The sequence below is a fragment of the Trichomycterus rosablanca genome, chromosome 11, assembly GCF_030014385.1.
Source record: "Trichomycterus rosablanca isolate fTriRos1 chromosome 11, fTriRos1.hap1, whole genome shotgun sequence".
Classification (NCBI taxonomy): Eukaryota; Metazoa; Chordata; class Actinopteri; order Siluriformes; family Trichomycteridae; genus Trichomycterus; species Trichomycterus rosablanca.
In genome coordinates, this window is record NC_085998.1 from 37183323 (window position 1) to 37255411 (window position 72089).

At 41.7% G+C, this 72089-nt stretch overlaps 4 protein-coding genes across 4 annotated transcripts in view; 3 read left to right on the forward strand and 1 right to left on the reverse strand.

Annotated features, from left to right (window-relative positions):
- zgc:77752 (uncharacterized protein LOC393862 homolog) overlaps positions 1-6016 on the reverse strand; it is an 11849-nt gene extending 5833 nt beyond the window's left edge. The window contains exons 1-6 of the mRNA XM_063004359.1: positions 5838-6016; positions 4770-4850; positions 4471-4589; positions 4237-4374; positions 3446-4008; positions 2299-2556 (exon numbers count right to left, since the gene is read on the reverse strand). Coding sequence (XP_062860429.1) covers positions 2299-2556; positions 3446-4008; positions 4237-4374; positions 4471-4589; positions 4770-4850; positions 5838-6016 — 1338 coding nt within the window. The remainder of the gene's footprint in view (positions 1-2298; positions 2557-3445; positions 4009-4236; positions 4375-4470; positions 4590-4769; positions 4851-5837) is intronic.
- A 3351-nt stretch (positions 6017-9367) lies between these two features.
- tsen34 (TSEN34 tRNA splicing endonuclease subunit) lies at positions 9368-13682 on the forward strand. Its single transcript, XM_063004870.1, has 4 exons — positions 9368-9963; positions 11098-11239; positions 12043-12318; positions 13000-13682. The coding sequence occupies exons 1-4, from the start codon at positions 9631-9633 to the stop codon at positions 13203-13205; spliced, it is 957 nt and encodes a 318-aa protein (XP_062860940.1). The 5' UTR covers positions 9368-9630; the 3' UTR covers positions 13206-13682.
- A 1240-nt stretch (positions 13683-14922) lies between these two features.
- On the forward strand, positions 14923-18951 carry bcl7bb (BAF chromatin remodeling complex subunit BCL7B b). Its single transcript, XM_063004871.1, has 6 exons — positions 14923-15071; positions 17090-17165; positions 17242-17344; positions 17511-17684; positions 18068-18144; positions 18244-18951. The coding sequence occupies exons 1-6, from the start codon at positions 14980-14982 to the stop codon at positions 18295-18297; spliced, it is 576 nt and encodes a 191-aa protein (XP_062860941.1). The 5' UTR covers positions 14923-14979; the 3' UTR covers positions 18298-18951.
- Positions 18952-21948: 2997 nt separating this feature from the next.
- On the forward strand, positions 21949-50855 carry baz1b (bromodomain adjacent to zinc finger domain, 1B). Its single transcript, XM_063004293.1, has 19 exons — positions 21949-22728; positions 25665-25781; positions 28176-28320; positions 28497-28686; positions 30079-30398; positions 32776-32964; positions 35346-36774; positions 39832-39970; positions 40088-40242; positions 40322-40439; positions 42019-42117; positions 42244-42421; positions 43331-43516; positions 43603-43750; positions 44522-44672; positions 44766-44878; positions 46027-46205; positions 46305-46411; positions 49476-50855. The coding sequence occupies exons 1-19, from the start codon at positions 22610-22612 to the stop codon at positions 50149-50151; spliced, it is 4758 nt and encodes a 1585-aa protein (XP_062860363.1). The 5' UTR covers positions 21949-22609; the 3' UTR covers positions 50152-50855.
- The last annotated feature ends 21234 nt before the right edge of the window (positions 50856-72089 follow it).

Consider the following 72089-nt stretch of genomic DNA (forward strand, 5'->3'; position numbering starts at 1 on the left):
AAGCTGCACACAGAGTACTTTTCATTGTGTCAAAGTGTCATTTTGTAAGTGTTGTCCCATGAAAAGATATACTTAAATATCTGCAGAAATGTGAGGGGTGTACTCACTTTTGTGATACACTGTATATATATATATATATATATATATATATATATATATATACTGTATATAAATGAATTTTTTTTGCAGTGTTTGCAAGCTTACATCAAATGCAGTAAGTGTCCTTAATTTGGTGTGCTACAGTATAGTCCAAATTAATTGAACATACAGTGTATCACAAAAGTGAGTACACCCCTCACATTTCTGCAGATATTTAAGTATATCTTTTCATGGGACAACACTGACAAAATGACACTTTGACACAATGAAAAGTAGTCTGTGTGCAGCTTATATAACAGTGTAAATTTATTCTTCCCTCAAAATAACTCAATATACAGCCATTAATGTCTAAACCACCGGCAACAAAAGTGAGTACACCCCTAAGAGACTACACCCCTAAATGTCCAAATTGAGCACTGCTTGTCATTTTCCCTCCAAAATGTCATGTGATTTGTTAGTGTTACTAGGTCTCAGGTGTGCATATGGAGCAGGTGTGTTCAATTTAGTAGTACAGCTCTCACACTCTCTCATACTGGTCACTGAAAGTTCCAACATGGCACCTCATGGCAAAGAACTCTCTGAGGATCTTAAAAGACGAATTGTTGCGCTACATGAAGATGGCCAAGGCTACAAGAAGATTGCCAACACCCTGAAACTAAGCTGCAGCACAGTGGCCAAGATCATCCAGCGTTTTAAAAGAGCAGGGTCCACTCAGAACAGACCTCGCGTTGGTCGTCCAAAGAAGCTGAGTGCACGTGCTTAGCGTCACATCCAACTGCTGTCTTTGAAAGATAGGCGCAGGAGTGCTGTCAGCATTGCTGCAGAGATTGAAAAGGTGGGGGGTCAGCCTGTCAGTGCTCAGACCATACGCCGCACACTACATCAAATTGGTCTGCATGGCTGTCACCCCAGAAGGAAGCCTCTTCTGAAGTCTCTACACAAGAAAGCCCGCAAACAGTTTGCTGAAGACATGTCAACAAAGGACATGGATTACTGGAACCATGTCCTATGGTCTGATGAGACCAAGATTAATTTGTTTGGTTCAGATGGTCTCAAGCATGTGTGGCGGCAATCAGGTGAGGAGTACAAAGATAAGTGTGTCATGCCTACAGTCAAGCATGGTGGTGGGAATGCCATGGTCTGGGGCTGCATGAGTGCAGCAGGTGTTGGGGAGTTACATTTCATTGAGGGACACATGAACTCCAATATGTACTGTGAAATACTGAAGCAGAGCATGATCCCCTCCCTCCGGAAACTGGGTCGCAGGGCAGTGTTCCAGCATGATAATGACCCCAAACACACCTCTAAGACGACCACTGCTTTATTGAAGAGGCTGAGGGTAAAGGTGATGGACTGGCCAAGCATGTCTCCAGACCTAAACCCAATAGAACATCTTTGGGGCATCCTCAAGCGGAAGGTGGAGGAGCGCAAAGTCTCGAATATCCGCCAGCTCCGTGATGTCGTCATGGAGGAGTGGAAAAGCATTCCAGTGGCAACCTGTGAAGCTCTGGTAAACTCCATGCCCAGGAGAGTTAAGGCAGTTCTGGGAAATAATGGTGGCCACACAAAATATTGACACTTCAGGAACTTTCACTAAGGGGTGTACTCACTTTTGTTGCCAGTGGTTTAGACATTAATGGCTGTATATTGAGTTATTTTGAGGGAAGAATAAATTTACACTGTTATATAAGCTGCACACAGACTACTTTTCATTGTGTCAAAGTGTCATTTTGTCAGTGTTGTCCCATGAAAAGATATACTTAAATATCTGCAGAAATGTGAGGGGTGTACTCACTTTTGTGATACACTGTATATACTAGAATAATACAATAATATACTGTATAGCTGAGGATCAAGTATTAAGGTAATAATTTACTTCAACACTCATAAATCATTGTTGTCATAATAGTAATAATAATAATAATAATAATAACAGATAATATAAGAGCGTTAGGTCATCAGTATCAGCAATTGTCATGACAGATTGTTAGCATATGGAAGCTGTTTAATCATCACACATTATAAGCACTGTTATGACAGTTATGAATATTGGTATGTAGCACTGGTACATTATCTGACATCAACGATTCTAATCAGTTTTGACAGCATACAACAGCTATAAAGTTTATTTTAATGCTAGAGTGCTAATAGTGTTTATTTTGGAAAGTAGAGTGCTAGTGAATATAAGCGTAAGCTTACCTCTGTATTGGAGCTGAATGGTGGAAACGGCTGGAATTTGTTCATCAATCTGTTTGCTTTCTTGCCAGAGTTGCTCTTAGATATGTGAGAATTTGATGGAGAAACAGGGGGGCATTTGTGTGCCACACAATCACTCGTATTCACCGTGGCATTGATCGCAGAATTAATTGATTTCTCATCTTTTAAATAATGTATAATCCCATTGCTGAGTTTGTCGCCTTCCTTAAATAATCCAAAGCTGTGTATGAACTCAGTGCCCTGCGAAAAAACAAAAAGGTATAATCATCAAAGTAAAGTCCAAATTAACAAGCCAAACGTTTTCTATTAAAAATCATTCACTGTGTGGTCAAAAGTATGTGGACACGTCTGCTAATAATTGAGATCATGTATGTCAGCAACACCCAGTGCTAACAGGTGTATAAAACAAATCACTCACTCACTTTCTTAACCGCTTATCCATTTAGGGTTGCAGGGGGTGCTGGAGCCTATCCCAGCTTTTCAATGGGCGCAAGGCACACAGTAACACCCTGGACGGGGCACCAGTCCATCGCAGGGCAGACACACACACACACACACACCCATTCACCTATAGGGCAATTCAGAGTCTCCAATTAACCTGACTGCAAGTTTTTGGACTGGAGGGCCGGAGGAAACCCACACAGACATGGGGAGAACATGCAAACTCTGCACAGAAAGGACACGGACCGCCCCACCTGGGGATCAAACCCAGGGCCTTCTTGCTGTGAGGCGACAGTGCTACCCACCGAGCCATGGTGCCACCCAAAACAAATCATATAAAATTAAATGTATGTTTCAAGCTGTGTGTGGGAAGTTTGGGGAAGGTCCTTTTCTGTTCCAGCATGACTGTGCTGCTGTCCACAAAGTAAGGACTTTAAAAACAAGGTTTTGTGAATTAAACATCAGTCACACTTCTGTGGCATGAACTGGAACATTAACAGCGAACTTGTTATCTTCATTTAGAGGTCGTGAATGATTAAGTGTACCTCAATTTAAAGCACATAAATGGACGTAATGGATCACTGTGGCATGAGTGACATACATTTCTTATACATCAAAAAACAAAACCGCACAGTACCCACAGTGGGTACATGGGTTCATAAAATTAAATGTTCTGTTTGATTCTCACCTCATTTAAAGAGATTTTGCTCAGATCTGAGTCACTGTAACTGCGCTTGTTCAGAAGCACGTTCCTTTTCCGCTCTAGGAATCCAAAAGGCTCAACGCATGAAGACACAGACTCATAAGAATCTTCCTCCTCTATCAGGACAGGCAGATACCGTCTCAGCACCAGCGTGGCCCTTACAACCCGCTGTAGATCCAGAATGCTCGCCTTTCTCTTCAGTTCCACCTGAACTTCAGGAGAACCGGCTGCTTCCTGACAGAGGGTCACTAAAAGGCTGCACAGAAGATGCAGGATTTTGGGGGTGTACATGAGCTGCTGAGCCTCTTTCCCATGTAACAGCAGGGCCTGGTGCTGGAGATACTGACCGAGGCTGAAAGGTGTACCGTGTCGCAGGCTCTGACAGGGAAACTGTGCCAACGTGAAGCCCAGGAGCCTCGCGAAGTCAAACACCAAGTCGATCTGTGCTCGGGTTTGAATGGAACGGGGTCTCTTTATCCGAACGTAGTGCACAGCCTCACTGGCACTGATTCTCAGTGTATAGATCAAGTAGCAAGCAATCAGAACTCCTTAAAAGATATACAGATTAATAGAGGTTATAACATCAATATAACTATTTTAATAATGCTTATTGTCAGTTGTGGCATCAACAACAGAAAACAGAATCTGTAAATATTCAAAGTAAAAAATAAACATCTTGGTAGCAGATTCCTCTTTCTGGTACTGATAATATTTAGTTTAACTCATCAGGGCATGATTAGACATGTTTGAGACTAATGATTAACTCTAAAACTTACCTGTTCTGCCCAGTCCAGCGTGACAGTGCACAGCCACTTTACCTTCCTGCACAGAAAAGGCTAAAACTTTTACTGCGTCCAGCATCCCCTCCAGAGACGATACACCAAAATCAGGCATGCCAAAGTTATAGAAGTAAACTAAACAAGGGAACGATAATGTAAGACAACACTTATATACTTGTATACTGTTTATTATTAGATAAAGGAATGTGAATGTGTGCATGACAAACTGACTCTGGTTCTCCATGAATATTTGAGGTGAATATGTGAAGCCACTGTCAGGATCCAGTTCAGGGCCACAGTGTGTGTGTTCACCAGGTAGCTGCATGTTAATGATGGATTTAATGTTTAACCTGTACACACACACACACACACACACACACAGATACACATACACAGGCCATGTCATTTACTATACTATACTAAAACAAGTTAATCAAAAGGAACATTTGTTTTTTGAGTATGTTTGTACTTTGTTCTATAGCAATTCCAGTCAAAAGCTAAACACATACTGAGATACTGGGAACACTCACTTTTTAAACTGGTCTATCATGTTGTATCTCTTAATGAGATGGGTAGACGGTCGTGCCATGGCAACAATGTCATCAGTCACCCTTAAAAACAAACAAACAAACAAAAATAAACACAGTAAAACCATTTAGAAACGATGTTTGGTATAGGAGGTATAGTCAGTTTTTTAAAGCACTATTTTAAAGAAAAAATGTCTATATTTGTATACTGTATAAAAGAGACAGTACATGTATCTTGACAAAATCATGTGACAAACTTCTTGGTGCGCCAAGAAAACTTATAATAAATAAAAGTAAATGTACACTGTCATTCCTGCCATACAGAAACACTTACACATTTCATATATATATATGGAGAACAGGGCAGCACGGTGGCTCGGTGGGTAGCACTGTCACCTCACAGCAAGAAGGTCCTGGGTTCGATCCCCAGGTGGAGCGGTCTGGGTCCTTTCTGTGCAGAGTTTGCATGTTCTCCCTGTGTCTGCGTGGGTTTCCTCAGGGAGCTCCGGTTTCCTCCCACAGTCCAAAAACATGCAGTCAGGTTAATTGGAGACTCTAAATTGCCCTATAGGTGAATGGGCGTGTGTGTGTTTGTGTGTGTGTGTATGTGTGTTTGCCCTGTGATGGACTGGTGCCCGGTCCAGTGAGTGAGAGTGAGTGCGTATATGGAGAACATACCAAAATCTAACCCATGTGTGTATGAGGTAATAATTATAAATAAAAGACATATTACTAGCACAATCAGGTCCAAAAGAGAAAAGTAAAGTAAAAAGCTGTAGTTGTAATGAAACAGCGCCATGTTCAGGTTGTATCCTTTCATTGCACCGTGGTTTAGATTGCTGCCAATCGACCCTGACCAGGATCAAGCAAAAAAATAATGAATGTATGAATAAAACAGCTTCCCCAGTTTCAAAATATCCCTTATGGATTTTGTATAGCAATAGTCATGAATGGTGCCAATAATAATATATATTTTCTTGGTTTGTACAGGTTTAGTTTAGGAGCTAATGTAACTGAACATTAAATCAGTATAAAATTAAAACTGGTAATAGTTTCATGTTGGAGCCTCACCAGCTAGAGAAAAGCCCCTTAATGGCTTGTTGACTGGGTCTCCAGCAGGCAGGGCCTTCATATCGACAGTCTCTCCCCCCACAGGCCAGCAGACAGATGACTTTTGAGGGAATAGCCTTCACTAGAGCTTCTCTGGTCGGGGAATATGAAGGTTTTGGCACTGGAACCAGTGAGGTCATACCAGAAACAAGATATAGAGCTAGAAAAAGCAGGAATTGCGAAGTGGGGTGTACAAAGTCTGCTAGTTAGTGAGCTTAATTACAGTGCACAGTTTAAATGAGGTTGCTAATGGCACACGAAACTACAACTTTCATCAAATCTAACAACTAGTCTGCAGCATTGCTAAGGGTTACATGTTTAATAAGGAGACAAGAAAATTAGGTTTTAGAAACAGGATCAGGATGTCCTTGGTCTTTTAACATTTACACATTTCTTCTGCAAAAAAACAAACAAACAAGAAACAGAAAAACACAAAATGCACTTACATTTTGTATTGTAAGTTGTCCATAAGTTATATTTTGGAGGATTGGTACATTTTAAGCTTTATACCTGCTGAATTCTAATTTTTTATTACTATTTATATACAATTAGACATATAAAACTACTATCTAATTATTCATTCATCTAGCACTGACTTACCTTTCTGAGGGCCTTTATGTGTTAATAAAATCGTCCAGTGTATGTGAATGCATTTACAATACTGAGGAATAAGTAACAGTAATCCCTGCCATGCTACAGACATTGGTATAGCTGACCTAGCTTCAGAGCTAATCCTTATTAACACATTAGTGGAAACACTTTACAAATCATATCAACGTCTGATTATGTAATCATGTCCATCAGACTGTAATTGAAGCTGAATACTAAATACACTGCATGGCTGGATTCAGTGATGCGCTTGTGAGATCAGGCACTGATGTTGAACGATTAGAACGTTTTCATTCATCCTGAAGGTGTCAAACAGGTTTAAGGTCAGGACTAAACACGACATGTGTTAAACCATTTGTGGAACTTGCCTTGGCATAGGTAACATAGGTAACATAGGTAAATTTATATTATTGGGAATGGGTTGAGTTGTAATGAGTAGTCCTGTGTTTGTGTATACACACACACACACACACACACACACACACACACACATATATATATATATATATGTGTGTGTGTGTGTGTGTGTGTGTGTGTGTGTGTGTGAGAGAGAGAGAGAGAGAATGTGTGTGTGTGTGTGTGTAAATGTCATATTAATGTGACGTCTGTGTGTAGTAATACATTAACCATATGTGCACACACACACATATATATATATATATATATATATATATATATATATATATATATATATATATATATATATATAAAATGCTACATTTAAAGAGACATCAGATTAATATGATATGTACACACACACATATATGTGAGTGTATGTGTGTGAGAGATATGTGAGAATGTGTGATGAGAGAATGTGTGTGTGTGTAAATGTCATATTAATGTGATGTCTGTGCACACACACACACACATAAATATATATACAGTGTATCACAAAAGTGAGTACACCCCTCACATTTCTGCAGATATTTAAGTATATCTTTTCATGGGACAACACTGACAAAATGACACTTTGACACAATGAAAAGTAGTCTGTGTGCAGCTTATATAACAGTGTAAATTTATTCTTCCCTCAAAATAACTCAATATACAGCCATTAATGTCTAAACCACCGGCAACAAAAGTGAGTACACCCCTTAGTGAAAGTTCCTGAAGTGTCAATATTTTGTGTGGCCACCATTATTTCCCAGAACTGCCTTAACTCTCCTGGGCATGGAGTTTACCAGAGCTTCACAGGTTGCCACTGGAATGCTTTTCCACTCCTCCATGACGACATCACGGAGCTGGCGGATATTCGAGACTTTGCGCTCCTCCACCTTCCGCTTGAGGATGCCCCAAAGATGTTCTATTGGGTTTAGGTCTGGAGACATGCTTGGCCAGTCCATCACCTTTACCCTCAGCCTCTTCAATAAAGCAGTGGTCGTCTTATAGGTTTGTTTGGGGTCATTATCATGCTGGAACACTGCCCTGCGACCCAGTTTCCGGAGGGAGGGGATCATGCTCTGCTTCAGTATTTCACAGTACATATTGGAGTTCATGTGTCCCTCAATGAAATGTAACTCCCCAACACCTGCTGCACTCATGCAGCCCCAGACCATGGCATTCCCACCACCATGCTTGACTGTAGGCATGACACACTTATCTTTGTACTCCTCACCTGATTGCTGCCACACATGCTTGAGACCATCTGAACCAAACAAATTAATCTTGGTCTCATCAGACCATAGGACATGGTTCCAGTAATCCATGTCCTTTGTTGACATGTCTTCAGCAAACTGTTTGCGGGCTTTCTTGTGTAGAGACTTCAGAAGAGGCTTCCTTCTGGGGTGACAGCCATGCAGACCAATTTGATGTAGTGTGCGGCGTATGGTCTGAGCACTGACAGGCTGACCCCCCACCTTTTCAATCTCTGCAGCAATGCTGACAGCACTCCTGCGCCTATCTTTCAAAGACAGCAGTTGGATGTGACGCTGAGCACGTGCACTCAGCTTCTTTGGACGACCAACGCGAGGTCTGTTCTGAGTGGACCCTGCTCTTTTAAAACGCTGGATGATCTTGGCCACTGTGCTGCAGCTCAGTTTCAGGGTGTTGGCAATCTTCTTGTAGCCTTGGCCATCTTCATGTAGTGCAACAATTCGTCTTTTAAGATCCTCAGAGAGTTCTTTGCCATGAGGTGCCATGTTGGAACTTTCAGTGACCAGTATGAGAGAGTGTGAGAGCTGTACTACTAAATTGAACACACCTGCTCCCTATGCACACCTGAGACCTAGTAACACTAACAAATCACATGACATTTTGGAGGGAAAATGACAAGCAGTGCTCAATTTGGACATTTAGGGGTGTAGTCTCTTAGGGGTGTACTCACTTTTGTTGCCGGTGGTTAAGACATTAATGGCTGTATATTGAGTTATTTTGAGGGAAGAATAAATTTACACTGTTATATAAGCTGCACACAGACTACTTTTCATTGTGTCAAAGTGTCATTTTGTCAGTGTTGTCCCATGAAAAGATATACTTAAATATCTGCAGAAATGTGAGGGGTGTACTCACTTTTGTGATACACTGTATATATATATATATATATATATACAGTGTGTGTGAGACAGAGTATGTGTGTGTAAATGTCATATTAATTTGATGTCTGTATGTAGTACTACAAATGACATGTGTACACACACACATATATACATACATACATACGTACATATGAACATATCGTGGACATATCATATTAATCTGATGTCTGTATGTAGTATTCTATAGAACATATGTACACACACACACACACACACACACACACACACACACACACACACACACACACACACACACACACAGGCTTTTATTTTGATATCTTGAAGCACAGCTTTATGGTTCTTTGAGCCCATTGGTTAAAATACCGACATGATCTTAGGCTGAAACACACTAACACGGACATAAACAAATGCTGAGTGTAATATGTGTTTAAAATTCTAATTTGGTGGTATTCAAATTATTATAATAAAAAAATCGACAATCTGACCTGTGTTTATTAGATTAGATTTTAGTTTAAAACAACATGCGGGAGACTGAAGCTCCACATGTTTGCCATGTGAGAACCATCACACATGCTTATGTATAAACTGCAGTTAGTTCAGGGTGAATAAAACACACAGATATTATTATTATTATTATTATAACACTGATCATGGATGTCAGTGACCAGCAGCAGACCACACAACCTGACACCCAGCCGAATCTTAATAAAGAAGATGATAAAAGCAGTGAGTGTATGGACACAATGTCTAAACCTGCTCGTCAGACTGTTAACATTGATCTGTGTGGATCCACGCCTCTCCTGTGGAAGGTATCAGATATTAAACAGTGCAGGGAGGAGGTGGGGGTGATCGGGGCTCTGGTGGGCTCTCTGGCCAGGCAGCCCAGGCAGAATGTGAGGATGGGAAGACCGCTGGAGATCCTGCAGGAGGAGGCACAGCTGCTGCTGCAGACGGGAAGAGCCACTGCTACAGTACACACACCGGTATGACTGTCTTCAACTTTGTGGTGTCTATCTTTAAACCTGCACAGCACCACATCATTTATTATTTTTGTTAATATGTTGTTGATGCTGCTCAGCTCCAGGGATATGGGTTTGATACTCACCTATAATTACTATCTCTGTAGAGTTTGCCACGATCCTCCTGTGTCCAGATACTTTGGTTTCATTTCACCTTCCAAACCATACCAGTAAACGTTTTGGCTACTAAATTGTCTCTAGGTGTTACTAAGTGAAGGGAGAGTGAATCCCTGTGATGGTTTAGGGCAGGGTTTTTTAAACTTTGTTTCAAGCGAACACAAACAATGCATCGTACTGTCTGTAGAGGCTGCTCCCACTGTGGTTTACAAGATGTAACATAAAGCCTCCACAAGGGGGCGATCACGTATAAGTTTTTTAAATTATTATTATTATAAAAAAAAAATTTCCGGCTCACGACCCACCTAAGGGTCACGACCCAACTTACACCCAGTGTTTACAGCATAGGACTCACAACAGTTCTGTTCAGCCAAAGGGTCGTACTGGGGAACTCATAAGCGTATCATAAAAAGTAAAACACTAATTAAAAGGGTAGAAATACAGCCTGAGAATGGGACCAATCCATTGCAGGGTACTACACATAGGTATTTACACATAGGTGTATTCAAGTGCTAAATCAGATCACACACTTGCATGTTTTAGGACTCTAAAGATATGTGGCAACAACTTTAACTGCCACCCTATCATGACCCCTGTTTAAATACTTGTTTATGGTAGTTGCTACAGATACAGTAGAGAGGAATCGATCAAGACTAAATATACGGGTTAGCTTTAGTTTATGAGCTGAGTCAGGTGTGTTAACATAAAAATGTTTTTAATAAGCAGCTCATGAAGTAAACTATAAAACTACTAAATGATTTACCCAGACTCAACTATTTATCATCCAGCTCAGAATTAACTTCAGCAAAATATTGGTGACTTCCTCAATGCGAAACTGGTCACAGTACATGTTTTACCACCAACAATTACATCTTCTTAGGAGAACTAAGACAAGTGTGGTGTTTGTGGAATAGAAAATACAAGTATGTCTAGTTTCACATGTGAGCACTTTGGCTCAAGTGTGAATCTTATTTTGCACAGGTGTCTGAAAGTAAAGAAAGTCATTCGAAAGCTGTTGAGATGTACCAGGCCATTTCTGAGCGCAGCTATAAGGAGCAGTGTGCTCTCGCTCTTCAGGACAAGAAAGCTGTACTGCACAGAGTGATGCAGGAGAAACAGAAGGGTGAGTGAGAATCTACAGTGTTTTCCACTGATTTAAAATATACTACACTTAAAAAAGAACTACACTGTACTGTACTTTTTTGTTTTTATTTTCTTTCAACTGCTACTGTATTTAAGGTCGCTACAACAGATGGTTGGCATACCAGGCTTGGCACAGTTTTTATGCAGGATTCCCTTCCTGACACAACCCTTCTACTGTATATTTATCCAGGGGACTGGCACTGGATATTATCTTGGGACTGGCACTTAGAGCGCACTGACAAGTGGCTAGGTCCCCCTACCTCTGGAGTGACCTCTATTTGATCTTTTCAGCTATAACATATCAGCAACCTTTCTCAGAAGGGCTTCTCACAGGACTTTGATGCATGTCTGTGGGAATTTGTGCCCATTCAGTTGAAAGAGTATTTGTATGGCTGGGCACTGATGTTGGTCAAGAAACTCTCGAATGATGTTCTAGTTCATTCCAAAGCTGTTTACTGGGGCTGAGGTCAGGGCTATGTGCAGGCCACTGGAGTTCAGTCATGCTGGAACAGTAAAGGGTCTTTCCTAAACTGGTGTTGCAAGCATAGTTAGAAGCATATATTTTATGTAAAAATGTACATATAATTTGTACAAATTCCTTTAAATAACTGATTTATACGTCCCAAATATTGATTTATATGATTTGAATGCCATAACCACACTGTACTGTACTATAAGCTTATTTTTCCAGAACAGATCATTGATAAATGTGTCTGTGTGTGTGTAAAAGTTGCATTTAGGTTCTAATGAAACAGATACTGTTCTCTGTATTTTGTTACAAAGATCACTCAAGTAACGAGGAGCAGGCCGTAAGAGAGCGTCTTGAATCTCTGGAGAAAAACTTCTCATTTCCGCGCTCTGCCATGCTGGTCCAGCTCTGCACAGCCCGTGCTGGTTACAGTCACTGCCCTGAGGAACGGGAGTTCTTGGCTGCTGATGGGTCGATGCCTAAAGACGAACGTTTGCAGACGAGATTCCTTGTTTACAGGGATCTGAGACGGAAGGGCTTCTACCTGACCTCTGCAGGGAAATTTGGAGGAGACTATCTGGTGTATCCAGGTGAGATGATAATGGAAAGGTTTTAGAAATGTCTTATATGTTTAATATATTCATTATAGACCTGTCAGGGGTCTATTTTTGACCCACCACGACTCAGACCAAAATAAAGTGGTTGGTTTATTGCATATATAGTGGATTCAAAAAGTATTTTGAACCCCTGGAGTTTTTGCACCTTTGTTTGTTGTGGATTTAATTTCAAATGGATATAATTGCAGTTTTTACCCATCGGTCTATATCTAATCATCTGTAGAGTTCTCCCAAATTAATGCAAAATCAAAAACTGAAATCTTTTATTCACAAAAGTATTCAGACCCCTTGATGTGATACTCCAGATTGGGATCAGGTGCATCTTGTTTGCTTTAATTATCATTGAGCTGTGTCTAGAACTTAGGTCCACCTCTTTGTAGAATTATTAGACATACAAACCCAATTTTCAGAATAGTTGGGCTATTTTAAAATGCAATAAAACATTTAACAGACAAAAGTAAAAAAGGCAGCTGTTTTCACTGACCAACCCATTATTCATTATGCAAACATAATCAAATGTATGGTTTAGTTTTTACTATGAATCACTAATGCACCCCAAAACCTACAGGAAATCGGATTATGTAGCTATATTTTGAGATAAGAAGTGTATGAGTTGATCATAATTAAGTATTGATTGCTATTGTTTTCCTCCAGGTGATCCACTGCGTTACCATGCACACTTTATTGCATTGTGCTTGTCTATGGATGAACAGTCTCCCCTCTATGATATTTTAACGATAGCACGTCTGGGTTCAAACGTGAAGAAGACTGTGCTGCTGTGCTCACCACATGAACCCGGCGACAGTGGAGAGGACAGTCAGGTTGTGTATTCATCTCTGCAGTGGAGTGGAATGATGTAACATACAGTTTAAAGGTGGATTTATGAAGAACTATTAAGAAACATCCAACAGTGACAGAGGAGCGTTAACCTTCAGTTACTTGATTATGCATTTTTTTAAAGACATTTTGATTATTGTTTAGAAAAATAAAACGTGATTCTATCATGGTGTCTATGCGCACACTTTTATTTGTTTCTATGTATACTGTAAACAGTGATTTAGCTGTTTAGGTTTGAGGTGGGTTTGGAAGAATTGCAGAATCTACACCATAGACAAGGAGAAAATCCAGAGTATCCTGAGGAAGAATGGATATGGACCAGAACAAACCAAACTTCTTATGAATACCAACTAGACGCAAGGATCATATACATGTCTCTGAGACGTAATGCAGATAATAAAGCTGAAACTCACATCTGCATGATTTTTAGATTTAGTCTGTATGCCTAATGAATGATTAAACCAACTGTATTTTGGTTTCAGGTAGAACTTTTCCTACAGTGGTGCTTATTTACAGCATTAAATTTGGCATGTACAATGCACAATAATAATATAGTTTACAGTAATTATAAAGAAACATTTTAAAATGTGGCTGGTGGCTAAATGCTGGATGTATCTTATTATTATTATTAGTATCGTCTTCTACATATAAACTAGAATAATTAAATTAAAGTGATATATCAATTCCTGGACAGTGCTTGGGGGTGTGTTCTTCTATTAAACTAGGCACTGTTCCGAATGCAATCGTGCATTTGCACCCTCGAGGGCTTGCACACCAATTATTTAATCATATGCACACTTGGACAAAAGGAAGACAGGGTTTATAGTGGTAAATGTACCTAGAAGTGGTTTGTCTTAGTTTTATTGATGTAATATTGTTTTATTTAAACATCTAAAATCATTCAGTGTGGTGAAATGCATTCATAAAGTGGGCAATTACTTTTTTTTTACACAACTGTACAATAATGCAGCCCACAGGACCAGCCTTTATACACTGTCTTGACCTGGCTGACAAAACGCTTTGTAAAATATGCATATGGTATTATTTACATTTTACTCCCCATATCTGTGTGGGTTATCCACGGGAGCTCCGGTTTCCTCCCACAGTCCAAAGACGTGCAAGTGAGGTAAATTGGAGATACGAAATTGTCCATGACTGTGTTTGACATTAAACTTGTAAACTGATGAATCTTGTGTAAAGATTAACTATCGTTTCTGTCATGAATGTAACCAAAGTGTAAAACATGACGTTAAAATCCTAATAAACAAACAAATAATTAAATGGGCGGCACGGTGGCTCGGTGGGTAACACTGTCGCCTCACAGCAAGAAGGTCCTGGGTTCGATCCCCAGGTGGAGCGATCCGGGTCCCTTCTGTGTGGAGTTCGCATGTTCTCCCCGTGTCTCCGGGTTTCCTCCAACAGTCCAAAGACGTGCAAGTGAGGTGAATTGGAGATACAAAATTGTCCATGACTGTTTGACATTGAACTTTGCGTATTTGTGTTTGATTTTAACTAAATAGAACATTATCTAGTGTCTATTACTGACATTAATTGTGTTCATGGATTCTGGGTGCTTATCTGACTCCAGGTAGGGGGTAACCCTCACATTTTAGGCACTTTATTCAGGCATTACAACTCACTAACCTCTTAATTTAAGTGGCGCTAAAGTAGAGGGAGCAGAAAGTGGGCGGATTATGAAATCTCGCGAGATTAAGAATAGTAGCTGTGAAATCTCATCGAGCTGAAAGCAGCAGGAATAGAGACAGATCTGTAAAAGTCATATAATAACTCATCAACATGTCCGGACGGTCAGTGCGAGCCGAGACGAGGAGTCGTGCTAAAGATGACATTAAAAAAGTCATGGCGGCCATAGAAAGAGTCCGTAGATGGTAAGATGAAGAATTAAAACGCGCTTTAATTTGTTTCTGCTTGAACGAAAACACAAACTTCAATGTGGCCTGTGGGCGGGGACAGTTTTTTTGACTGACGGGTTTATAATTGAGAGCTGACCAATAAGAAGACGAATTCTAAACGTCATGTAAAAGAGGGCGGGTCTTGCGAGAGTCCGTCTCTAATGCGCAGTGCAGTTTGATTCCACGAATTCCTGAATCGACTCTTTAGTGACGTTACATATTATGGGAATCAATTGTGCAGATTCAAAGATTCGATTCCACATTTACATTTACATTTACATGTTTATCCAAAGCGACTTACATTTGTGACAGTATACAGTCTGAGCAATTGAGGATTAGGGGTTCAGCAGTGGCAACCTGGCAGAGGTGGGGCTTGAACCGACAACCTTCTGATTACTAGTCCAGTACCTTTTTTTTATATAATTATTTAGCAGCATTGCGATGGGTATGGGTGATTCTAGAAAGTATTGGTTGGTATGAGGATTCTACAAATTATTATATTAATTATATTCATTTGAAGGTCATGTTTTTACACACTTTGGTTACATTCATGACAGAAACCGTAGTTACTCATTACACAAGATTCATCAGTTCACAAGTTTAATGTCAAACAGTCATGGACAATTTAGTGTCTCCAATTCACCTCACTTGCACGTCTTTGGACTGTCGGAGGAAACCGGAGCTCCCGGAGGAAACCCACACAGACACGGGGAGAACATGCAAATTCCACTCAGAAAGGACCCGGACCGCCCCACCTGGGGATCGAACCCAGGACCTTCTTGCTGTGAGGCAACAGTGCTACCCACTTAGTCACCGTGCCACCTTGTTCGGTATTTAGAAGATGCTTTTTATCAAAAGCGACTTCCATTTGTGACAGTATACAATCTGAGCAATTGAGGATTAGGGGTCCAACAGTGGCAACCTGGCAGAAGTGGGGCTTGAATCGGCAACCTTCTGATTACTAGTCCAGTACCTTTTTTTATATAATTATTTAGCAGCATTGCGATGGGTATGGGTGATTCTAGAAAGCATTGGTTGGTATGGGGATTCTACAAATTATTATATTAATTAATTAATTAATTATATTAATTTTATGCATTTATTAGGATTTTAACATCATGTTTTACACTTTGGTTACATTCATGACAGGAACGGTAGTTACTCATTACACAAGATTCCTCAGTTCACAAGTTTAATGTCAAACACAGTCATGGACAATTTAGTATCTCCAATTCACCTCACTTGCACGTCTTTGGACTGTCGGAGGAAACCGGAGCTCCAGGAGGAAACCCACGCAGACTCGGGGAGCACATGCAAACTTCAAACAGAAAGGACCCGGACCGCTCCACCTGGGAATCGAATCCAGTCACGTGAGGCGACAGTGCTACCCGTTGAGCCACCGTGCCTTAAAAAATGTGATTTATTTAATTTATGCTATGTTAATAAAGAATATAAAACTTGGCTGCCATCTATTTCCAGATTAGGATTATTAGTTCTTGGTTTCTGTGTACTATGCGTTTCATTGTATATATTAATGTAAATATTTAAATATTTGTTTTCTTTAAAATGTCTATTTTATATTTACTTTAATTCATATTCAAATGCTCCTTTTCCATGTTATCATATATAATAGAGTATATAGTGCTATACACAAAACATTTACATTTTCAGCATTTAGCAGACCTCTTTATCCAAAGCAACGTGCAGTACTGTTACAGTATACAGTCAATTGAGGGTTAAGAGCCTTGCTCAAGGGCCCAACATCTGTGGAATCAGTAAAACGATGTTCACATGTGTTTATGGCAAGTGTAAATGTATGTCTATTTTTAATAACCTTTTCTCCTCGTATTCAGTGCATCAGTGCAATATTACATTGTTTTATACATTGTGTAATCAGTTGTTACCTTTACAGTAACAAACGTGCACTGAACAGTTGTCATCTATTTGTTATCTATTTGTAAATGCATATCATGTGTGTTTACTTTTTTCTATAGGGAGAAGAAGTGGGTAACGGTGGGTGATACATCTTTACGGATCTTTAAATGGGTTCCTGTAACAGAAACTAAACAGGTATGAGCACTTTTATATACATGTTTAGGTGATTGTAAGCAAGCTATTTAGTGAGATTCATTATTATTTCTGGCAGATATTTAAAGCTAAAGGTTCAGGAGGTGCTATACGAGAACTGAAGGGTTTACCTACTGATGTGGTGTTGGAGAATGCTCGCTCAGTTTTATTGGATTTCCAAGGTAATGCACTTGAAAAGGCTAGACACGTAACCTGAGGTAAAAAAAAGCTTAATGTGGCATAATGTTCCAAGTAAATAGAACAAAAATCACTTCATGCAAATCTTGTTTATGCTAATCTAGTTCAGTCTTCACCATTTTGCTTTGTTTCTTTGATCTTGGTTAACAGATGACAACAGTAATCAGAGTTTTATGTCGGACGTTTATCAGTCCAATAACAAAGTGGACAGCAGCAGTAACTCGAGTCCACAGCATGCCAGCGGGGCAGTGAGCCCTACTCACACTTCCTACTTTCGCACAGAGGACTCACAGCCACCAACTCTGGGACAGGAGACCATGGAGGGTAAGACGTAATTTATATACTATTGTCTATGTTGAAACAACATCTGTTGTAGTTTTGATTGGGACGTTGAAACGGACATGAATGCTGTGCAGTTTCTACCTTTTTAACCATAAGTCTTAAAAGACAAAAGATCCTGTTTCTTTCCCTCTGTATGATGGTAATGAAATAAACACACATTTACAAATAGTGATAAAGCTTGGTTTATGTTATTGACAAATTATTTATTTAAACAAGCTTACCTTGAAATGTAGTCAAGCTTGCATCCTCTACTGAAGACATCAAATTGCATCCCAAATTGTAGTAGTAGTTTGTAACCTAAGTAGTTTGGTGGTGTATGCTCATTTCTTATGCATAAAATAACTTTATTGTCTCATCATTTACAGTGCCATCAGTGACCAGAAGTGTTACAGATGAACCACCCACTTTAATAAAAGAGGATTTGCTGCCTCTGTCTGCACAGGTACTTCACAGTATCCTACACACACATTTTAGTATAGTACATGTTAATAGTTCTTTTTAAATAATAATTTAATAATGTTTGACTTTATTGTTGTTACAGGAGGATGAGGATGTCATGATTGCTCCACCATTGAAAAGAATTTGCACAGAATAAATGCAAAGTTAGCTGCATAGCGATAATCACAGCCCAGATGGGAACCTTGTACTGAACTGGACAGTCACATTGTCTGTGGGCTGTATTTACATTTGAAAAAGGGAGAAAAAGGAAGAAATATTCACCAAAACTCACTGGTGTTTAAAACTATTATGACAAATCTTTTAAAAAAACTGTATAATGCTTGGAATCGCATTTTGGGTTTTTTCCCAAAGGGTTTACATTTGTACTACAGAAATAGTAACTTGAAACGAAAGCAGTTAGTGTTATATGTTGTGAAAACAGCCCAAAGTTGAAAGAATTTTTCAGTATTGTGTCATGACACACTGTATATATGTTTTTTTTTTTTTTAAATACCTACTAATTTGCATCAGCTTCCGTTTGTTGCTGCATTTTTATTGCATGTGTTGCTTATTTGTTTTACTTTGTATGTCTTGATTAACGGCTGCAACAAAATGAAATTAAATTGAACAATTTGAGCTTGACAAATTTATCTTGGATATGAACTCATGTCTTTTATTATAAGCAACCCCCCCCCATGGGGAAGCATATAAAAGAAGTCAAGCACTGCAAGTATGAAGGTCTTTACATTTTACATTTTGAATTTTTCACTTATTTGTAGGAATATTTTGCAATAATAAAGGATGACAAAGATTTGAGTCTGTTTTACTGTCTCACAATATCACTGTTTACAAAAGCATTACAGTATCAAAATTAAGCATGTCAGAAATTTTTTAGCTGGTGGACAAACCTTAGTGTTGTACTTTTAGTCCTTAGTGTTCACATGTACCATAATAATATGATTAATTTTAGATTATGGCAGTAATCTGATTATCCGAATGGTCTTGCAGACACACTATTAATGTCATATTTAAATTATTAATAAGATGAGTAAGATGCCTCTATTTCTGAACAGTAATGGGTGTATATTCAGCATGGTCACAACTGTTGTACACACACAGTGGAGGAATGTTCTGCATGGTGCTGTTTAACTTGGTGTCTATAGCGTACTGTCTGGAACATAATGCATGTATATGTATATAATTTAAAACGTTTAATGCTATTACATAACACAAGAAATCTATTAAACGTTAAACTACTGTATAAGTTTACATCATTCTAAGGTTAGAGACTATCCCAGCTAACAAAATTACGTTCTGAGAACGTTCCCCAAACGTTCCATTTTGGTTGTGGGAACGTTGCATTGGAATGTTCTCTCAATGTTATTTTGTCCAGTTTTCTTGATGTTCTCAGAACGTTTTTTTTAGTTATGAAAACGTTCATAGAACCTAAACATCATTTGCAACCATAATTTATCGTTCTGGGAACGTTGTCTTGGAATGTTCTAAGAACATTTTAAATAAGGTCCTCTGAACGTTCCCTTAACGTTCCATATTAGAACGTTCCTTCAACGTTATTTTGTCAGTTTTTTGTCAGTTTTCTTACTATTCTCAAGACATTTAATACAAGTTAAAGAACATACACAAAAACATTTTTAAATGATTTAAATGTTACTTTAACATAACTACAGATAATGTTAATCCAGGACAATGTTAATCCCTCTGTCTCTGTGATATATTGGATGAAGGAGATTACACATTTATTCTCCACACACACACACACACACACACACACATTCATGCTTCCAACCCGTTACATGTGCATTCACTTAGTAATTCTATCGTCATTATCTTATATAGTCATTAAGTATTTACTGCCACCTTCTAACCATTAACTAACTTACAGTTATATATCACCAAATACAATTCTAATATACTACAGCCCTGAACCCCCCCAACCCCCTCAGACATTACCATTCATTAAAAAAAATATCTGAATCACTCTGATAACAATTGCTATGACGATTTAATTCAAACAATTCATGTGATAATACTGACATAAACGGAGGCAAAATCAATGCAAACAAATTTATTTTAAAACATGTTTTATCATCATCAATCAAATTCAATTGAATGAACCAAAAATTAAAAAAGAAAAATCCCTCAATTTTTCTATCCATTATAAACTAAAGTAAAATCAGTTAGAATATATTGTATTTATTATATGTTATTATTATTATCATCATCATCAAGAAAAAAAACAATTCAGGTAGTAATTCAGGGCGTCTCTGCATTCTCCACCTGCAAAGTAAACAAAGAGGTTTTTTTAAGTATTTCTGCATATTTATCAGTACATGTAAAACATTTGACACTGTTACCAAGTAATTCTGGGCAGCTAAAATACAAAGCTTCCTTGAAGTTATGTTGCAGTCTTTAATTTAATTTAATTTAATTTAATTTAAGTCTTCAATGTGCAAGAAGTGTCTGTGGCTCTTTTTTAATGGTTGAATTACTCGTATGTGTGATTTTACAGTGAAAATCGTGAATTAGCATTATTTCATGAGGAACATGGCGGTATTTAATATGCCATAAAATAATTAAACAGCCAGCTTGATTAAACAAAATTAAGAAGGGAAATTATACTAGTGTTGTGGATGTTTTAATATTTATTTAAATATTGTTTTTTTTTGTAAATATTGTTTCTGTTTTTGTATTTTAAATAATCCAACTAAGCAATTAATCAAAAACATAATCACCAGATTGATTAGGAAAATAATCGTTAGTTGCAACCCAACATGTGAAGTGAAGCATTTTTGTTTTGTGCAAACACGTTAGTTTAGGATTATAAACTGTTCAGACAAATGTAGGATATATGTCACATTAAAGCTACGGAGAAAAAAAAGACTAATTAGTGAAAAAAATCTTTTTATCTAATTAATCTTCTTTTTACTGAGAATAGTCCACCGGGTAAAAGTGTCAGTATAAGAGTTGTAGTGTGTAATGTGAGTTACACTTGATAAATTACAACTTGTTTGGGAGCAATTTGATGAATATTGATGAAATTTGATAAAAGCTATTGAAGTTATTAATATGCTGAATACTTTAAATGCTATTGAAGTTATGAATAAAAAGTCTGATGTCAAAGAATGGCAAAGTGTTGTCTTACATCTGTGAAAGTCACAACACCTGTAACCTTGACTTGTTTTGAGTTATGAGATCTGCAGTATCGCACACCACTAGAGTCTGGGCGGCACGGTGGCTCGGTGGGTAGGACTGTCGCCTTATAGCAAGAAGGTCCTGGGTCCGATCCCCAGGTGGGGCGGTCCGGGTCCTTTCTGTGTGGAGTTTGCATGTTCTCCCCGTGTCTGCGTGGGTTTCCTCCGGGAGCTCCGGTTTCCTCCCACAGTCCAAAGACGTGCAAGTGGAGACACTAAATTGTCCATTACAAATGTGTTCGATGTGAACTTGTTAATACTGTTCCTGTCATGAATGTAACCAAGAGTGTAAACCACTAGTCTGGCGTTGCTAAAATCCCATAATGCACTGCAGCAGGTTAGTGTCTTAAAAGTAGTCTAGTGTGTGTAGTGTGTAGAGAACTGAAAGTTTGGCTTCATTTTGGACGCGGCCCTCTGTCCGAATCCTGGGCGTCGACTATGCGATTGACGTGCACGTTGACGAATCACAGTCCTTCATTTCGAGCGCTCTGGGTGCGGTTAGCCAATGGTGGCTTTGGTAGGCGGGACAAAGGTGAGCGATTCGGCGCGCTGCCGGTGGGAGTTTTCGGGCTCAGAGACGCGGGGAGGAAATGTTGCCGGTAGGCTCCGATCTCCCGCCATTTCTTCAACCGGACACTTTATCCTATTTGCTTCTGCGACGGATGATCTCGGATCCGCGGTGAATCTGGATTTCGGAAGAGCGCCATGCACGCGTTCCTAACGCACTGGTGATTAAGCAAGCGCTCGAGCTAAGTGCGCACGCTCAGAGGATTTAGAAAGCGCGCGCGCGCCATAGTGCCCAGAGTTTAGCTCCTCGCTACCGGGCCGCGACTCACCGAAACTCGGCGTCTTTTTACTCCCTCAGACGCGCTGCGTGCGGTTCTTTATAGAGCAGACGGACGGATTATGGTAAACTCATAAAAGTCGGGCGGATTGAAGAATCAGAAGATCAATCTATTGCCTGAAGCGTCACTGTTATTGTTATTTAAGCTGAGCTAGGCTAGGCTAGGCTAGGCTAACTCGGTGAAGCTAACCGTGTGTGTGTGTGTGTGTGTTGATGTCGGGAAACGGCGCTTTGTCTAAGCTAAGCTAAGCTAAGCTAGGCTAACTCAGTGTAGCTAACCGTATGTGTGTGTGTTGATGTCGGGAAACGGCGCTTTGTCTCTCAGCTCTGTCTGTTATCGGATTACATGTTCTCGCTGCCCTTGGTTTTAACACAACGTACGACTGAGATTTAGTGATTAATAAACTGCCGGGATGGCGCCGCTGCTCGGACGGAAGCCGTATCCGCTGGCTAAGCCGCCTGCCGAAGATCCCAACCCGGGAGAGCCGCTGTACATCATCCCTCACACCAAGGAGGCCTTCACCAACAAAGAGTATCCTTCTGCTAGCTAGCACCTAGGCTAACCAGTTAGTTAGCACTGTAGCTAGCGTCGGAGTGCACACTAGTATAGTAGTCGTGTCGTGTCGTGTCGTACTCTCATCTTTGCACCTTGAGAGCTAATCTAGACTAGACTTCTTTATTCACTCATTAGGTTTATATAAATCAAATGTGTATTTTTATTAGTTACAGGTGCTCTGTTAACTGTTTGTTCCGGGATCATGAAATGACGATAAGATAAGATGTAGATAAGATAAGCTAGCCTTTTATTATCCCAAAGGGGGGGATTTGTAGCTTTACAGCAGCTTTCAAGAATATAAAGATATAAAAGTGTTTATACACGTATTAACAATTAGGAATGTAAGCATATATAATAACAAAATAATAAAATGTATCGCACGTTCACTTAAAATCAGTGCAGATATCAGAATCAGACTTTATTGGCCAAGTATGCTCACACACACACACACACACACACACTTCACACATTCATACCTGTAAACAGTTAGCATGTGTAATTCACATTATGGGTTAAAGGTGCAGAGTTCTGTGCAGTATAAAAACTATAATATATATACTATATATAAATAAGAAATGAAAGTGAAAGACCAGTGTGAGCAATGGTGCGAGATATAGAACCAGGTGAATTGTTTGACAATGTTCCCAAACATTGTCTGGAACATGATGCATGTATGCATATGTATATAATTTAAAAACGTTTAATGCTATTAAATGACACAAGAAATCTATTAACTATGAATCTGAGCTATAAGTTCACATCATGCTGAGGTTAGAGACTATGTTGAATGATATTATACCACTGGTGATTCGTCGTGGGTTGTTACACGCTAGATGTTTGTTCTTTGTTGTATTTATTGTTGTATGTATTCGTAAGTGCACTTTAAATCATTTTTACAAAGTTTTTTAACACGGATTTGAGATGGTTTCTACATAATTTTGCATAACAACCTTGTAACAACATAAACTCGTTGATTAGGATTGAACTAAACAGCATTTGTCAGTTATAGTACTCGACTGTGTTCGTTTTATAGATTTTAAATGTATACAGATTTGTCCTTGACGGTCTTTTTATTTCATCACGGATGAATAGTGGTGCCACCACAAATATGATTTAACACGATAGGATAGAAATAGAATATAACCTAGTGATCGGCGTACTGTGACGTACATAGTTCAGTAGTTCGGAGTCACTTCGTGGTTTAGGTCCTGTTTATTTGTTGGACCTTCCTCCGGTGCTACACTCCATCCCGGAGTTTAAGGTCGTCGGACGCTGGTCTCCTGGCTGTTCCCGGGTTTAGGCGGTCGTTCTTTTAGTGTTGCTGCCCCTTCACTCTGGGACTCTCTTCCTTCCTCTCTACGTTCCACTTCCTCTCTCTCTGAATTTAAAGACTTTTCTCACTTCATCTTCTGCTATTTCTGTGTGATTGTTTCTTTTGTATGTAAAGCGACCTTGGGTTTTGTGAAAGGCGCTATATAGGTGTAACTTATTATTATATTATTACTTGAGTAGTTGCCACTGTTGGGCCCTTGAGCAAGGCCCTTAACCCCTAATTGCTTAGGCAATATACCGTCACAGTACTGTAAGTCGCTTTGGATAAATGCCGATAACTTAAACAAATGTGTTTGGACCTTAGGTTCTTTACTAAGTTGTACAGACAATTGCAAGCTTATAACATTTTACAGTTAGGGTTCATAACGTTTTGACACAACTGGACGCATGATAAGCATATCAATTCATCTTGCTCATGGCTTCTAATGGTTTAAAAGCGTTGTTTTCATCACGTCACAGCAGCCGACACACTTTAAAGCGTGACTTCAAAACGAATATTCATAGGAAAGCTGTGACCTTGTCTTTACACTACACGTAAGAGATTGGATTGTGTCGTCTCGGGCGAATAGTGCTCCATCCAAAACTGTAAGATAATTTATCTTAAATGATAACATTAACACATTGTGCGTGGCGAAAGAAAACAGCTCTAACTGTGCGACGAGTACTACTAATAAAAAAAAAAACCCCAGCACACTAAAACGGTATTTAAAAATCCCAACAACACTGCTGCACCTAGTACACTCGTACCAGGACACCACCAGGGCAGTGGTAGCTCAACAGCAGCGTTCAGGAGGTTGCCGGAAGTCGCTTCGGTAAATGCCGTAAATGTGACTCGCACGATTATGTGATTACCCTGCTGGTGTCCTTGATGACGTGTTCTCTCTGTGTGTAGGATACGAATACACATGCAGGTAGTTCAGTGTACTGTAAATGTCACAGCGTGTTCAATTCAAGGTCGTGACATGGTGTTGGAGGATGTGGCGTGCAAGAACTGAAGCAGTGATTACGTTTATGATATCCGGCTACATCAGTCTGGATAGTAGTATTTTTCGCGTAGAACGACAACACGTGTTTAACGGAATACAGAGAATTGTGGAACGTGTAAACATTCATGTTGATTGACGCCTGACTTGTACCTGTCAAACTACTTACTACTATAATTTTATGTCCTGGATAATTTGCACTAAAGCAAAGTCTGTCTAGAAATGCCTAAACGTATAAGGAGATATTTTAAGCTGTTTAGTTTTCTCTGTTGGTCTTAATATTTTACTAAAGTTCTGAAAGTTTTATGAAGAATAAATGTAGAATTATTCCAACTAAAACAAACAACAAAAATGTAATAAATTGCATAAAAAATGCACCTCTCTCAATACTGTTGGTATTTTTAGCAGTATCTTATACTGTGTGTTATATTGATGGCTAAAACAGTTGCTTCAAGTGTTAATACTACATATATGTGACGATCTAAGACAGAACAGAGGCAGCAGACTATCATGAGCAAAGGTTTCATGCCTTTATTTTATTATGTGAAGTGATCGTATTTCCTTTTCTGCACCGTGGTTCCTTAACTTTCGGTTCAGAGAGTACGAGGCCCGAATGCAGAAGTACAGCGAGCGTGTCTGGACGTGCAAGAGCACAGGCAGCAGCCAGCTTACGCACCTGGAGGCCTGGGAGGAAGAGCAGGAGGTCACCGAGCTGTGAGTCTTACATACGTAATAAATGAATGAGTTATATAATTGGTGTTCAGTTAGAGCTGCTACTTGATTTATTCGCTTGTTAGGTGTGACGTCACGCGTCATTTACGGGGCCGAACGAACCTAATCGCAAACGCAAACAACTATGGCTAAACCTGTGAACCTTTATAAATATATATTGTAAGATCCATATTGCACTAATTGTAATGATCTATGTTTATTATCATGAATATTTTCTGTTTGGTTAAAGAATACTTATTTGAGGAGACTTGGTATTTCAGCTATTGATGATTTTTCCTGGTAATCAGTGTATGCTGTTATTCATTAGTCCTCTTCGGTGGAGCCTGCGGGGGGGGGGGGCAGAATTCTAATTGCAACAGATTTATGATCGTAGTTTTGTTTGTTAGACGCCAATTGCGAACATAGTGAGTTTTTATAAGAAACTTGGATTAACGGATGAGTCAATGTAAGAAGAAAGTTAAAATAAATTCTGTTTGTGGGAAACTTAAGGAACTCGTGTTGCTGTCGTTGGAAATTGGATTTACGAACATTACCCGAGTCATAAATGTCTATCTAGTCCTTCTCAATAGCGGTCTGGACGAGAAAAGGTCTTATTATATACATATATTATATATATATTAGAAACATACATTAAGATACAAATAAGACAAGATGTGCAGAACACTAGTGCACTTCAGGTGATCTGAATATCATAAAGTTCAGGTCATTATTTCATTAAGCGCTCATATTTTTAATTCATTACATGAAAACTAACATTTCTAACTCTTTGGTTTTACTTTTAATCAGTATAGCTTATAGCTTATATAGTAAAAATACAGAATCTCACATTATTATATGAAATAAAAAAAAAATAAAAAGCTTGAAACACGTGTAATGAATATACTGTACAATGACAGTTTACCTTTTTACATTGAATTATGAACAAAAATATTACTTCATGATATCTAATCGCAAGGAAAGCGGTAAAAAGACAGTTGGGTATTTTTTTTCCCCGACTCGGACCTGTTGAAGCGGTACGGGCACACAGCGCTGTGGCATACTGAAAATACGAGGGACTCGGCCAACTTGGCCCCGGATGTGACGCATCATAAGGTCGACGCGTCGCCACTTAACAAGCGGATACCTACAGTAATTGTCGTATTAATCAGTGATTGATATGATGCCAGCTGGTGACTTCTGTGTCTATGGATAAAAGTTTACATGTTAAAAAGTAAATACAATATGAAATACAAGCCTCTTGTCGAGGTCAGACAGAAAACCCAAACTGCCACCGCATGCCAGGCACAATTTTGGTCAGATGCAGTTAAAAAAAAAAAAGCACAGAAAACAGAACAGAATTAGATCTTTATAATACTGGAAGCTGCTGGACTCAACACGATCGAGTCAGCTTTATTTTACTGTCGGCTTAAGAGACGGTTGTGCAAGACGGAAACCCTTCACGTTACGAAACAACGTGCTGTTAATCATAGGGCTGGGAACTGCGTAGGGCTGGGATCTTTTTTCTGTACAATATCTTTTTATCTCTTTTAGTGCAAAATATTTTTGTAAAATAATATATATATTTTTTCTCTTTAGTGCAATAATACATATGCTGCTGTTTTTGCTAATGTCTTGCCTTTTGCCTATGCCCTGTTATGTTTACTTGTGTTGAATGATGTCTGTCCTCCCTTGTGTCATTTCCTTCGGGATCAATAAAGTGTTGTCTGCTTTTCAGACTTCCAAACAGTATTTTATATAGAAACATGAGTTTAAATATTTAAAGAGTTGAAATTAAAACACTTTTGCAGTAACCTACTGAAACTAAAGTGGAAAACATAGGCATGAAGGTTCTGTGTGTCGATCATGTTCAAGTCTTTCATGAGAACCCTCGTGCTTGATGTACAGTATAATGCAGGATGTTTATGGCTCCCTCTACTGGTAGTGAAGACAATGACTGATCAATAACGTTTCCATAACAACTGATCCTTTTGATCTTAGTGTTTGATTTTGAGTACAGAATCTTAGACAATGTGTACGGGTTAAAATTTGATCCTATAAAGTGCCAGATTTTAATGTAATTTTCCTTCTGAATGAGGGCGGCACGGTGGTTAAGTGGGTAGCACTGTCGCCTCACGGCAAGAAGGTCCGGGTCCTTTCTGTGTAGTTTGCATGTTCTCCCCGTGTCCGTGTGGGTTTCCTCCCACATTCCAAAGACGTGCAAGTGAGGTGAATTGGAGATACTAAATTGTCCATGACTGTGTTCGATATAACCTCGTGTATTGAGTAGCTACCGTTCCTGTCATGAATGTAACCAAAGTGTAAAACATGACGTTTAAAATGCTAATAAATAAAATCTTTACTGAATGTTAAGGCATGGGTGTCTTTGTTTTGTCCTAGGCTCCAGGAAGAATACCCTGTGTGGTTTGAGAAGCCAGTCCTAGAGATCGTGCACCACAACACGTTGTCTCTAGACAAACTGGTGGAAAAGGCCTGGTTAGAGGTCCTTACTAAATTCGCCGTGGGCGAGGAGTGCGACTTTCTGGTAAGAATCGACTTTTATAATGGACTGACTCTCTATCTTGCTTCGGTCATTTATTATTATTATGATTATGATTATTATTATGATTATTATTATTATTATTAATATTAATATTATTATTATTAATATTAATATTAATATTTATTATTTATTATTTATTAAATCTCTTCTAATCTCAGCTGGGAAAAGATAAAAGTCTGCGGGTGAAGGTGGTGAAGATCCATCCGCTGGAAGCCGCGCAGGAGGAACAGACGGAAAAAAAGTTGGAGGGAGCTTGCGACTCCCCCTCTAGTGACAAAGAGAATGCCAGCCAGGAGAACCAGAAGAAAGAGCCGCCCAAAGAGGAGGAGAACAGAAGGGAGAGCCTCTGTAAGTCACCACGTGTTGTTTAGCAACTCGTTTTAGGACGCACATGGTTTTTTAGTTGAATACTTTTAGGGAAATGTAAAGGCTGTCAAATTAAAAGTGCCCTGAAGGTGGTGCTATTTCGCAAGTTAAGAACAGAATGCTATTATACATACAGTAGGTGGATGCTTTCTTTATTCTTCCTGAGGGAAATTATTGAAATGATACCATTATTATTAAACTATTATAGAGCAATATATAGCATTAGTCTCTGTAGTCAGATATAAATTTACAAATACTTTGTCTTTTGTCTAAACCCTGCCAGTTAAGCTTTGCCTGGTGGCCCAAAAGGGTTGATGATTGGGCTTGAACCGGCAGATCAGCATTTTTATTTGAAATTTGAATATACAAAGTAATATTGGCTCATACCTTTTTTAAGCTTTTATTTTACTGCTTTTACGGCCCTTCTTCATGCAACCATCCTTATTTTTATCTGGACTTGGGGAGAGCGCACAAGCGCACCTTCCAGTGGCTATGCTGTACATTTACGTTTTCGGGCATTTAGCAGAAGCTTTTATCCAAAGTGACCAGTGATGGCATAGTTACCTTGAAAAAGTAATCTGATTACTGATTACTCCTTTAAAAAGTAACTTAGTTACTTTATGGATTACAATTTAGATTACAAGTTACTTTAACAAATTTTAATTTTCTTTCAAGAATATGATACAGACTGACCGACACTATTACGCTAAATCAGCATTGAAAATTGACTTTACTTTTAATAGCCTTCTACAATGCTGGAGCTTCTTAAAACGGAAGATTTTCTTTTAAATAGAAGTGTTATTTACCTGCTATTAAATTGTTTTCCAACCAAATCCGCCCAATTAGGCGGATAATCGCCCAATCTGGCGACACTGGAATGCGCAGAGCCAGCTGACGCTTTTACTCGTAGCGCGCCACGAATACTCACTACTAAATAGTACTACTGTACTTCTGTAATGGTGTTGGGGGTTGACATTGATGTTGAGTGTATTACTGCACTGTTTTGGTGAAGAACTATGGTTACAGACCGTCAGTGAAAGTGACTTACAATTATGACTGAACACGATTTTGAACAATTGAGGGTTAAGGGCCGTGCTCAGGGGCCCAACAGTGGCAACTCGGTGGTGGTGCGGTTTGAACCGGCAACCTTCCGATTACTAATCCAGTTACCTTAACCACCGAGCCATCGCTGCCCCTGTACGTCACTACGCCGTTGTCGCTCTGCATCGGTTGGTTGCACAGATGGGTCAGTTTTCTCTAATGCCCTTCGTCTCATGTTGCTCGAGCAGACTAGCTCCTGGTAATGTCACGATGATGTCAGTCCAGCTTATTCTCCGTCTACTGGACGCGATTTGACCATTTCGTTTCCGGCAGGTGATCGGGCGCGTCGCTCCCCCAGGAAACTTCCCACCACTGTGAAGGAGGAGAAGAAGAAATGGGCGATGCCTAAATTCCTACCCCACAAATACGACGTAAAGCTCCTGGACGAGGACAAAGTGATCAGCGACGTCCCCGCCGACAGCCTGTTCAGATCGGAGAGGCCCCCTAATAAAGAGATCATGCGCTACTTCATCAGGCACTACGCGCTCAGGCTGGGCATGGGAGAGAGCGCCCCCTGGGTGGTGGAGGACGAGCTGGTGAAAAAGTTTAATCTGCCCAGCAAGTTCAGCGACTTCCTTCTGGATCCGTATAAGGTAGCGTGGTTCACTAAACGGTTTAAACGACTTTAAAAACAGGTGTTAACCTTTTATTCACTCTTTTTGGACCTGTGATGAAATCAAGGTGCATATAGCTACACAGTGGAACCTCGACTTACGAGTTTAATTCGTTCTGTGAACGAGCTGGTATATCGAATCAAATTTCCCCATTAAAGTGAATTGAAACGCTATTAATCCGTTCCAGCCCCCCAAAAACCACACCGATTTTTTTTGTTACGTGTCTTTAAATAAGAAAAATGTACTTTATTAATAACAAATAATGTATAAAAAAATAATAATACATAATAAAAGAGAATGTAAAGAAATAAACTGGTTTTATTACGTGTATTTACCTTAAAAATCAGACGAAGGTGCTGGCGGGGGTGGAGATTGGCGGAGGAAGTTGGGGGGGGAGTGTTTCATTTCGTGCTCTATCACTTAACTTACTCGCTACACACTTAATGCTACAATATACAGTCGAATCCGGTCAATCGGACCAGCCGCTTATTCGGACCGAATCCTAAAGTACCGAAACAAATCCTATCATGTACAGTACAGGCCAAAAGTTTGGACACACCTTCTCATTCCTGTGGTTTTTCTTAATTTTTTTTAAATGTTCTACATTGTAGATTAATACTAAAGACGTCCAAACTATGAAGGAACACATATGGAATTATGTAGTAAACAAAAAAGTGTTAAACAAACCAGAATATGTTTTATATTTTAGATTCTTTAAAGTAGCCATCTTTTGCTTTAATGACAGATTTGCACACTCTTTGAAATTTTCTCAACCAGCTTTATTAGGTCTCCACCTGGAATGGTTTTCAATGAATGTTTGTGCCTTGTCTAGAGTGAATTTTTGGAATTTGTTGCTTTTTTAATGTGTTTGAGACCATCAGTTGGGTTGTGCAGAGGTAGAGTTGGTAAAATATAAAACATATTCTGGTTTGTTTAACACTTTTTGGTTCACTACATAATTCTTCATAGTTTGGATGTCTTCAGTATTAATCTACAATGTAGAAAATAAAAATAATCAAGAAAAAACATTGAAGAGAAGGTGTGTCCAAACTTTTGGCCTGTACTGTACGTGTGATGTTATTCGCTTATTTGGACCAAAATTCCGTTTAATCGGACCAAAGAACGTGAGCGCGAATAAGAAAGAGAAGCCACAAGTCGCCGCTTGGAGCGGATGCGAAGCGGGTCAGCGAGGTATGGGAGGATTCCTGGGCTCCCCGGGAGAATTTGTGCTTTTATCGGAGGTCAGGAGGGAAATGAAGGCAGTCCCATTGCTGCGTTAGATGTTTGTGGTGATTTTGTTCCAAGTGCAGTCCGTCACGAGAACGCGTCAGATCACACTGGATAAGTTCTTCAAACGTTGACTGGAATTTAGTAAGAACTTTTTTTTGTGTTATGCTTCGCATGCCGAGTACCTATACATCATTTTTCAATGAACAAAGTTCGTAAGCAACAGTAGTTCTTGTTTGTACGTTCGCTATACGTGTATATCGCACAATAAAGGTTTAATAAACATTTAATATGTTACATCAATTAGGACCAAAACGATCGCGTCCCGATGTGGTCCGATTAACCGGATTCGACTGTATTGCTAAATTTAACTTACACACTATGCTACACTTTATCGCTAAACTTAATTGCTACTTAAAAAAAACAAAAAAACAATAATATTTTAATCTTAATCTTCTTCTTCACTGACTTTTGGCTTTTTCGCCACACTTTCCTCGCTTTCACTTGCTTGTATGGCAAGATAACCAGGTGAGCGGAACGCTCGCCGGGCTACCTAGTGGCGGGTGGCGTGAGCTCGCTCGTAACTCGGATATCGGCTCGTATCACGAGGCAAAAAATCGACCAGGTGACGGCTCGCATCTCGGAAAATTCGTAAGTTGGGTCACTCGTAAGTCAAGGTTCCACTGTACAAGAAATTCTACATATACAGTTCACACTATGCCCTAAGTTATACCCGCTCTATGGCCAATTAGAAGCTACATTTGATTACAATGCTAGACAGGTATTCACCCTGTTGGTCTTTATTGCAAAAAAAATATATTTTACTTGTTCGGTCTACTCCTCGGGTCTCATCACTGAATGGACTGAAGTTCTGGAATTGGAATTATATTGGTAATCTTTCCTAATTAGGGTTCGATTGTTTTACTTACTTGGGTTTTTCTTGCTCCCCTTTGATGTTTCTTTATAAAAGAACATTTTATTGTTGTCTATTATACTTTATCTACAAATGTGCGTACATGTGTTATCTGACGTGCGTCTTAATAAAAAGTTAACAAACAAAAACGGCTTGCTGTCCACTGTTGATGTGATTCATTCTGTTCTTTTAATATCACCTTGTATATGTACTCAGTTTCTGGCAGAAAATCCTTCATCCAAGAGAAAGAGTCTGAGCTCTCCCGAAGGAAAACCCAACAAGAAGCTGAAGACGTCAGATGATCCGGACGGCATCGGTGAAAAAGGAGAGAAGGAGAAAAAGAAGAGAAAAAAGCGAGACTCTCTGAACATGCCCCTGAGCCCAACACTCTGGGCTAATATGCAGGTACGGTCTGGGCTAATAAAGTGCACGTTGTTGGTGAGAATATTGGTAAGACGGTCACAGATTTTTGGTAAGCCGCTGATACCACATAGAAACTCTCATCCCTGTTTTTCTTTTTAATGTGGTTGACCCAGCTTATGTAAATTGTATTATTAACAAACGATGAATGAAAAAGTACCTGTTAACAGCATGGCAACCATTGAAAATAGTACAGAAGACCTTTAAACGAGATTATTACATTACCCCACATTGACGTCCACTTCTAATAAACACATCCTCTACTCATGCCAACAAATGAACACCAACACAATTCTGCAATACGAACAGCTACAAGGAAATCTTGACCTCAGTAACCCCCCCCCCCACCACCACCGTACGCACATGGAATACATGGACCCACCACCTTGCCGTTTAAATAATATTTTAGCTAGCCATGACTAGTGATCGACCGATATGGGTTTTTTAATGGCCGATGCCGATACCGATATTTAGACGAAAGAAGTGGCCGATGGCCGATATATAAAGCCGATAATACCATTTTTTTACAACTAAAAAATACAATAATAATAATAATAATAATAATACAACAAAACAGAATTAATGATCTTAAATAAACATGTATTTATCACTGTATATTCTTGTTTGCTCTTTTGGCCGTTCAAAAAATTTAATAAAAAAAATAAAAACTTTAAATAAAATACAAATTATTTCAAAGGTTTCAGTGCACTTAACATACACAAGCAGATAGCAGTATCTTTTTGTTTTTAAGAATGAACAAACATGCTTAGTGAAGACAGTTGCACATAGAAGAACTTCTTTTAAGGAGCCATTATTTAAGCACCAAACTGTGTGTGCATTGTGTTTGAGCATTTAGATAAGTAATCAAAATATAAATAAAATATTAACAAAAATATTTGTGAATAAAAAATAATGAAGTTAAAGTTAAAGTGAAATATTTGGGGGGGAAAAAGCAGCAAATTGTAGGAAACAGTTTCCAGTCTTGAAATAAAATGGCAATATCCTCACTGAATGTTTTCTCAGCCTCTCTTTTTAAGTAGTCCCAGTCTAAAAGCAGCAAGTTGTAATGCAGGAAACAAAGTTTCTCTGCATTTTCTCCAGTGAGCCTGTTCCTTTTCTTCTCATAAATGGTCCCAATCTCACTAAAAATTCTCGTTCTTGTGCATTCACTGATGTCTGCCTGGAGATTGGCAAAATGGACACACGGGGCGCTCTAACAACAGCCAGACCAATGACTGTATACAGTCACTGAGCTGACGGAGGCAATGTTTAAATATCGGCCTTGTGCGCACATATATCGGCCGATGCCGATTATCTAAAAAATGCCAAAAATCGGCCCGATTAATCGGCCGGCCGATTAATCGGTCGATCACTAGCCATGACGATAGCCATTGAAAAGCTGACAAGGCGTTAAGGATTAAACGAACAAACAAACGTTGGCGGCTCTATATGTCGGTGGCTAACGTTTAAATACTTGATACTCCAGTGTAATAAATAACTTTCTTTCTGCTCGAGTAGACGGCTGGTGATTTGTCTTGTGTCTAATTGAGCTTTTAGAATTGTACGGAAAAGTGTACGACTCGGTACTGACTATAAGATGTCTGGTTTTTAAGGAGCTACTGACAATAAGCGTTATCTCAACGTGTGATGAGTAAATAAAATAATCGGCGGAAAATATATACATCATCTGTCCCGGTTTGGAGAAAATACACCGAGGCATAACATTATGACCGCTGAGAGGTGACGTGAATAACACTGAGTATCTCATCATCACGGCACCTGTTAGTAGGGGGGGGGTGTATTAGGCAGCGAGTGAACATTTGATCCTCAGAGTTGATGTTAGAAGCAGGAAAAATGGGCGAGCGTGTGGCTAGACGACCGGGTCAGAGCATCTCCAGAACTGCAGCTCTTGTGGGGCGTGTCCCGGTCTGCAGGGGTCGGTATCTATCAGAAGTGGTCCGAGGAAGGAACAGTGGTAAACCGGCGTGGCTGGAGCTCAAACTGCTGAAGAAGTTCATGCTGGTTCTGACAGAAAGGCGTCGGAATACACAGAGCAGCACGGTCTGTTGCGGTCAGTTAAGAAGGTGGTCGTAATGTTATGCCTGATCGGCGTATGTAAAAGACAAGAATGATGAGAAAATGATTACTGGCTGCGGTCATCTGGACTAGAACAGGGTGATGTGCTATTAACGTGTCCCCACTCATATAGGGGGCTAATTTATTTCTATAACCACTGTAGCACCAACCCTTATTAAATATTAGCACAGTTAAAACAATCGTTTTTTCTAATAAACTGGTCTTATATGCTGGTCAGGCAGCCCATAGTCCGGCACTGACTTGTGAATGTTGATTTTGTCTGTGTTTAGGTTAAGAACTTAAACGGCTCTCCACTGCAGATGAAGAACTCGGGCTCTTCCAGAAAATCTGAGAACAAGAAACCCGACGGCAGGAAGAGGCACAAGAGCGGCGGAGCCAAGGCGCCGAAAGGCTCCAAAAAAGATCCAAAGAAGCCCAGGATGAAGCAGATGACTCTCCTGGATCTGGCGAAGAGTCCCTCCGCTACAGGCAGTCCTAAAAAGCGAGCGCGGAGCTCTGGGCCTGGCACGCCCAAGCTTGGCAAACCTCTGCCACCCATGGCCCTACATCTGCTGCGCTTCTATAAGGAAAACAAGGACAAAGAGGACAAGAAGAACGCCTTGTCTCAGTTGGTGTCCAGGGCGGCGAAGGCCCTGTCTGCGGAAGACCGCGGGCGTCTGCCCGATGAGCTGAGGGAGATCGTGCAGAAGAAGTGGGAGCGTCTGGAGGAGAAGCGGCGCTGGGCCCTCATGAGCGAGGAGGAGCGTCAGGAGGCGATGCGCAAGAAGCGTGAGGAGCTGAAGGAGAAGCTGCGTGAGAAGGCGAAGGAGCGGCGTGAGAAGGAGCTGCAGCTCCGGCGCGAGCAGCAGAAGCGTTTCGAGGATCAGGAACTCGCGGGAAACAGCCTGCCCACGTTCCGACTGGTGGACATGCCCGAGGGTCTTCCTAACGCGCTGTTCGGCGACATCGCCATGGTGGCGGATCTTCTTCACTGCTATTCCGATCTGCTCATGCCTGACGGGCTGTACCCGATCACAGCTCAGGCGCTCATGGAAGCCCTGGCATCCGACAAGGGCGGCTTCCTGTACCTCAACCGCGTCCTGGTGGTCCTGCTGCAGACGCTGCTCCAGGACGAGCTAGCCGAGTATTACAGCGAGCTGGACATGTCGCTCTCGGAGATCCCGCTGACGATGCACTCCGCGTCGGAGCTGGCGCGCCTGTGCCTCCGGCCGTCGGACGCGCAGGGCGGCGAGAGCAACGCCGGCTCCGACGAGTGGCACGGCGGCGGGTGCTACGACGGCGTGGTGAGCCCCGAGCTCCTAGAGCGACTCGAGACGACCGAGGTGTTCGAGCTGGCGCCGGCCGAGAAGGTGAGCCTGCTGGTGGCGCTGTGTCACCGCATCCTCATGACCTACTCGGTGGAGGACCACGTGGAGTCCATGCAGCAGCGAGCCTCCGAGCTCTGGAAGGAGCGCATCGCCACGCTCAAGGAGGCCAACGATCGCCGCCGAGCCGAGAAGCAGAGGCACAAAGAGCAGATGGAGTCCAAGGGGCAGGACGCGGCCGGGAAGACCGAGAAGAAGAAGGAGGCGAGCGTCAAGAAAGACGAGCCCCAGGCGAAGGTCGAGCAGGAGGACATGATCAGCACGGTGAAAAGCCGCCGGCTCATGTCCATCCAGGCTAAGAAGGAGAAAGAGGAAATGGAACGACAGAATAAAGGTGATCGAGTCGTCGAATTAATTGTTGAATTGAATGTTGTCGGGTATAAATCTTGATGCTTCTGAGCATGGCCGTGTCTAAACAACAGTAATAAAAACAGTGTAGTGGACACGGCAGTGATGTAGAACAGTAAGATGAGCAGAAGCGTAACGTTTGGCTACAGGGGCTCGGTGGGTAGCGCCGTCGCCTTACAGCAAAAAGGTCCTGGGTTCCATTTCCAGGTGGAGCTATCCGGGTCGTTCGTGTGTGGAGTTTCCTCCCACAGTCCACAGTAACAGCACCACCGATAATTATCCTTTCAAGCCGATTTTTAATCAAAATATGCTATCGGCGATCGGCCGACGTTTCCTAAAAGTAGCCGATATGATCGTGTGATCTATAAAAGATCACGTTAAGTTAACGGCTCAGTGGATCGATCCAGACGCCAACCATCACATCACCATTCATCAACCATCGTACAGAAACCATCGTGAAAGCTCTTACGATGTAATTTTGCCGATTGTAATATTTACTTTAAAAAGATAATTCGACCCGGTCACATCTGAGTCGATTCTATCAGCACGTTATATAAACTCCTGGTTCACTTTGGTAAATCGTGAGCGGTTCTTACTTGTGATGTAGATGAGAACAGAAAACGTTACAGAGCCAATCGGAGGCAAAAGTTTATTCATTACCAAATTCGTTAGTTCAGGATCATCTGCTGAACTTTTAGCTCCTTAGACGGAACGAGTCTGACTCGGTTACAGATCTGTGGTAATAACGGTGTAATGAAGCTTTTTAATGTAAGAAAGTCACACAGAATGTTCTGTAGTAGCTGGTGTTTATTTAAAACCACGACATTTAATTAATAACAGTAAACACGGAGAGATAACCGAGAAGAGAAACTTACGCTTCGCGGAAAATGAATCGACTCGTGAATCACTTTAAGCGATACAGTGAACAGATCATTTCTCTTAAAGGCACAAACACACACACACACACACGCGCGCACACGCGCTGCTCCGGTTTATCTTCACTGTGAGGCTCTTTTTAAGGTTTTTTCAGACTGAACTGGATAACATTAAACCTGCGTGTGTGTGGTCCCCCCCATCGGAATCGGCTATCGGCCGATATCCCTGAAAGGAGGTCGGAGATCGGAATCGGTGCCAAAAACCCCGCTCGGTACATCTCTAGCTATTTCCTTTATAAGAATAACTCACAAACAAATCACTTTAAATAATGTGCAGCAGAACCTCCTTACATTAAGAAAAGTGCAAAACCATGTAAGTTCTTTATAGGTTTCTTAAAAGGAACACGAGCCTGTATACTAGAGACGGACCGATCGGGGTTTTTGGCACCGATTCCGATCTCCGATCTCCTTTCAGGGACATCGGCCGATAGCCGATTCCGATCGGGGGGGGGGGGGGGGGGGGGGTATTTAGGAGTAAATAAACTTAAAAAGAGCCTCACAGTAAAGATAAACCGGAGCAGCGCGCGTGTGTGTGTTTGTGCCTTTAGAAGAGACGCAGTTACAGAGACGCAGTTACAGAGTTACAGAGACGCAGAGTTCACAGTATCGCTATAAGTGATTCATTGATTCATGAGTCGATTCGTTTTTATGTGAAGCGTAAGTTTCTCTTCTCGGTTATCTCTCCGTGTTTACTGTTATTAATTAAATGTCGTGGTTTTAAATAAACACCAGCTACTACAGAACATTCTGTGTGACTCTCTTACATTAAAAAGCTTCATTACACTGTTATTACCACAGATCTGTAACCGAGTCAGACTCGTTCCGTCTAAGGAGCTAAAAGTTTTCTAAAAGTTCAGCAGATGATCCTGAACTAACGAATTTGGTAATGAATAAACTTTTGCCTCTGATTGGCTCTGTAACGTTTTCTGTTCTCATCTACATCACAAGTAAGAACCGCTTACGATTTACCAAAGTGAACCAGGAGTTTATATAACGTGCTGATAGAATCGACTCAGATGTGACCGGGTCGAATTATCTTTTTAAAGTAAATATTACAATCAGCAAAATTACATCGTAAGAGCTTTCACGATGGTTTCTGTACGATGGTTGATGAATGGTGATGCGATGGTTGGCGTCTGGATCGATCCACTGAGCCGCTAACTTAACGTGATCTTTATATATCACACGATCGGATCGGATACTTTTAGGAAATATCGCCGATCGCCGATAGCATATTTTGATAAAAAATCGGCCGATACCGATTCGTAGCCGATCGATCGTCCCATCTCTACTGTTTACTGTTTCCACCATATAAGTGAGCTTATATATAAGCTCAGCTTTGATTTTGTCCTCGTGTGATTGGGGGGTGGATGGAGGTCTGGTCTTAAGATCTGCTTCTAACAGTATAGACTACAATTCACGTGACCTATCACATGTCCCCGGTCAGCCAATCCCGATCGCGCTCATCGGCTCCGGAGTTGTGATTCAGTTCAGTGAATCTTAATCGAACTCTTCTGTTTGTGTCTCGTTTTGCCGATCGTGTTTGCGCTCCTTATTTCTGAATCTAACCGTTACCGTGTTATAATCCATTGTTGTCTTCCGTTTACCGTTTTAGTTTTCGCTGGTTTTGGACTCTACCTTTTTGATATTAAACGTTCCCTGATTTATATTCCGCGAGCGTCTGCTCAGTTTCCGCCTCGTGACGTGTTGGTATTTTAATTAAAATATGAAGTATGTAAACGATCGCGATCGTCACGTTTCTAACATCGGGTGAAGACGTTCATTCGGATTGAACTAGTCCACAGTCGTGCGTGTGAGCAGTGGTTGGGTACTGCACATCTTGGGAGGTGGGGGGGGGGGGTGTACATGGTCTTCCTCGGCCAGGGTAGGGGTCTGTATGTAACGGTAGAGAAGAAATACAACTAGGTAGCAGGATATGAGTACATGGGTTGCTAATTTAAGCCCCACCACTGCCCGGTAATCGCTTAGAGGTGGAAATTATGCTTGTGTTTTATTTTCCATCTAGAAGTTGATGTATTGGCGTTGTTGAAAGTGTCCAGTGTCCGGTATGATGTGCTTTACACCCTGTGCGATGTGTCTGAACGCAGAGCGTATGGAGAAGGAAGCCGAGGAGGAGCGGCTCAGGAAGCAGAGCGCCGCGGCGGAGCGGGCGTTCCTCGACGGCGTCGCCAAGGCCAAGCTGGTTTTGAGGAGGGTGCCTCTCGGCACTGACCGCAACCACAACCGGTATGTACATACGCGCTCGTCTATACGTACACCTTTTAAAATACGTTTCTACATTAAGAAGTCGTCGTACTTTCCCAAACTGCTGTTTAAAGCTCGTGTGGTGTTTGGTGCGTGCAGGTATTGGCTCTTCTCCGACGTGGTTCCTGGGTTGTACATAGAGAAAGGCTGGGTGAATGACAGCATAGACTACAGCTTCACTCCTCCTCCTCCTCCTGCTCCCGAGTCCGAGCCGGCGCAGGGGGAGGACGACGAGGACGACGAGGAGACGGAGAGTAAGTGTTCGATCGCTGCGGTGGCTGTGAACTGACCAGTGCCTGTAAAGCTTTTCATCGTATCTTGTTCTTCTTTCAGACGGTGAGAAGGATGATGAGAGAAGTATATCCAGCGCCACTGAGAATGGGCAGCAGGGGGCTCCAGCTTTTGAGACGTGTGCAGAAACCACGGTGCCCAAACAGGGTCAAAACCTCTGGTATGAAATGATGTGAATTATTTAGGGATCGAGGCATTTTTTAACTGATCGGTAGGAGGCGCTAACCGAGGCGGTGGGGGCAGAGCCGCGTTCATTACTGTAGAATTTTACTGTTTATACGGTGTGTGAGTCCAGGATCACTCCGGCTTACGGAACAATCACTTTTAATCCCAGTGTGAAAACTTCGGGAACCATAACGTACAGCGTTACCGTGTTGCACCATGTTAAGACGGGACGACATCTCGGTATCAAGCCCTCCGATCGGTTCAGTTACGACACGCTAGGGCTGAGACGATTCCTCGAGTAACTCGATTACTAAAAATCATCGAGGAATCGTTTCATCCGCACAACCGTGTACAGCTCACGGTGTTTCACGCGGACGACTTAACAGGACTTGATCCGGGTTCCTTTTGCGGACAGTTCAATGAACGCTGCGTATCTGGACACGTCCGCCGCTCCTGCGGACTGAACGTATCGGTTTAGGACGCGGCCGAGATTTGATAGCGCGGACTGCAAGATATATAGACAAACTACAGGCTTATGTTCATGTATTTTTGTTTATTATTATTATTTATGACTTGATGACCTGATGTTTCAGGTTGCCTGTTTACATTTTAAAAGTAAATTTATTTATTTTTGATTTATTTATTTTTGCATTTAAAAACTGTTAAACTGTCCTGTATGCAAGGAATACAAATGTACAGTTTGGTTTAGGAAACACGTCTTATTTAATCTAATATGTATTTGTTTTGGCTCTTTGTTAAAGCAAAAGTATTTCTTATCCGATTACTCGATTAATCGATAGAATAATCGATTAATCGCTGGAATAATCGATAGTTGCAGCCCTACAACACGCCATAAACATACCAGATATCATTTAACCAAACGATCTACCAATCTGATACGGCACCTAAAAAATAAACACTCAGCCGAATACAGCGAGTTTATTATTATATGATGAAGAGGAACCGGCCGCCCGCTAACACGGCAGAGACGCTGATTTCCATCAAAAAGAACCTTCGCTTCATTCTGAGTGTTCTAGTTTTACTACTACAACGCTGCACTAGGTCTGTTCACTTTTATTTTGTAAAAATAAAAGAACGTTAAGCAATAGCTTGGATGCAGGCAATTTTTTTCCTACAGCACTGCAGAGCTATTCAGTTGTTAAATAACTAATGTACAGTTGCACCGTGTGAACAGTATTATCTAGTTCTTATCTAGACAATACAAGGATCGGTTTGAGACTCTGGATCGAAATTAATGATCGGGATCAGGAACGTGATCGGGACATCCCTAGAATTATTGCATGAATAAAACTTTACTGTATTTTCAGTTCTGTGGAGTATTGGATATGGCACAAGCTAGACAGTTAATAAATTAATCCATTTTAACTTTATATAAAATTATTTACCAGTACCAAATACACAAGTCTTTATAAGTTGTACTTTATTTTATATTTATTCTTTTTTTTCCTTTACAGTTTTGATGTTTTAGCATCGGACTAGACACTAATCTAACACAGGGCCTTGGCCGTATAATGTGAAACTTGTTCCACAGTTAATTCTTGCTTATTTTTCAGGTTTGTGTGCGACTCTCCGAAAGATTTAGACGAGCTTATAGAAAACCTTCACTTGCAGGGTGCCCGAGAGAGTGAACTTAAACTCAAACTCAAATTCAGGTGAGTGAAAAGTCGAGTTATGGAACTTTAAACCCTGCACAGCGTTACCCGTCCTTTTAACATGATATTTAAAACTGTAGAATCGGCTGTTCAAATCGTCTCGTTCTCATTGGATGTCCCTGCTAGGTACCCGGACATCGTGCACTCCGTTCACCTCGGCCGAAAGGCAAACGCTGGCCTGCGCACCTGCGATGGTCACGAGGAGCTTCTTAAATACCTGCGCAGTGACATCATCGAGGTGTCGTCTCGCCTGGAGAAGGGTGGGCTGGGCTTCATGGAAAACACGGCTGAGTTTGAGGAACAAGTAGGTTTGGGAGGGTGGTCGAGCAGTCCTGTGATTGACTTGTTTCCTGTTTTTATAGTTTTCATTCTAGTATATTTGCTCCTCATGGCTTCTTTATTTGATACTAGTGACACTATGCCTTTAATAATGTAGTACATGTTATGTCTTCTGTACTTAATGACATTCAGATGAGCCCGCGCAAGTTGTTCTTAATATGTTCAGACTCCAAATCGTGCTTACAAGCGCTGCCATCCCTACAGACGGATCACCCAGTCATCTTAGAGCTCTTAGCTAAAGAGAAAGAACTTAGAAAACGTCCCACCCGCCGATGCCCTCTACACGGTCAAATCACTTTGTAAGAACACACGGCAGGAGGAATGGAATCGTAACACCGCTAACAAACTGTACGAAATCAAACCACGACAGGACCTCTACCCATTATCCAGTAAAAAGACACGACCAGACGGTGTTAACGAGATGCCGTATAGGACGTTCAGCCCTGACGCACAGACACCTTCTCTTGGGCGAAGATGCGCCAAACTGCCAGTACTGTGGATCACGATTGTCAATAAAACATCCTGACAGAATGCCAAGCCATCGAAGATACCAGAACAATATTTTGCAGAGACACAAATATGAAAGACCTCTTCGAACACAATAACCCACAAAAAAAATCCTGAATTTGTTGAATTACCTAAAGATTAAAAGCCAAATATAGTACATTAACTTTTACTTAGCTTAAATTCGTTTTTAAACCATATACATAGCCTAATTGAGCTGGAATGGCAATACACAAACAAACTGTACGTTCGTCTTTTTAGGATTGTATTACTGTTTGTGTCGTTTTCCCTGTTTATCTACTACAGATGTCCTTTGGATTTGTCTTATTTCCAATATTATGTCTGATTTTACGCTCCGTTTCATTTTCAGGTGCGAAATCTGGAGAACCTGAGGGACCTCGGTGAGTGTGTGGTCACGTTGCAGAGGAGTGTGGTTAAGAAGTTTCTCCAGGGTTTCATGGCTCCCAAACAGAAGAAAAAGAAGAAGCAGTCCGGGGAGGAGAGTGTGAAGGCTGAGGAGGTGGACGAGGAGAAGGTTCTAGCTGAGGAGGCCAGGGTGAGTGTGTGCGCGCGCGGATTTTCCCTTAGTACCGTAGTGTGGGTTGAATAGATGCTTCATCTTGTTCTATGTTCTGCCTGTAGGTGGCTACAGCGGTGGAGAGGTGGAACGCCGCTATCCGTGAAGCTCAGACCTTCTCCCGCGTGCATGTTCTCCTGGGGATGCTGGATGCCTGCATCAAGTGGGACATGTCTGCGGAGAACGCCCGCTGCAAAGTGTGTCGCAAGAAAGGTGAGCCGCGGCAGCAGGACTAAGACCTGTGGCTTAGATGTATGACGTTCACATGATGCAGCTGAATCAGTACAGTAGGAATAATAGCTTGGACAAAAGTATTGGGACACCTCTTCTAATGACTGATTTCACTGCTTTTACAGCTGCTAAGGTATAGAATATCGCTTATGTGCTGTTCCAAGATTATTGTTCTCCTGTGCACAAAGCAAGCTCTGGAAACTCTGACCTGAACAGCTTTGGAATGAACTGGAACATCAAGTGAGGTTTTCTCGACTGAATGAGCATAAAATCCCTACAGTCATACATAGGGTGTGTTCGAAAACCTAGTGAGCTGCCTTGCTGTCTTACTGCCTCTCGGTAGAGAGGATTCTAATAAGTCAGTGACTTATAAGAATGAGCTGAGGTAGCACGGCACGCTTCGTGTACCGATGACGGTCACGTTTCCTGACGAGCCCGAACTTGCAAGTAAAAACACTCGGTACAAGTTTATACAAGTTAAAAATCAATAATACAGTCGAATCCGGTTAATCGGACCGAATCCTGAAGTACCGAAACAAATCCTTTTGAAAAGAGGGTTCCAACAAGCTCATGGTCAGGCGTCCAAATACTTTTGGCCATGTGGTTATGGTATTTTTTTCATAGTGGCTTAATTGTGATTTGTGAATACAGTTTGAGCAATTGCGGTTTAAGTACCTTGGTGGCAACTTGATTTTGGTGGGACTTGAACCAGGAACCTTCTGATCACCAAACGTAGATTCTTTGTTATTCTAGTCGGCGAGGAGGACAAGCTGATCCTGTGTGACGAGTGCAACAAGGCCTTCCATCTCTTCTGCCTGAGGCCGGCGCTCTATCGCATACCCGAGGGAGAGTGGCACTGCCCAGCCTGCCAGCCGACCACTGCCCGCCGCGGCTCTCGTGGCAGGTAAGACGAACGAACGCGCGCGTGCACGAGTGTGTGAGCGAGCGCACGGCTGTACGCGCATGTACGTTAAAACGTGCCGTCCTCTCCATACAGAAACTATAACGAGAACTCGGACGAGGAGGAAGACGACGATGAGGAGGAGTCGGAGGAGGAGTCGGAGGAGGAAGATTCCGAGGAGGAAGAACGGAGGAACACGGGGCACAGCTGTGAGTTGTCAAGTGCAGCGTGGTAGTACATAATATAATGTATATACACACCGATGAGAAAACCTTTCGATCAGAACCAGCATTAACTTATTCCCACGTGCGTGACCCCGTCGCCGGTCCTTCCTTGGACCACTTTTGATAGATACTGACCACTGCAGACCGGGAACACCCCACAAGAGGTGCAGTTTTCCTGCTTCTAACATCAGCTCTGAGGATCAAATGTTCACTCGCTGCCTAATATATCCCCCCTCCACTAACAGGTGCCGTGATGAAGAGATGATAATTAATAACAGTAAACACGGAGAGATAACCGAGAAGAGAAACTTACGCTTCACATAAAATGAATCGACTCCTGAATCGCTTATATCGATACTGTGAACGGAGCGTCTCTCTTAAAAACACACACACACACACGTCAATGCTTCTGTCAGCGGTTTATCTTCACTGTTTTTTTTTTACCCCTTTTTCTCCCCTTCTAGCGCATCCAATCGTTCAATTAGCATCGTGCTTCCTCTCCGTCTATGCCGAACCCCGCCCCGACCGAGGTGACCGAAGCTAACCCGTATCCCCTCCGAAACACGAGCGGCAGCCGGATGCATCTTTGCCACCCACACGTGGACGAGTCTGGCGCCACCCAGCGTCGCATGCGGAGAGACGCACCCTAAGGGCACCCTCTCCCATCTCTGTGCGAGCGCCTCCAATCGGCCGGCAGAGAACGCGATCGCATTCCGACAGAGAGAGACCCGCATCCGGTTCTTCGTCCCACCCCCCACATGAGCGACCGGCCGATCGTTGCTCGTATAGCCGCTCGGCTTCGAACCGGTAAAGCGAGGCTGGATTCGATACCACGCTTCTCAGAATCCAGCCCCGGTCGCAGCGCGTCTCTTTTTACCGCTGCGCCACCTGAGCGGCGTTCGTCCTGTTTTTTAAGGTCTTTTCAGACTGACCTGGATAACATCTAACCTGCGTGTGTGTGTGTGCGCGTGGTCAGACTAATGAGATAAGTCTCCCGTGGGTGAAGAATGAATTGCTTTGGACCACTTTTGATAGATACTGACCACTGCAGACTGGGAACCCCCCCCCCGGCCTGGCCTGTGTATTTTTCTGGCCTAAACGAATCGCTGATTTGACCCGCTTTAACCCTACAGTACGGTCCAGGAAGAAGATGAAGTCGTTTACGCGGCCCAAAGACAAGTCCAAGTCGGGATCCAAGAAAAACTCGCCGTCTGGTGCCAAGTCTGAATCCAAATCGGCGAGATCCGCAAAGCCGGCGAGTAAAGGCGCTACCAGATCGCGACCAAGTAACCCCGCGGACATTGACGAACTGGTAAGAGAGCGAAACGTTCGGACACGACGCAGCCTGTTCATTTTAATGGTTTGTGTTGCTACGCCGCATTACAGTGCGATTCGATTCTGATTTCAACAGGTGCGTCAGAGTTCCAGAACCGGTGCTAGCAAGCAGGCGCAGGAGCTCGAGAAGTGCGAGGAAATCCTCCAGAAGCTCATCAGGTTCCGTTACAGCTGGCCGTTCAGGTACATGGGACACCGAGAGCTCGAGTGTTCGAGTTACACCTATAGGGCAAAGAAACGAGTGCACAGTGAAGCTAAACGAGCATTTTTTTTTGACAGTTTTGCATGAAACACATGCTTAATCAGATCGGTACAAACTTTTGGCCTGATGTCTACATCAATCTGATTTTCAGTGATTATTAGGGATGTAAACGATACACTCTACCCACAACAGACCACTGAAGTCGTGCGTCGTTCTGTAGTCCTCGTTATGCCCATATTTGCAGACCCGGGTCTAACTCGGATTTCCCATATCAAAAAATCTCGACTCTAACGCGTCCTGTGCTAAATAAACATGTTCAGAACCCTGTACGTTTTTCTCCTGTACGTCACCGGATCCCCTGAATTACGAGGTCGTTAAAGGGTCGTAATACTAACGATGCCGCACGAAAGCTAACGCTACTGCGCGTTAATTAGACGTCACGGAACTGCACCGATCGAATCGACGGTACGAGCGGCCCGCTTTTGGCGAGTACAACCAACGGCGTAACACCCGACTAGGGCTGCAACTATCGATTATTTTTGTAATCGAGTATTCTATCCAGCGATTAATCGAGTAATCGGATAAGAAATACTTTTGCTTTAATAACGAGCAAAAATAAATACGTAATACGTAAGATTAAATACGACATGTCTCTTGAAACAAACTATATATTTTTATTACTTGCATACAGGACAGTTTGAAGGGTTTATTTATGTATTATGAAAACATTTGGGTTTCCAGATTTACATCTGGATCTGATACACAGTTCAGAAGAGAGCACCTTTTGTCTGAACCCACCCATTTTTCTTGTGAGCGTAGACGATCGGAGCTATTTATTGTTTAAATAATCAATGTAACAGGACACACCTGACAGTCACCTGTTCCAATACTTTTGCTCACAAGAAAAATGGGTGGGTTCAGAGAAAAGGTGCTGAACTGTGTATCAGATCCAGATGTAAATACCTGGAAATAAAAGCTGAAATGTTGATCTTTTGTCTCATATTCATCTTTTAATGTCAAACCCAAATGTTTTCAGTCTACAGCAAAAATGAAGGGATTGGCCTCACTGTTCCAATACTTTTGGAGGGGACTGTATATATATATATATATATAATAAACAGTAATACATAAACATTGCCTCTAATTTGTGCAACTGATCTCAAACTTTCAGTCGTTTTCTCTGTTCCTCTCTGCTCATCCTGCTATATTCTCTCTCTCTCTCTCTCTCTCTCTCTCTCTCTCTCTCTCTCTCTCCATTTTACAGTCCGCGCTATCAAATCTCGGCTCCGTTTCAAATCGCCACTACATACTGAACAGTACGAGTGTGTACAAACGGGTGAAAAGTACCCGGGTTAAGTCCCGTCAGGTACCGTTTAATTGAGAGATTTGGGACGCAGCCCTGGGGCTTCCTCGCGTCGCCTGAACGCGGCGTAAACGCCTTGTGAAAGCGAAAGTCCGCGCGGAACACCGTGAGCTAGGTATCGGTGTACGGAATAAACGATTCCTCGATGCGAAAAATTTGAATCGATCGTTTTTAGTCATCGAGTGACTCGAGTTACTCGAGGAATCGTTTCAGCCCTGCGCCCGACCGTCCTCGCGTTCTACTTTAATGTAGCTAGCTACTAAAAATATCAACTAAAACGTGTGAATATCACGGCGCTGTTACTCTGGTGAATCGCGCTGCTGCGTGCGCTTTAGTGACGTCAATTCAGTGCGCAGTAGCGTTAGCTTACACGGAGCAATATTCATATTTTGACTCTCTAACGACTCCATAATCCAGAGGATCCAGCGATAATAGATGGAAGAATCTCCATAAAACAAAACCTAACAGCTCTGGAACATGTTTTATGACTACAGGATGCGAGAGAGGCGATTTGCGAATCGTATTTCCCATTCAAAATCTCTCTTAGACCCGGGTTACCAAATATGGGCATAACAACATGACTTCAGTGGTCTATGTGATGCGACTCACGATACTGGGTTCACTGGTTTTTTTTTTTTAACAAATTGAAATTGAAGACAAATGATCACAGTTTCCTTTTATTATTTCTCAATAAAATAAAATACTGTATTTGTGCTTATCTTTTATTTATCTAAATAATGAATGCCCTTTTATTTTTTCTGACGTAGGTACCACCTATGCATAACAATGCTGCTCATTTCCCTTGGTGTCCCACATTGAATAAATAAACGAATAATAAAATAAAGTATCCTCACACGAATAAATTTGGCTGGAAAATTCAGAACCCGACAACCCTGTAGTGACGTCAACCAGGCGAGGTGAACAGCGGCAGCGACCCTCTGCCGTTTAAAGTGAATATCGATTCATCATACATGTAAACCGATTTGAATCTTGATCTATACACGTGCTAATCTGGCGGCTCGGGACGCGTCGCAGCGAGAAGGTCCTGGGTCAGATTTCTAGGTCCTTTCTGTGTGGAGTTTGCATGTTCTCCTCGAGTCTGAGTGGGTTTTCTCCCTCGGTACAGAGACGTGCAAGTGAGGTGAATTAAAGATACAAAATTGTCCATGACCGTTTGACATTAAATACTTACTTGAGTAAAAAAAATAAATGTTATTAATCACCAGGCTTTAATTAAAGTTCAGGGTCAAAATGTCTGTGGCTTTATCTATAATAATAATAATAATAATAATAATAATAATAATAATAATAATAATAATAATAATAATAATAATAATAATAATAATAATAATAATAATAATAATAATAATAATAATAATAATAATAATAATAATAATAATAATAATAATAATAATAATAATAATAATAATAATAATAAAGAGTTGCTGTTACATATTAAATTACTGTGTACCAGCCTGTCTTACTAAAGGTGAATCTGTATACATGTCGACCACTAGGGGGCGATACACGATTTCATTATATTTTGTTCTGTGTATGGGAGCCCGGCTAGTAGAGGTTCTACCTGACTCTATCTGTACGTGGAAAATGGATCATTTTGCTGCTCAAGAGTTGATCATAAAATGATTACTAGCACTAACTCTTCTCTCTCTCTGCTCGTGCAGAGAGCCGGTGTCGCCGGAGGAAGCCGAGGACTATCTGGACATCATCAGCAACCCCATGGACTTCAGCACCATGCAGAACAAGTTCAAGTCGTCGGAGTACCGCAGCCCTCACGACTTCCTCGAGGACCTGAAGCTGGTGTTCACCAACGCAGAGGAGTACAATCAGCTGGGCAGCAGCGTGCTCCAGTGCATGAACCGCACCGAGCAGGCGTTCACCGAGCTCCTCCGCAGGATCCTGCCCGGTCTGAGCTACCTGCGCCGCAAGACCCGAAAACGCAACGTCCCGCGGCAGGACCAGGACGAAGAGGAGGAGGAGGACGACGAAAACGAAGCGGAGGAGGAGGAGGAGGACGAGGCGAAAGAAGCCAAGAAAGCGCAGAACGGTAAGCGGGGCGTCGGCGGCAGGTCCAAGAGAAACGGCGGCGGCGGGAGCAGACGGCGCGGGCGAGAGGAGAGCGAAAGTGAGGAGGAGGAGGAGGACGAAGAGGACACGTCCAGGCGAAAGAGCAAACGAACGTCGGCCACGTCGAACCGCAAAGACTACCGGGAACAGGACAGCGACAGTGAGAGGGAGAACAGGAGAAATGGATTAAGGAAGTCGGCGAGGAGAGACGAGGAGGCGAACAGCGACGACGAATCGGTCGGCCAGCGACATTCCAAGAGACAAAAACGCTAAAATCCAGGGTGCTTTTTTTTTTTTTTGGGTGTTTTTGTTCAAGTCGATAATTCTCCTTTCTTCCTTTTCTACCTCCCTCGTTTCCAAAAGGCGAAGCGGATCCGCTCTCCGCATCCTTCCGTGTCTGACCTCTCGAGCTGCCCCGTGTAGATTTTTTTTCCTGATTTATTATTGGGTGTTTTATGTTTATATTGACAAACATGAAAGAAACTGGTCTATATTTGTAAGTTGTTTATTACTGGTGAACTTTTTTTTTAAATTAAGAATTTGATCTCTGATGAGAATTTCTGTGAGCTCTTAAAAAAAAAAAAAAAAAAAGTCATTAAAACTTTGGCCAATAATTTCTAAAAAAAAAAAAAAAAAAAAAAAAAAAAAAAAATTTCTCTGTCTTTGGCATTCGGGTTTAACGTCGCCCCGCGTACCGTTTTTTTATTTTCCTGTCGGGATGTGTCGGGTCCGCTAAATAAACCCGGTTGCAGAAGTTCCAGGCAGGTCGGCTGTGACCCGAACATCCTGTAGAACATTCTAGATCTTTTTATATACATACATATATATAAATTATGCACTAGAACTGGAACTCCAGTCGTGCTCGTGTTAGCACTATTTTCATCTGGGCAACCAGCACCAAAATAAATTCCTAATGTTTTGGTTTATTTTTTTTCCAGAGTACAAGAACGTAAATAAAGAATTTGCTGTAGTTGAAATTGTCTGCTTGGTTTAACTTATTACCCTAAATAAATGTACGGTAACGATGCAATTAAACCACTATTGTAATTAGGCGTCGACTATTTGAACTGACGATGCGTATACGTATACATATACAATACTTTTATTTCAAGGTTATTTTCCTTTGTTCTTTTGATTTACTGTTGTTGGTGCCAGTCAGTACTGTTTATTTTTTCTGAGCTTGTGTTACCTGAAGCGTCGGTGCACCTCGTACTACTATACTACTATACTAAGATATCATGATTTTTCTTGAATCTACACTGAACCTCAGTCGGGGACCATTTTGCCCGGAGATATTCAAAAACAAAATGTACTTTCTTTTCTTTTTTTAATCCAAACGCACCATCGATGCTGGATTCATCATCATTTCCATTTTTATAATAAAGATCGGTGGGAATGACGCACCCGGTGTCTTCGAGTCTGAGGGTTAGAGTTGTGCTGCTTGTGTCTGTTCAGTTATCCAGCAGTTATCTGCAAAATCCAAAATTGCTTGATTTTTAGAGACGTGATTTTAGGACCTTAATGAGCAGGTCGTCATTCTAACCAGCTGAGAACATTTACATTTTAGGCATTTAGCAGACGCCTTCATCCAAAAGCGACTTGCGTTACAGTTACAGTATTACAGTCTTAAGTCTGAGCGACCTTGCCGTGGTGGGGCTTGATCCAGCGACCTTTTGATTACTAGTCCAGTAGGGCGGCACTGTCGCCTCACAGCAATAAGGTCCTGGGTTCGATCCCCAGGTGGGGCGGTCCGGTCCGGGTCCTTTCTGTGCGGAGCTTGCACGTTCTTCCCGTGTCCGCGTGGGTTTCCTCCCACAGTCCAAAGACGTGCAAGTGGAGACACTAAATTGTCCAAGACTGTGTTCGATATAATCTTGTGTAATGAGTAACTACCGTTTCTGTCATCAATGTAACCACAGTGTGTAAAACATGAGACGGCCTCAATGACGCGTACATTAAATAAGTGTCGCTTGGTTAATACATTTTCTATATGAAGCTGCATAGAAGTGTTTCTACAAGGCACGGTGGCACAGTGGGCGGTACTGTCGCTTCACAGCAAGAAGGTCCTGGGTTCCATCCCCAGGTGGGTCCTTTGTGTGTGCATGTTCTCCCCGTGTCTGTGTGGGTTTCCTCCGGGAGCTCCGGTTTCCTCACAGTCCAAACACATGCAGGTGAGGTGAATTGGAGATACAAAATTGTCCATGACTGTGAACTGATGAACCTTGTGTAACCAGTAACTACCTGTTCTGTCATGAATGTAACCAAAGTGTGTGAAATATAATAAATAAATAAGACTATTGGTCAGGTAAAATACAACCAGAACAAACTGAACCGATTGATGGTTCCTAAACCTTGTGTGTTATCTGTTATCAGGCACTATAGGTGTATAAATACAAATATCCAAATATTTATGATCTCATGTCTTATTTCAGTTTGGGTCCTTAAAACTAAAAGGTGCCACAATGTTCTGAGAAATGAACTGCCGTGATTTCATCTGACCAGCAGGCGGCGCAATACTACAGCATCTGTGTGCTGTATTGTCTAACCCGCTTCTAAATAGAAAATCATTTTTATATATAATAAACTTGGCAGGAAAAGGTTTAGTACACACATTTCTGCCGGCAAAGGGATAAAAATAAATGAACAAATGCAAGTATTTACCACACGATTGCTGTGGACTTTAAAAGATTGCAAAATAAAAATCGTCTTTTTGTGTGGCAGCTTCTAATCTATGGTGATGTAAAGCACGCTTGACCGTGGACAATATCACATATATTCCAGCAGGTTCAAGTTTATAGTAGAAGGTTTTTTTAGATTACATCTTAGCGTATAACTAATTTTTTTGGCATAAAGTCACCTATTTATTTATATAGGCACAGCAGTTGTCAATTCTAAGAATTATTAGACAGAAGGCCACAAAGCTAAAAGAACTTTATAGATTAAGAAGTAGATTTATATTTATAACCCAGCATATGTTTAAAAAAAAATCATTCTTTGCCTGTTTTTACACCACCGGGGTCAGGAAATCGCATGATTTACTATTATTAACCATCCCATTACACTTAAGGATATAAATCTATATATATTTATTTTTCTCCATTTTATTGATGCATTTTCTCCCTATTTAGCATCGTCAATTTGTCTTCCGCTGATGTGGGATCCCTGATTGCAGTCGAGGTGGGTATATTGCTGCCCACGCCTCCTCTGACCCTTTTTCACCCATGCGTTCTGCACAGGCGCGTTTCTATCCGGCAGTCAGGGTCCTTACACGGCGTTCGAAGACCCCACTCGCATAGTCCGGTCAACCCGCCCTAGCAGAAACTTGTCAGTTATGCCCGCTAGATGGCGCCCAGCCGACAGGTGGAAATGCCGAGTTTCGAATCGCGGAGTTCTGAATCTCGGCGCTGGTGTGCTAGAGGAATATCTCACACAAGGATATTTTTGATATATCGGATATGTAATATGTTAGACAGCACTCTCTTCCTGCATCATCACAGCAAAACGGCGAGAGCATTGTGATCCATCCCGGAAGAAATGTGTGATCCTCCAACAGTTCCAGCAATTTATATGTGGAATATTTTGGTTGGTTCATTGTCAGCGATGGTTTTATATTGTAGAAAACTGATGAGGTTTCTCCCATGTAAGAGCAGCACCTAATTTTCCCTCCTAGTTCACCTGAATAATAAATGCCAGTTGTACTATAATAACCGGGGGGTAAGGAATGTCTTAATAACTCAGTCAGATTTAGATTGGATGATTGCCTTCATCATTTTTACTAAAACACTGAGCACCTTTCAGAGTTTTTTTCCATCTTTTCTCATTTATCCTCCACTTGACCACTCTTGAGCTATAAAAAGCAGTTAGTTAAACAAGCTGTGGAAATGTTGTACCATTTATTCGTATGCTGGCAGTGACTCCAGTGAAATGGTGTAAAAATGCTTTTCTTTTTTCTAGCCCCCATAAAAGAGTCTTATTCTTGTCGTAGCCATTCTTACTCCATCACGTCTCTTATGTCCAGGTCTGTTGGGGCCCTCGTGGGGTCGTGAACGGCGAGAAAAGCGCTTCTTTCATTCGTTTAATTACAGTCACTTGTGTTTTGCTTGGGGCTCTCAGGTGGCACCAGGTAATTATGGTTGTACTTCGCGCCTCTCGGCCCAGCCCGCCCGGCCCCCGCGAATTTCCACCGGGAGGGAGAGAGAGGACCCTGAAAGGTGAGACACAAGGAACAAGAGGACCTTCTGTGGAAGGCCAGACAAAGGAAGAAATGGAGGGAAAGCGGGCAGATGTGGAAAGTCGGAACATGAGAAAAAGAGTAGACCAGGAGTGCTAATGTGGGGGGACGACAGAACCTGTGTGTGGAGGTCGATGTATGAAAGAAAAACAAGTGTATAGATCTTGGAAAAGAGGGCTCATGGTACCAACGGAAAGTACCAAAGAGGGAAAAAGGTTCAGGTGTTTTTAATTTAATTTCTATTAAGATTATTACAAATATCCAAATTTGAGTATGGGTATACATTCACGTCATGCGTAAACAAACATTTATACGTTCATGTTTACCAACGTGGGTACATCTTGGAGAGGACAACAATCTGGACAACACACATGATGCTGTGCAGCACCTATTCCACCAGATACCACCACTACATCAAATGTGAAAAAGGTATATACATCTGTAATGCATGATTGTCACATCTGCATGGTTTAAAATAACAACCAAATAAGCAGTTCTTTAAAGTTTAAGAGCTGTTGAGTTGGGGGCGTTAAACGTAAAAATGTTTAAATGTTCTTGTTCCTAAACATTCTCTTACTGAATTATTAATATTGTACCAGGTTCTTTCTGTCATTGATATTTGTCTTTTATCTACATAGAAAACCTAAATGCTGTTATTTCAAGGAAAAACTACTATTATGCATGAATATATAAACATATTTTGTCCCCCTTTATCTCCCAATCAAGTCTTTCCCAAATCCCGATTGTAAATCCGCTGCCTCTTGCACAACCCCTGATCTGATCAAAGAGAGCCGGATCACCACACACTCCCTCTTATATGTGTTTAATCTGCGGCCGCTTCTCATCACCTGTCAGTCTTGGGTTCCCACACAGAGCCGTATCGCATACAGTGAGCCACACTAAGACCCACTGTCCAAAAATGTTCATAGCTATGTCAATTTCAAACGTCAAGTTGTGCATGTCATGGTAGGAATGTATTATGCTCTATGTTATAATACATGACAGGGACCAGCTGAAAGGTTGTTGGGTGACCAAGACTAACTGAAGAGGACATGACGGCTGGAGCATCTGGTACTGACCAACAGAAGAGCTACTGTGGCTCATATTGCAGAAAATGAGCAATGGAAGATCTATCGATCTGATGAATCCTGTTTTCTTCAGTTCATGTGGACAGCCTGGGACGTACGCAAGTGTTCATATATTTGTCCTCACTGGAACTACAGGACGTAATCTATCAAAGACAGCCTGAATGATTTGATTTCCTTCACCAAATATCGAAGTTGGCGCTATGAATTAGGCTATGAGCTATAGTTTAAAGTATACATGATAGGAATAATGCAGTACATTGCTAATTAATTAAGTTAAATCATTTGTAATAATATAAGGAAGTCTACACAAACATATTCTTATTGAGCTGTTCAAAGAATAGACAGAAGCAGCTGTCCAGGATGAATAGGAAGGATTTCTTCGGGAGGTGTAAGTCTGTGTAACCGAGACTGTTTGCCTGCCGTGTGTGTGTGAGAGTGTGTGTGTGTGTGTGTGTGTGTGTGTGAGGGGATCAGTTAGCAAGGTTTATGTGCCTATAAAGGTATTGGTTTGCACGCTGTAATGCATTGTTTCTGGGTATAATTACACCTTTGCATGCACATGAATCCCACTAGTATGCAGTTTTGTGTTCCGAGTCTATTTGCATGAGTATGAATGGGTATGTGTTGAGTAATGCAGAGTGTGTGTGTGTGTGTGTGTGTGTGTGCTTCTCTGCGCGCACTTGCTCTAATAAGGAACAGTAAGAAGCTGGTCGGCTCATAAAGGACCCTTTGAATGGCAGGCGGTGTGTGTGGAGGGCGCTGTAATCTCTTACAGATGTGAAGGTAATTATATCCAGGCAGATTTGAATGCCAGGCTAAATGCCCGCTATATTTACACTCAGCACAGATACACCTGAGAACTGTAGTTTCTTCTCTTGTCTTTTCTACTTCAGTATTTGTATGTCATTTTTACAGTTAAAGTGAAATGTTTACATACATTTTTAAGAGATGTGTATTTCATGGTTTCTACAGAATTTCAGTTATTATTGGTTCCTTCTTATTATTAATGATTATAATCTCCTTAATATCCTTCGGGATCAATAATCCGTCCATCCATCCATCCCTTCCATCCATCCATCCCTTCCATCCATCCATCCATCCATCCATCCATCCATCCATCCATCCATCCATCCATCCATCCATCCATCCATCTATCTATCTATATATCTATCTATCTATCTATCTATCTATCTATCTATCTATCTATCTATCTATAAATTATTAATTATTAGACCTTATGGGAAGGCCATTTCATTGGTAAATAAAAGGTTTAATTGTAGCCTGATTTAGTTATTGCAAGCCACGTTTATAGATGTATAGTTAAGGTCACTGTCCTGCAGTCCTGCTGGAACCTCAGCATCAAAAAGACTAAAAGCAAAACACCACCATGAGTCAAAGTAGATAGCTGATTTAATGTACCATTTTCGGGCAATGTATTGGTGTCATGTCCAAGGTGCGTTACTGCATTGTGCCCAGCGGCACGGTAGCTAAGTGGGTAGCACCGTCACCTCACAGTAAGTAGGTCCTGGGTTTGATTCGCAGGTGGGGCGGTCTGAGTCCTTTCTGTGCGGAGTTTGCATGTTCTCCCCGTGTCCGTGTGGGTTTCCTCCGGGAGCTCCGGTTTCCTCCCACAGTCCAAAGACGTGCAAGTGAGGTGAATTGGAGATACTAAATTGTCCACAACTGTGTTTGATATAAGATATAAACTTGTGAACTGCTTAATCTTGTGTAATGAGTAACTACATGTATGAGTTCCTGTCATGAATGTAACCAAAGTGTAAAAATGTGACGTTAAAATCCTAATAAACAAACAAACAAACAAACATTGTGCCCAGAGATTCTGACCTGACCAGGATAAGGAGGTGGTAAAAAAATGAAAAAGATAACTTATTGTTCTTTCCCACTGTAATGATGGCGACTGTATAGGATAAAGCGGTGCTAAAACAGACAATGAATGAATGAATTGTATTTAATGAAGTCCATGATTCCATATACGAGGATCTTCAAAACAGTTTCCGGACTTTTTTTTAAAACTCTGTTTATTAAGAATTTCAAAAACAAACTCCATCACTTTTCTACATCGTCATCTTCCGATGCTTTTTTCAGCGTCGTACCAACTTTTTAATGCCGTCAGCAAAAACTGTTTGGATTGAGCTCGTAGTCACTGATGTGCCGCTGCTTTCACATCATCATCACATGAAAATCTTCTTCCCCTTAAAACTTCTTTGAGCATCCAAAATGGTGGAAATCAGATGGAGCTAAATCCAGACTATAAGCGTCTCTCAGTCTCTCAGACACGACCGATTACTCCTCCTACTACACCCTCACCGCTTATAACCACAATATAAACTTTTTAAAGATCCCTCGTGTATATACAGTATATGCATTTATTTCAACGTAAAGACTGTTAGGCAGCGTTTCTTTAGTGCTTTAAGGCTCTCGGTGCCATATTGACCTGCATGACTGAGTCTGTGTCTGCGTTATCAGTGCTGTTACAACCACGTGGCTCCTTATTAGTGTCTCAAAAGAGCTTCTTACCCAGTGTGGTGCTCGCATTTCGAATTCCATGGGCGTATGGGTGTCTGAATTGCCAGTCTGTTTAAAAAAGGGCCTTCGGCATCTAAGTGTTTATTTAACCTTGCCAAGCGTAGACAACAAAGTATGAAGGGTATGTCAAAAGATCTGTAAAGTTAATCCAGAGTGAATGTATAAATATTGTGGGACGTTAATGGTGTGTAATGAACGTGGTAAATGTTTATATTAATTAATGCCGAGCTGCTTTCCACAGTAGGTTGATTCTTGATTAATTATCCGCTGACGGACGTGGTGAGAAAGTGACCCGAGAGACAAAGACTTTCTGTGTTAAAACGCGGAGGTTTTCTGCTACACCGAGGAAAGCAAAGTAAACAGGACCAGAGGAGGAGAGGAGGAGGAGAGGAGGAGGAGGGCAGGAGTGATTTCGCCCCATCAGCACCTCTATTGTACACATAAACACACCAAAGTAACCCTTCAAAAGTCGGTCTTTGCGGACTGAAAAGTACAAATAAAATAAAGCACAATCCCTGGCATCAGGCTTTACTTTGTCGGTTCAAGCCTCACCACTGCCAGGTTGCAACTGTTGGGCCCTTGAGCAAGGCCCTTAACCCTCAATTGCTTAGATCTTATACTGTCTCAACTGTAAGTTGCTTTGGATAAAAGTCTCTGCTAAATGCCAAAAATGTAAATGTTTTAGGGGCAAGCTGTAGCCTAGTGGTTAAGGTACTGGACTAGTAATCATAAGGTTGCTGGTTCAAGCCCCACCACTGCCGGGTTGCTGCTGTTGGGTCCTTGAGCAAGGCCTTTAACCCTCAATTGCTCAGACTGTATACTGTAACTGTAATGTAAGTTGCTTTGGATAAAGGCGTCTGCCGAAAATGTAAATGTAAATAAATGTAGTTAATTAAACCTAACAAATCAAAATGTATTTGATCCTGAGGACCTCCTATACGCCGATACTCATCCGTCTGAAAACAGGACCCCCAGTTTCACACTTACACACATAAATACTAGGTGGAAGTGTCACCTGTGGCCTCAGAAAGGTTTTGATTCATTCTGTTCTGGTGTGAGATTGAAAATCCCAGCACAGTTTGGGATGTGAAACAGAATATCTCTTCTTGTCTGATCTGACGGATTAACAGCGATCCAGGCAAAACATACAGACACTTGCTCTCCTCTCCCTGTGTGTTTTCTCCTCTCTTCTACAAATTCACACTCCAGCGATGTGTATTTTCACTACAGTCCTTTCTGCTCTGCTCATTTTCAGTGGGTTTAATTCTTATACAGATTGAATAGGATGGTATAAATCATTGGGTGGGAGGTTAGGGTGGCACTCTGGCTTGGATTGCTGCTATAGTCCAGCCTGAAAGAGTTCCTTGGCGTGCACATTCCAAAGGGAACGGCCCTCACCTTAGCCTGACCGTAAATGGCCAGCAGCTAAACATTTCCTGTGCAGATTGAGAAGTTCTGCTTAATTGGTGAGGAAAATTGTTTTAAATAAGGTATTGTTTCACCTAAGGGGTGTAAAATTTTATACTGCATGAATCTCAAATGGCAATTCCTTTGACAGAGTGCACATTCATGGTTTTGTGACATGTTCTCCTTTTGTTTATTTGGGATTCCACCACATACTCCGGTTTCCTCCCACCTTCCCAACCAAAAACGTCTGTGAATGCGTTAGTGTTTAATGCCCTGATGCTCTGTCCAGGGTGTGTTCCTGCAATGCTGTGCTGTTTAATGCCTCCGTTACCAACTGACCAAGATACACTGTTAAATGAATTAAAGCGACTTACAATATGGGCGGGCACTGTGGCTCGGTGGGTAGCACTGTTGCCTCACAGCAAGAAGGTCCTGGGTTCGATCCACAGGTGGGGAGGTCCGGGTAGTACGTGGGTTTCCTCCAGGAGCTCCGGTTTCCTCCCACAGTCCAAAAACATGCAGTCAAGTTAATTGGAGACATTGAATTGCCCAATAGGTGAGTGAGTGAGTGTGTGTGTGTGTGTGTCTGCCCTGTGATGGACTGGTGCCCCATCCAGGGTGTTACTGTGTGCCTTGCGCCCATTGAAAAGCTGGGATAGGCTTCAGCAGCTTATCCTGATTGGATAAGCGGTTAAGAAAGTGAATGAGAGTGAGTTAGTGACTTACAATACTGTGGGGCCCAACAGTGGCAACCTGGCAGTGGTGGGGCTTGAACCAGCGACCTTTGAATTACTAGTCCAGTACTTTAACCACTAGGCTACAACTGCCCTCAAATGTGCAGATGTGCATTAACACTCTAGGAAGACAGTTGTAGCCTAGTGGTTTAGGTAGTGGACTAGTAATCCAAAGGTCACCGGTTCAAGCCCCACCACTGTCAGGTTGCCACTGTTGGGCCCTTGAGCAAAGCCCTTAACCCTCAATCGCTTATACAATACACTCTCACAGTACTATAAGTCGCTTTGGATAAAAGCGTCCCCTAAATGCCAAAAATGGAAACGAGTGGGACGTATTCTTATACAATCTATGAAAGAAGACTATTCTAATGCCAGATGGACATTACGTTCTCAGCCTCTGTGTGTTAATTCTTAATCCTTGTTTTATCTGAGCTCTGGCTATCATTAATTGCCCCCTTAATTTTGACACGACCGCCTGCGTCTTTACGAGAGCCTGTACTTGAACGTAAACAGAGCCAGATGTGCCGAAGTAAAGCAAACAAAGGTCATAAAAGACTCCACGTGAGCTGTAATTAGTATGTAACGGCGAGTCACGTCCGGCTAAACGGCATTAATCGCGACAGGAGAGGACTCGGCTCTCACGCAGAGGCACTCTGGGAAACGGGCAAGCGTCAGGAAGGAAAAGTGCGCACGTTGCATCGGTTAACAGCACATAAACTGTTGCTGAGAGGAACAAATTGTTCTGGCAGCGTTGGCATTACAATGCATGTAAAGCATGTTTATTTGTCTTGAACGGCTGCCTAAAACCTCATGCTGCAGCTCCTCATAATCGCCGTAATAGTGGCAATTCAGGTAACATTTATGGCTTTGCTGTGAACTTAATATTGGTGATGATGTTAAGAGTTAAAGAAACATTCGCACCGGCTTGATTTTAAGTACGTGGAGATGTCAGAGGCCCTAAACTACTGCCACTACACAAAAGCGGCAGTGTGCGAGTGTTTTCCCCCCAGCTGGTTCTTTTTAAAGCTGGACGTTGCTGTACAGTGATCAGTTTGTGTCAACACCCCTGACAGGAGAAAAAAATACGTAATTGACGTTGGAGAAAAAGCACCGAGCGTGTAACTCTCCTGTGTGTTAGTGCTGTTTAGTTCAAATAGAAAGTTGTATATTGTACTTTGTCGTGCTCATTTGTCAGTTTTCTGGTCAAATCAAGACAAAACCAAGACCCACACCAACTAAGACCAAAAAAACCCACATCTTGTATTCTTAAACTGGTGGCATGAGTGATTACAATGATAGAAACGTTGATTTATTAGTCTAGAAGAGTCTTTTTAATGTTACCACCATGCATTTTGTTCTACAACTCTCAAGGGTACCAATAATGTCATCCAAGCTATATTATGATGTTCGTGTATAGATAATGAAATATAATAAAAAAATTGTGTTTGATTTTCATAAAATGGGGCGGCACAGTCGCCTCACAGCAAGAAGGTCCTGGGTTTGATTCCCAGGCGGAGTGGTCCGGGTCCTTTCTGTGCGGAGTTTGCATGTTCTCCCCGTGTCTGCGTGGGTTTCCTCCGGGAGCTCCGGTTTCCTCCCACAGTCCAACAACATGCAGTCAGGTTTGATTCCCAGGTGGAGCGGTCTGAATCCTTTCTGTGTGGAGTTTGCATGTTCTCCCTGTGTGTGTTAGTGGGTTTCCTCTGGGTGCTTTGGTTTCCTCCCACAGTACAAAAACACATGTGTTTGATATTAAAGACATGAACTGATGAATCTTGTGTAATGTAACCAAAGTGTAAAACATGATGATAAATCCTAATTAATAAATGAATATAAATCGCCAATGGTGGAAAATTTAATTAAAACACAAAAAGGTGTGATTGGACCTTGCAAGCCACTAAAATGGAACAAAAAAAAGTCAAAAAACTGCATGAAGGATGTTTTCTAAATCCCTCTTTCACACTTTCTCATCCGGTGCTGCTACACAGGACAGGAAACTATTATTTCCCTCAAGTGGTGAGTTTTTAAAAGAGATCCATGATTCATCTCATTGTGCGGAGAGGAATGTGCACTGAATCCAAGCTAACCTGTGACCATACATCGCAGGGTGTGTCCCTGGGTGCACACAAATACTTAAATAAGCAGGAGGACCGACAGTTTTCTATAGACCCGCTGCAATGCAAAGGAATTAATGTTTAACTTTTTAATTGGGGCCATGTGTGCTTCTGCTCCCATCAATTAAAAGCCCTACACACACAGACTCCTCCAGTCCTCGGTCCGGACTCTTGGGGGTCAAAGAGACAAGGGAGGATACCAAAAGAAGAAGGGAGGGTTAACTTCATTATAGAGTTCTCTTTAAGCATTATCTACGCCTCTACACCATGCCGACAATACAACAGAGCGAGAGTTAAAGCGGGCGTGGGGGAGAGAGTGGGAGTAAAAGAGAATAAAGAAAGAACAAAAAAAGGAGTATGAAAGTTTAACCTCTCTCAAGATCAATACAAAGACCACGGTTGTGCTTACGGGTCAGTATGGAGATAATCTGTGGCCATTCTCCATCCCCGCTATTCATTTAGCACAATGCTAAAGCAGAACTGAAAATTGCTTTGTGTGGTAAATAAAACATTTCAAGGCTTTTGTGAATTGAACGTTGGTGTTTGTGCACGCTTCTGTGCCCACATCCTGATCCTAGAGCTGTGGTTTGAAGTTTTGAAGAAAGGTAGAAAAGAACAAACAATCAAATAAATAAATTAATGACTTAATGAATGAACAAATTTATAAATAAATAATTGAAGATGAAGATTGATCAGAATGTTGGCAGAACACTTTCCTTGGGATAAATAATCTGTGTCTGTCTGTCTGTCTGTCTGTCTGTCTGTCTGTCTATCTATCTATCTATCTATCTATCTATCTATCTATCTATCTATCTATCTATCTATCTATCTATCTATCTATCTATCTATCTATCTATCTATCTATCTATCTATCTATCTATCTATCTATTCTCTGTCTATCTATCTGATGTGCAGAAACTCCAGTGGCTATCCAAGAACTATCTTATCTCATCTTATATTAATCTGTGAATGATCTTAAAGACTCTGGCTCTACTACGGTTTGTTCCATTTAGTCTTGCAGTAAACAATCCAGTTCATATCTGTCGTATTGAAATCGATTTAGAGACTCTGTGCAGGACAGTGTGGTGTCTGAAACAGGCAAGAAACTTCCTCAAACTGTTGCCACACAGTGGGAAGGATATAACTGATCCTTATGAAATTGATTTTATACACCTGAACTCAATAATAATGGAGGGAGTCCACATACTTTTGGTCATATTGGGTATACTGTATAATAAAAGAAACAGAAACAGAAAATTCAGGTAATTGGCGGGTATGTGGTTCGTTTGAGTGGCTTGACTAATTATGCTATCATTAAATGAACTATTATATGTTGGTTGGTAATTTTTTGCTCTATTTTATAATTGTAGTGCTTTGCACCAGCCAGTTATGCTACTCTAGCTTCCTCAGTGCTTTTATAAACAAGCGTATATCAAAAGGAAAAGCTTTGAACTGTGCTTTCATTAAACTCGAGGAAGAAAGATGAAAGTAGCATCATAAATCATGTTCAAGATTCAAGAGGCTTTACTGACAATTCGACTGTATACAGAAGATAATAAAACCAAGTGCAAACAACACAATATACACGTTATATGTTCACTTTCACTCTTGTTCATGCTCTAAAACACTGAATCTTTTAGTATCTTAAAGGAAAATGACCACTGGCAGAGAAAAGACTGAAAAAGAAGAAATATATCAGCTTTGTTTTGGAGTTGGGATACCAGTGATGGCAGAAAATGCTGCATATCAGCAGGACAGATCATCGTTTAGCTGAGCCCAGTTCTGCTGGTTTCTCAGGAGGTCTGTGTGCATCACTGACTCTGTTTACAAGTGTTGAATAAATAATTTGGAATATAAATGCATTCTTTCATTCAATTGCACTGGACAGACCACTCATCCCCGTCCATTTATTCACTCACACAAGTGCAAACAATACAATATACAACAGACAGTAACCCAGAGCCGAGCTGATGGCTTGTGGATACAAAATGTAAACATGAAAATAATCACAATATTAGCAACCACACAAATAAAACCCAGTCATCAGCGCACAAGACACATTCTGGGTTCTTAAACCACTGCAGTTGTCCATGAGTGCATGAGTTGATCCGGTGGGGCGGCACTGTGGCTCTGTGGGTAGCACGGTTGCATCACAGCAAGAAGGTCCTGGGTTTGATCCCCAGGCAGAGCGGTACATGTCCTTTCTGTGTGGAGTTTGCATGTTCTCCCCGTGTCTGCACGGGTTTCCTCGGGAGCTCTGGTTTCCTCCCACAGTCCAAAAACATGCAGTCAGGTTAATTGGAGACACTGAATTGCCCTATAGGTGAATGTGTGTGTCTGCCCTGTGATGGACTGGCGCCCCGTCCAGGGTGTTACCGTGTGCCTTGCACCCTTTATTTGTAATTTATACATATACATGTACAGTACAACTAAATATTTGGAAGCTGGGGTCAGAGCGTAGGGTTAGCCATTGTTCGGCATCTCTAGAGCTGAGAGGGTTAAGGACCCTGCTCAAGGGTCCAACAGTGGCAACTTGGTAGAGCTTAGGTTCAAACCCCTCGACCTTTCGATTGATAGCCACTAGGCTACCACTGTCTAGAGTGGCAAACAGAAATTACTTGCTGACCTGTTGTTAATTTAAAAATGAGAATTCTCTAATTCTCTGTACAAACACACAATAGATAAAAAGTCTGGGTGTGTGCACGCGCCAATAAAGATCAGAGGCCTGCGACTGTACTGAATCTAAAATAAGGAAGACTCACATTTGGAAAGGAGTGGCTAATACCTCTTTTTTCACTCTCTTCGTCAGTGTTACTAAAAGCAGGCAGTGTTTGTTTGTTTGTTTGGATTTTTAACATCATGTTTTACACTTTGGTTACATTCATGACAGGAACGGTCGTTACTCATTACACAAGATTCATCAGTTCACAAGGTTATATTGAACACAGTCGTGGACAATTTAGTATCTCCAATTCACCTCACTTGCACGTCTTTGGACTGTGGGAGGAAACCAGAGCTCCCAGAGGAAACCCATGCGGACACAGGGAGAACATGCAAACTCCACACAGAAAGGACCCGGACCGCTCCACCTGGGGATCGAACCAGGATCGAAAAAGCAGGCAGTGACACTGAATCGTTTGTTGCCTTCTGTTGTTGTTTTCCGTTTGTCTCACTCATGCTTTCTTCTCCTGATCCGTTGCTCTCTCTCTGTCTCACTCTCTCTCTCTCTCCGGAGAATCACAGAGCGATTGCAAAAAATCAGCAAAACAAGGAGAAATACGAGCGGTGCATTTTGGAGGGGTGTTGGATGGGTGGGCTGCCTAGCAACCCAAATCAAAATTGATAGAAGTCTGTGTGTCTCAAACATCTGACCTACATAACAGCATGCTTGTGATAGTGCGACATGACAAGCAGGCGATGAAAGGCCTCGACTATAGCCCGTCACCGCGTCGCTGCGGCAAACGCCCCGTCATCGTGATGCGTGAGCCGCTTTGATGTACGGAGGCGGGGAATAAAGCTCCGAGACCCCTGGGTGAAGAGCAACAAAGCTGCCAGGCTGCCGTTTCACTGCGCCAGGTGGAATCGGCACACAAACAAGAAAGCCATCTTTAGAGCGATCCTAAATGTGTTGGGGGACAAACGCAAAAATAGAGCGACTCTAGTTCCTGTCAAGACACAGAATCCGGAGAGCAGCTGCTGCTTAAGTAGAGAGCGTGGTTTTCTATTTGTGCCAACCTTCATTCTGCATCTATGTTATATAAAAAGTACCACACTGCATAGGTAGGCAGTGCCAGTTGAACTGTATTTATCTGTGATCATTGGGTGACCCATGTATGGATGCAGGAACCTGTTTATTGGGTAGGTGTTTGTCCCCGCCAAAGGGCTTCTATTAGTGTCGACTGTTTATTTTGCTAAGCTGCTCATCCAAACCTCAGCAGCCAGAGTCCTTAAATACTAAACGTTCTGCCCACATCACTCCGGTCCTCCACCAGATGTGTTGGTTTGCAATAGCTGCCCATATCAAATACAAAATAATTCTGCTCACCTTTAAAGCCTTTCATGGCCTCGCCCCTTCATACCTTAGTGAAGTCCTACAGCCTTACATCTTCTGGCACAGGTCTTCAACGGTTCCCCGTTCCTCAGCCCCCAAACTCCTCCATGTCCTCCTTCAAAGTCTAAACTAAAAACCTTTCTCATTACATTATTCTTCCTTCTCTATGTGTTAGTTTTGCTTTCCTTTAATATTTACATAATAAAATGTCCTTGGGTATGTCAAAGGTGCTATATACACCGATCAGCCATAACATTAAAACCACCTCCTTGTTTCTACACTCACTGTCCATTTTATCAGCTCCACTTACCATATAGAAGCACTTTGTAGTTCTACAATTACTGACTGTAGTCCATCTATTTCACTGCATGCTTTGTTAGCCCCCTTTCATGCTGTTCTTCAATGGTCAGGACTCTCCCAGGACCACCACAGAGCAGTATTATTTAGGTGGTGGATCATTCTCAGCACTGCAGTGACACTGACATGGTGGTGGTGTGTTAGTGTGTGTTGTGCTGGTATGAGTGGATCAGACACAGCAGCGCTGATGGAGTGGACATGCCCTTCACTGTTTTACGGTCGTTTGTGATTAACAAACTGCAATACAATCACATAGTAACTCTGTGTAATTTTGTACATTTTATTTTTTTTAAATATCTGCAGGACAGGACTGATTTCTATTAGTGGTTTTGGAAATGAAGCCAGCTGAAGAAACAGTGGTGTGATTGTGAGCTAGATGCTGCCACCGCTGCTTAAAACACCAGTGCAGCCCATCAGGTTTATGAATGGGTAGAAATAAACCAGCGGTTATGCACAGCGATCCAAAACTGTGACATTTCATGGATATTTCAACGCTACAATATTCCAATAGTTTTTCTTTCATTTGGGGCATTTTTTAGGGCTTCACTTGACATGAAATTACACAATAGCTTCACTGTTCCAAAATTGAAGGAAATCTTGGATCTTGGGCAGCTTTTGTGTTATTCCAAGTATTTCAGTGTTTGTTTTAAAAATAATATAAAATATTTTCATGCATAGTTTCCTGTCATGCATAGACCACTACTTTCTACGCCCTTTCCAACTCTGGCAAACTCAAACACGGCCCAAATGTCCTGATTTAACACTTTTGGTTTTTAAACAAAGTGTATGTATGTGTGCTGGATTTAAAGCACATGTAGGAGTCGGATCATGGGCACTGAGACTTTGTTGTGAGTTTATATACAAGTGTGATCACAATGTAATTGAAAGGTGCTTCATATTATGCATCAACAATTTAGGCAATATTCTTTACTGTGTCATCATAACTGTGCCTCTGTGCAAACTGCAAGGTCAATAAAAACAAAGTTTGGAGGGAATTGAGTGGCCTGCATAAATGGGATAAATTGTGCCGTGAATTGTCAGTTGCAGGCCAGGCCTTCTTGTCCAACAATAGTAGGGTCAATATGACTCTGACCTAACAATTTTGGACTGACTGGGCACACATTTCCATAGATATTCCAAAACTAATTGTGACTGTCTTACTTGCATCTTTGCACAATGTTGCAGTTTGCACAATACTGTATGTTTGCACCTTACTCTTGATATATATCTGCTGCTAACTGTATATCAGAATATAATACAATATTCAAGAACCCAAAGATCCTTACAATTTTCAGTGTACAAAGCATCACAGACAACAGGCACATAAAGCATCACAGACAGCAAGAACATACAAGGAGACAGTAAGGAGAAGACCTGATTAAGATGCAGTCTAAGTCTAAGGCAGACTACAGTAAATCCTCGGGTTTGGGCGGACTCGACATACGGCGTTTCGTGGTTACGTCGCCATCTCCTATAAATGTATTAAGAAAGTCTTGTTCCGTCATTCCGATGTAAGCCGTTTGAGACGTAAAAACAAAGTTCGCACGTAGGAACGGATCTCCAACGTAAGTCGAGGACCTCCTGTATATGCAAGGTTGAAGAGGTACGTGTTAAGATTAGATTTAAATACAGAGAGAGAATTGGACTGTTTGACCGGTGGTGGGAGAGAGTTCCAGAGTCGAGGAGCACATCTACAAAATGCTCGGTCACCAAAGCCGTGGAGGTTAGATGGAGGAATTGTGAGTAGCTCCGCTGTTGAAGACCTGAGAGGCGAGAGGGTGTGTAAGGAAGAAAAAGAGCATGGTACACTTGTATCTAGTGTTGTCCCTCTTAATTCCTTTAGATTAGAATTATCTTTTGTATTTATGGTAGGTCTTCGTATTTACTGTACTGTGTATTGTTTGTGTTGCACTCTGGTCCTGGAGGAACGTTGTTTCGCTTCGATATGTACTTGTATATAGCTGAAATGACAATAAAGCCTCTCTTGAGTCTCTTGAAATACTAACCAAAGGAGTGGAGGCTGTTATAGCTGCCTGGGCTGTAATGGGATGTCAAACATTTTTGTGACCAAACAGAGAGATATAACAAAGCTACGTAGGTTGACCATTAATAAGGTCTGCTGCTAAAACGTCCAAGGTCTTTAATGGTGCCCTAACTATTTAACTGCAGTTAAGCTTTAAGGTGTGATTTTGTGCTGCACCCTTTAGGCCTTTGGTGATGTTACACACACTTGGCTGGTGAAAGTGTCACCCACTGTGGAAAAGTGTTCCAGTAGCTTCCAGTTAGTGGCAGACCGGTTCTCTGATGGTTTTTGGATTATACTGTATATACAAATTGTCTCTTAGCATAAGGTTACCGTTGGGTTACCTTGACAAAAGATCACTGTACTTTGTATTTATATGGGAACATAGAAGATTTTTAAATTAAATGTTAATGACTCTCAGGCGCTAGCACACCAGAGCTGGGATTTCGAATACATAGCATCAAATCTCAGCTCTGTCATCTGGCTTGGCTGGGGGGCTATATGAACAACGTTTGGCTGTTGTTCATACAGGGTTAGGGAGCCGGAGCGGGACCTCACAACTGACTCTACTGCGGCCTCTACTGGCTGGTTGATGGTGTCTGCAGAGGAATAATGCTGATTAGGGTGTGGCTCTCCGTACACAGTGCTGATCTGCATATGAACTCGGCTGGTGCAGGTAAAAAAATGCAGTCGGCTACTGCACACGTATCGTAGCGGATGTGTGTCAGTTCGCTCTCCTCAATCAGGGGCGGGGGTCAGCACCAGTAGAGAGGAAGCGTAATGCAATTGGGTAAAAACTGGAGCAGCAATTTGGAACCCTGCCCTCCCTCCCTCAGACACAGCCAAGTGTGCGCAGCTGAGATTCAAACTCGAGAGCTTGAGTTCTCAGCAGTGGTGGGTTAGTGCTTTGGACCACTGCACAACCCGAGCGCTCTCAGTTATAGCAAATCTGCTGTATGTAAATAGTTAGATTATTATGTAACTTCTAAGTACATTTTGACCCATTATAGTTTTAGAAACTCTCAGTAAACTTATAACAATAATACACACTTGATTGTGTGTGTGTGTGCGTGTATAAAAGTGAAGAGGGCGTCCATGCCGAGGTGAACAGATCAGTCCACAGTCCCCGCTGAGCTACGACTGCTGCTTTTTCATGGAAAGCATCTCTTCAATGTGCTCATTTACACATCAAAACCTGGCGCGAAAAGGAATAGCACTCTGGGGGCAGAGGGACAGGGGAGGGAATGAGTGGTGCTTTTATTCCCCCCCTCTCATTTTTGTCCTCTTTCTTCTTTCCTGAGGGCTGGGCGGTTGCCTGTGGGGTGATAAGCTGAGGTGGGGTAGGGGAGACGTCTCGTAATGTCAGTCTTTTATCAGACACACGGCAGCGTCTCTATCTGATCAAACCAGAACGGTTCTAACAGATATTCATACACGATTTCTACACGTACCAACTTTACACTGTAACAGGTACTGCTATAAACATTTAGTTTAAATATATTGCTGACGATACTTGTCTAAATAAAACAAATAATGATTCTAAACACAATGTCTCTATTTAAAGTATCTGTACCATACGGTGCTTACCATTCACACTGATTTCAACACAATATCCTGTATTTAAAGATCCTAAAGCTCATATAAAGGCAGTTAAATTGATCAGAGATTATACTAGGCACATATCATGCATTTAATTTCTTTAATCATGTCAGTTTAATGAATGATTCCTTTCAGCTGCTCCCATTAGGGGTCGTCACAGCAGATCATTCTTCTACTTGTTTGATTTGGCACAGCTTTTACACAAGATGCCATTCCTGATTTATCTGGACCCTCCTATTTATCCGGGCTTGTGACCAGCACTAGGGGGGGCATCGATATTTGCTCCTCTTCTCAGCAGCTTGTTTAATGTAACACCATGCGCCTAATACATTTGTGGGCGCATCCCGGGATTCAAACCCCCAGAACGACACACAAGCCTTTTAAAACAAATACTTGCATTAAGTTAAAGGTAAGTCCTGAAACTAGTGATGAATGTGCATGACCTTTAATCCTGGGAGTACTTCAGAAAACCTGTGTCAAATAACACAGTCTACCGCGGCATCATGTACATTCATATTTTTGGCATCTAGCAGACGTTTTTATCCAAATCGACTTACAGTGCTGTGACAGTATATATCGTCTAAGCAATTGAAGGTTAAGGGCCTTGCTCAAGGGCCCAACAGTGGCAACCTGGCAGTGGTGGTACTTGAACCGGCGACCTTTTGATTACTAGTCCAGTACCATAACCGCTGGGCTACAACTGCCCTCCTAGAGTGTTAATGCACATCTGCACATTTGAGGGCAGTTGTAGCCTAGTGGTTAAAGTACTGGACTAGTAATCCAAAGGTTGCTGGTTAAAGCCCGACCACTGCCAGGTTGCCACTGTTGGGCCCTTGAGCAAGGCCCTTAACCTTCAATTGCTTAGACAATACACTGCTACACAAAGATAAAGCCATACATCAGGTTAATACAGATACTCTGTCGAATTCTCTGGGCCTGAGCTCATCTCAGATGGACCAAACTAAAACTGTTTAAACAGATAAAATTGTTGTTTATTACATTTACATTTTAGGCATTTAGCAGACGCCTTTAACCAAAGCGACTTACAGTACAGTTACAGTATACAGTCTGAGCAACTGAGGGTTAAGGACCTTGCTCAAGGGCCCAACAGCAGCAACCTAGCAGTGGTGGGGCTTGAACCAGCAACCTTTGGATTACTAGTCCTAGTCACTAGGCTACGGCTTGCCCGTATGAATCAAAATATGTTGTGTGTTATTCTTCCTTACTTTACTCAGTATTGTGCACTTTCTAGGTCTGAAAATGTCCCTTGTATTTATTGTAGGTCTTTATATTTATTACATGTTCTTGTCTACGTCTTGTATATTTATTGTTTGTTTGCTTTAACATCTGATAATGTATATTACTTAATGTATATATGACTGTGATGTGTATTTGTACCTTAAAATCTAAATTATGTACCTTTCTGTAGAGAAACTCAGTGCCATAGTTGCAGTATCGACACCCAGTTTAAAGACAGAACTGTTAGCTGATGAGAACTACCAGGTGTGCTGGATCTGGGAAATTTTCGGTGTGTGTGGGTGTGTGTGGGGGGTCACTTCAGGAAACAATGCTTAAGGTTGTCAGATAAAAGGAGGGGGGTGGGGTGCTCTCAAAGAAATTGTTTCCACAATTAAAAGCTCTGCACCCGGCGAATAAGATAATGAGGTTACTACAAGTGAGTGAATGGATGAGTGTGCTCATGTGTGTGCTCGTGCATGCTTCTAGCATTGACCTTGTGTCATTGGACAGGGTCTCATTAATTCCATGTTGTGAGACTTACACACACACACACACACACACACACACTTTCTCTCCCTCAGTGCCAGCTGCAGTTTACTGGCATTGTAAGTGAGAACACAGTTCACTCTGGGGGGGCAACTTGAGACGAAAAACACCAACACACACCGCTATAAAACAGCACCACGGACTTTACTGTGTCAGCATGCCTTTAAACGTACACCTTGTGAAAAGAAAACTCTAGTAAAGTTGTCTCTGGGGGGGCCGGATTGTTACCCGTTTTGATGAGGAGGCTGATTAAATGACTTACATAAACCGCTGAA

Coding starts and splice junctions, on each gene's coding strand:
- bcl7bb (XM_063004871.1), top strand. CDS start 14,980: ATGTCCGGACGGTCAGTGCGAGCCGAGACGAGGAGTCGTGCTAAAGAT. Junction 17,345..17,510: donor AGTTTTATTGGATTTCCAAG/GTAATGCACTTG, acceptor CTTGGTTAACAG/ATGACAACAGTAATCAGAGT. Junction 18,145..18,243: donor TGCTGCCTCTGTCTGCACAG/GTACTTCACAGT, acceptor TTGTTGTTACAG/GAGGATGAGGATGTCATGAT.
- baz1b (XM_063004293.1), top strand. CDS start 22,610: ATGGCGCCGCTGCTCGGACGGAAGCCGTATCCGCTGGCTAAGCCGCCT. Junction 43,751..44,521: donor CAAAGTGTGTCGCAAGAAAG/GTGAGCCGCGGC, acceptor TTGTTATTCTAG/TCGGCGAGGAGGACAAGCTG. Junction 44,879..46,026: donor GAGGAACACGGGGCACAGCT/GTGAGTTGTCAA, acceptor TTAACCCTACAG/TACGGTCCAGGAAGAAGATG.
- tsen34 (XM_063004870.1), top strand. CDS start 9,631: ATGGATGTCAGTGACCAGCAGCAGACCACACAACCTGACACCCAGCCG. Junction 9,964..11,097: donor CTGCTACAGTACACACACCG/GTATGACTGTCT, acceptor TATTTTGCACAG/GTGTCTGAAAGTAAAGAAAG. Junction 11,240..12,042: donor GATGCAGGAGAAACAGAAGG/GTGAGTGAGAAT, acceptor TTTGTTACAAAG/ATCACTCAAGTAACGAGGAG.